Source organism: Triticum aestivum, chromosome 3B, assembly GCF_018294505.1.
Source record: "Triticum aestivum cultivar Chinese Spring chromosome 3B, IWGSC CS RefSeq v2.1, whole genome shotgun sequence".
Classification (NCBI taxonomy): domain Eukaryota; kingdom Viridiplantae; phylum Streptophyta; class Magnoliopsida; order Poales; family Poaceae; genus Triticum; species Triticum aestivum.
The window spans coordinates 279301760-279373848 of NC_057801.1; the positions used below are offsets into that span (position 1 = coordinate 279301760).

At 50.3% G+C, this 72089-nt stretch overlaps 1 protein-coding gene across 1 annotated transcript; it reads left to right on the plus strand.

The window, feature by feature from the left end:
* Positions 1-38123: 38123 nt before the first annotated feature.
* LOC123069715 (probable anion transporter 1, chloroplastic) lies at positions 38124-41635 on the plus strand. Its single transcript, XM_044492650.1, has 10 exons — positions 38124-38722; positions 38827-38934; positions 39067-39222; positions 39662-39877; positions 39961-40170; positions 40255-40392; positions 40523-40624; positions 40715-40780; positions 40888-40972; positions 41056-41635. The coding sequence occupies exons 1-10, from the start codon at positions 38333-38335 to the stop codon at positions 41151-41153; spliced, it is 1569 nt and encodes a 522-aa protein (XP_044348585.1). The 5' UTR covers positions 38124-38332; the 3' UTR covers positions 41154-41635.
* The last annotated feature ends 30454 nt before the right edge of the window (positions 41636-72089 follow it).

Sequence of the window (72089 nt, forward strand, 5' to 3'; positions counted from 1 at the left end):
CGGACGCCTTAATTAGTCCGTTTTGTTTTTGAGACAAACCTTGGTGGGGCTATTATTGACTTTTTTGAGCTATTATTGACTTGGACGTGGGGTTTGGGGGCCAAAGGCCTACTATTATACTCCGACCTGACATGCTCTACCCTAGCCGCCGCTGTATCATATGGTTTCGCACCGTTCCAGATCTTAGCGCCGCCACGCAATTCTTCTCCAGCCCTCCTTCCGGCGTGCACCGCGAGAAGGGACAGCAGTCCTCCGAACCCCGCCTTTCTTGATCCTGTACGGGAGAGGGGCGATCAGGTTTTTGGGGAGCACACTCCTGTGACTGCTGCCAGCGACGACTTCCTCAACGACAGCCTTCTTCCCCGACCTCGGTAACCTCTTCATCAACGATATGAGTGACAACATCAACCACATCGGTTCTGCTCCCGCTGTACAATATGTGATTCTATCCTCCTGGTTTAGTCCGCATCATTACTTTGATGTTTCAAATTGTCGTCATGATCTATTTACTGCTGATTCGGATTAAATCTCATACTAAATTGCTCATATATTCAACAATCCAGTCCAAAAACCCGATCACAGGCAATTTACTCCGAGTGGTTTTGCTGTGCTTTTGAAGCCGCCTACTTTTAAGGGGTGCAATATAAAAGGTGGCGCACAAGAGTAGTATATTGGTTTTAGATCATGTACTGCTATGACGCCACTAAGGGTAAGCCTGAGGGCGATCTTAATCCTACACAGCAGGAAGCTTTTCAGAACATGGATACCCTCTTCAAAGCAGCCCTGCTGAGTGTTCTTGACGATTCCATTGTAGATTCGTATATGTTGTTTGACAGAAGGAAAGACATGTGGGCTGCGCTCGAGGCCACGTTTGGGCCCTCGGGCGCTGGCAACGAGTTGTACGTCATGGAGCAATTCTATGACTACAAGATGACTGATGAGCGCTCTGTTGTTCAGCAGACTCATGAGATACAGTCACTCTCTAAGGAACTTGAGTACTTTAAGTGTGTGTTGCCGGACAAATTTGTTGCTGGGACCATCATTGCCAAGCTTCCACCTTCGTGGAACGATTTTGCTACTTCTGTGAAAAACAAGAGACATGAGTTTTCTGTTTTGGATCTCATTAGCACTCTTGATTTTGAGGAGAAGGCGGGAGCAAAAGACACACGTGCTTGGGTAGCCGAGGGAGCTTCTAGTGCCCACATGGTCCACGAGAAGAACTTCCAGCCCAACCAGCCCCAAAACAACAAGAACAAATCTCAGGGGAAAGGCAAGTTTGATGCAAAGAACAAGCCGTCACATTCTACCAACTTCTAGAAGAATTCTCATAACGGGAAGGGATACAAACCTCAATTTTGGTAGCACCGCACAAAATTTATATGGCTGCATCTACCTACTGTCAGCTAACCTCATGGTGCTCCAGGTATTCCTACATTCGTAACTAGGTACAATGACCACCGCAAGATGAAATTAGCTTATTCGTATGTTGACTTGCTGAATGCAGTGCGGAACGATCCTGTCATGTGTGGAGGAGCAAACAAGCAGTGCAGCCGAAGGTGGAAATCAACCAAGGACTTATGAAATTATATGTAATCTTCCTCAGGCAGGTCAGTATCCCCTTCGTCCAGATGATCGTGTTTTGTCATGCCGAGCTATTGATATGTGCTACTGTTTTGCAACACCGTTTAAGTATAGCTACTGTTTTCCTATCTTTTCAGATTCAGGATAATGAATATGATATCAGGGGAACTGCACAATATGGACCCATGTTGAGTCATCTCTATTTCCTCATGTGTTTGCTGCAAATGTGTCAGCATCAATTGCAAGATGAGGCAGCTAGCTAGCTGTGGAGTTGCGAACATGCTCAAAGTGCTCGCAACATTGAGAAGAAACAAGCATGCCCAGGAAATTAATGCGTGCGCAGGGAGGCCCTTTGCTCAGAGAAGCATCGACCGATTTTCTTTATTTCCACACCTTCTCACAGTTTTGTATATTGGTTATAGTATGGTGAATCATTGAGATGCATAGACATGCTGAACTTTTGTTCTTCGGAATGTTAGTTTAATGTGAGTGTCTGCATCTAGTACCGCATCCTCTAATTTGGTGGCTGCACATAGAGAAAAATCTCTTAATTTATTAAATAGGCCTAGTAACAAACCAGGCGCATGAAGTGGCCGGCGGGCACATGCATCCTGCATGCATGGCCAGTCATGCAGCAACGCAAAAGAAGAGAGCAGTTCTTGGGAAAAGCGAGTAATTAGTGCAGCGGGCCTTATAAACACGAACAGCTCGCTCTCCCGCTTCCGTCTCCCCACCCGATTCCCCCTGCTCCCCAATCTTCCTCACTCGTCCAGAAAACCCCGCTCACCTTCTTCCTCACTTGTACAGAAAACGCCTGCTCCTCTTCTTCCACTCCTACAGAAATCCCCAGCCCTCCTTCTTCCCCACTCGCATTGCCACTAGGCTCGTCTCTGGCTACTCTGCTCAAACCCGTGAGCTCGGCGCGACGCCCACAAGGAAAATGGAGTCAGCTGGCCCCAGCGCCAAGAAGATGAGGCTCCCTCCAGCGGCGACGCTGGATGTAGATCCCGCACCCGGTAGCGCGGGAAGAAGCGGCGAGCCCCCCCCCCCACCCGGATCTGAGGAACCGGTAGAATCTCCGGTGGACCGCATCAGCGATCTCCCAGACGTCATCCTTGAGGAGATCATCTCGCTTCTCCCCACCAAGGATTGCTGCCGCACACAAGTCCTCTTAATTCGGTGGCGCCCTCTATGGCACACCGCGCCCCTGAATCTCGACTATCGTCAAATATCTGTCCTTCCTAAATTTGATCTCATCAGAGCCATCGTCTCTTCTCACCAGCAGGGCCCCGTTCAATGCCTCTCCATCCCGACAAGCTACCTGCTATCCATACCCGACAAGGTGGACGCTTGGATGACATCCCCTGAATTCGAAAAACTCCAGCAGTTTGAGTTCTACCATTACCACGAAATTTTCATACCACGAACATACCAAGAATTCGTGCCCACACCACTGTTGTCCATCTCGCGGTTTTCCTCCTCTCTCCACACCGCCACCTTCGCCCGGTGCCATCTACCAGACGATCTGGTACAAATTCTTCGACTCCCACTGCTAAAAAAACTTTCGCTTGTGGTGGTTTATCTGTCGGAGGCCTCACTGCACAGCATCATCCACTCCAGTTGCCCTGCCCTGGAGCGCTTGCTGATTGTTTTGGGAATAGAAATCAGTATCAGTTGTCTCTAAATAAAGTCGCCTCACCTTAAAAGCATTGGAATTTGTTTTGAAGGACAGCAGCTCATTATCGAAGATGCCCCTTCACTTGAAAGGTTCCTCCTTCATAATTGTTATACACCTTCAGAAATAACTGTCAACTCTGCGCCCAAACTGGAGACCTTTGGTGTAATTTGTGACCCGTTTAATAATCACAAGGAGTTGGTGTTTGGCTCCTCACCTTTTCAGGTACCGTATATTATCATCTACACATTTGTAATCATATGCTGCATCTTTCATTTGTGCGCATAAGTTTTATATCATCTTGGAGTACACTTTGGGTACTAATATTATGTTATATGCTCAATGAAGAGTTCGTACATTGATAGCCTATCAATACTGCTGGATTCTGTCAAGATCATATATATCAGAATGTATAGTTTTGATCTGGACATAATTATTGGCTTGCTGCGATGCTTTTGATCTCTGGAGAATTTATACATAGAGGTGATGATTTCATGGACATTGAAAGCCCGTATATATTGTACTAGAATTAACTGTTCAGTTGTCGTTCTTTCGACATACTCTTTTTCAGACCTTAACTGTTTTCAATCTTCATGTCTAAACCACATGGAGAAAAACATATAACCAATCGTTGGCGTAATAAGCACAAGGATTCTCTCAGTTCTCATGACATTCGTTTGAGGACAATAATGATGGGACGATATGCATCCAACCAGGCAAACAGAAACTTTGTCACATTCTTTCTGTTGGATGCGAGGTTACTATTGTCCATGAGGCTTAATTTTTACAGCAAGAGATTTCTCATGGACGAACATGTTGAACAGCAAAAAAAGAAGTTTCGGGTGGACAAATGGGCTTCTAAACATGCTCGGCTTCTATTTACAACAAGTTGTAGACATCCTAAAATAAATTTTTTTGCATAGGATGTTGATTTTATGGATCAGACCGATCCATTTGTTTGTGACTGCAAAAAAGAGTGGTTGGGTTAGATGTTACTGTCATGTTCAATCTGGGTTTTGTCTAAAAATTTGATGAACAATTAATCCTTGGGCTTTTTGTACCATTTGTATGCTTGACTTGCATGTTGTTGCCCTCGTACTCCCCTCCACCTGCCACTACACCGCCGCATCTTCCATGGCTGCTGTTCGTTCCCGTCCGAGGCCTTGACGTCGTCCTCCGCATTGGTTAGCTCGTTGTGCTCGCCGCCGTCTGGTGTTGTCAACATGGTCAACAACCAAGAGGAATCAGGAGATGACTGTACGTGGAGAGGCTGACAGTAGGGACCCACCAGGGTCATTGCATTTCGCAAGCAGGTGCCTCGTTGTTACAAGCTAAAACAATAGTTCCTCCTAATTGTTTGACAACTAGGTTCCACGCCATTGTCAACGTAGTCAATAAACGAGAAAATTACACAACAAGCGGATAACACCAGCGACCCAGCAGCTCACCCAGTTGTTTTTCAGTTTTAGAGACGGAGCTCAACTGCGCGCTGAGCGGGAGCTGTGGCCCGTCTAGCCCACGCTTACGCTTTTATTAAGCACATGACGAGCCCAGTTGATATTTTTTTTCCTTTCTGAAATTGGCTAGCCCAGTTCTTTTTTTTGGAGAATACCAAAACTGAGGCCTACTTGCTTTTCTCAGCCCTGCTGGGCTGCAAATCTTTCAAGACGAGGAGGGATAAGAAATGGGCTTCCCCAGAAAATGGGCTATAAGTTGTAAGAAATGGGCTGTAAATTTTTAAACCAAAGCCAACCGGCAATTGCATTAAAATATCATTTTTTTCAGGATTTCTCTACTCTCTACTCTTATAAAAACCAAAGCCAACTGGCAATTACATTAAAATATCATATTTTCACCCACAAGATAAACTACTCATACAAATGCATCTTCATGTTTCGTGCAACGAACGGGCATCTCGCTAGTTAAGATTCTAAATTTCATTCATTTTTTCCGGAGAATTGTTTTTTGAATTTTATTTTGATATAATTTTTTGAAAACTATTTTTAACGTGACTCGAAATTTCGTGATTAAAAGAGTTCGGACCCCACCGAAATATGAAAAATTTCATTGAATTTTTTAACAGTGCCCAGAATATATGGTTTGTAATGCTAATAAAAAGAATATGGGCTTCAAATATTCTTAAGAATTAGCAAATGGGCTGTAAATTATTGAAAATAATGGCTAATGGGTTGTATGCTGTTTTCCACAGATTTGGAGGCTGACTTCTGGGCCTACTAGGTTGACGATGGCGTTGTCCTAAATTTTTTTTTTGACGCGTATTCAAGGCTTTGTCAACTTAGTCAACACACAACAGTGACTGTTGGATGTCCATCCAACGGCCGCCGTGCTTCTTCAATCTCTGATCTTCCTGCTCCAGCCGCCCAAACCAGCGCCGACAGGACTGCCTGCTCCCTCCTCCCGTGGCTGGCTGTGCTGCCGCCAGGTCATCCCTCTAACCACCCACACATCCTGTTATTTTCCGGCGACGTCAGCCTCACCCCGCAGCCGACCAGTCAGCGCTTGTTCTCCCCTCAGCGTGGGCATCCGTCGCGGTGGCTTCGCCGGCTCCGGGTGGTTCTCTTCCCGGGCCCCGCCCTCGTCCACCGCGTTTGTGCTCTCGGTGCGGCGAGGTCAACATGGTCAACAAACAACAGCCATCGGAAGAGGCTGACAGTAGGGGCCCACATAGGAAAATGCCTCCTTATTACGCACAAAAAAACGAATACTCCCCCTGCTAGCTGGGACTCACCTTGGAGGGAGGCTGACTTGTGGGCCTACTAAGTTTACGGGGACGGAGGGCTTTGTCAACTTAGTCAATATGAACGACTCTAGCTCTAGTGACCGTACGATGTCCATCCAATGGCCGTAGTGCTTCTTCAACCTCTGGTCTTCGTGCTCCTGCCTCCCGTGGCCGGCTGTGATGCCGCGGAGGCCTCACCGTCCCCTACTACTCCCACCGCTGGCCAGGCCATCCCTCTACTCACCCACACCCCCTATTATTCTGCGGCGACGGCAGCCTCACCCTCGTACTCCTCTTCGCGTGGGCATCCACTGCTGTGTCTTCCCCGGATCCGCGTCGTCCCCTTCCTAGGCCTCGCCGTCGTCCACCGCCGTGGTGCTCTCGGTGCGGCGTGGTCAATGTGGTCAACGACCGACTTCCATCGGAAGAGTACTGTGCGTGGAGAGGCTGACAGCTGGGTCGACGGCGGCCGCAAGGAAGTGCCTCCTTATTAGGCGCAAAATAATTATTCCTCCACCTGACAGCGGGGACCCACCGGACGGGCCACCATATTTCGCGAAAACAACGTTTCCCCCTGACTGCTGGGACCCATCAGCTACATCTTCGCACGCAAGGAAGTGCGTCCGGGCAAAAAAAAACAATTCGCCCCCCTGACTGCTGGGACCCACCAGCTACATCTTCGCACGCAAGGAAGTGCGTCCGGGCAAAAAAAACGATACGCCCCCTGACTGCTGGGACCCACCAGCTACATCTTTGCAGGCAAGGAACTCCCTGACAGTCGGGACCCACCTGGTCAAAGCATATGTAGCGTTGTCATTCTGGTCGCTAACGTGTACGTACATACTGGTCGATGTAGAGGCGTGCACGTGTCGTAGTAGAGGCGCCCGTGTCGTAGTAGAGGCGCGCACGTAGCATGTACACGTACGTACAGCGCCGAGGGTGCAAGAAAGAAAATACGGCCACGTACGTACATACGGGCAGGGTCTCGAACGCCTACTCGCGCATACGTACATGGCTGGGTCGGAACGGAGAAACAGCGTCGTCGTCGTGTTCAAGGGGAGGCAATGGAATGCGTCGTATTCATGGGGAGGCAACGGAATGCGTCGTGTTCATCGGGAGGCAACGGAACGCATGGGAGCCAACCGGCTTGGATGGAATAGGCGATGGAAACGAAGCCTGGCATACCGCACAACGGACGAAACGGACCTCCTACGTTTGGAACGGGGTCCTGTTGATCGGGAGGGGTGTGGCATACCGCAAAACGGAGGAAACGGACCTCCTACGGTCGAAACGGGGGTCCTGTTGATCGGGAGGGGTGTGGCATACCGCAAAACAGACGAAACGGACCTCCTACGATCGAAACGGGGGTCCTGTTGATCGGGAGGGGAGTGGCGTACCGCAAAACGGACGAAACGGACCTCCTACGGTCGAAACGGGGGTCCTGTTGATCTGGAGGGGTGTGGCGTACCGCAAAACGGACGAAACAGACTTGTGTTGGAGCGCTACGGTCGAAACGGGGGTCCTGTTCATCGGGAGGGGTGTGGCGTACCGCAAAACGGGACTCCACGGGATACTGTTCATCTACACCATCGACCTCCTCCAGCCTCCACGGGCTACCGTCGACCTCCTCCAGCCTCCACGGGCTCCTGTTCATCCAGCCTCCACCGCGCGCTACTCCACCGGCTACTGTTCAACCACCCCTCCGTCGTCTACTGTTCATCCAGCCCTCCACCGTCTACTGTTCATCCAGCCCTCCACACCACGGGGTCCTGTTCAACCACCCCTCCACGGCCACCCCTCCACCGTCTACTATTCATCCAGCCCTCCACACCACGGGGTCCTGTTCATCCAGAGGCAACGCCACCGCTCACTGTTGATCCAAACCCCCCCGCAACGCTCACTGTTCATCCAATCGATCGGCTTCAGTTAGCAGCAGTAGCGAAGGAATTGCTCCATCGGGTTCAATTAACAGCCATCGATCGATCGCTCGGGTTCAGTAACGCGTAGCCTGCAGTGCAATCGCTCGGGTTCACTTAGAGCCCAACGCCTCGCTCGGGTTCAGTTAGAGCCAACGCCTCGCACACACGCGCGTACGTGTATGAGAGAAACGCGCATCGCTCGGCCCCCGACCTCCCACCGTAACCGGCAACTTCCCGAAATTTTCCTCCCACTCGCTTATACCACGGTTTTTTCCGTCATGGATGGCCCAAAGAATGTCATGCAGCTGCGTCTCCGGCCCGCCTAGGACGAAAAGCCTATTTTCTGTCATGATTTTTTGTCATAGAAGTAGGAGCCCGCCACATCTATGATGATACCGGGTTTTGTCACAATTATCGTCATAGAAGTGTCATATGTATGACAGAAAAAAAATCGTTTGGCCCAAAATTTCACGGGTGTGTCTTTTTTTGTAGTGGTTGTTTGCGCGTCAAGGGGGACTCCTGAGCATCGCGACTCAGGAGCCTAACTTGTCACGTAGCCCCTCACTCCTTGGTCCCGTCCTGGTGATCCGGTCGGGGCCAATGGCGGTTGAGGTATGCGCGGGGCTGGGCTCTGCCGACGCAAAACATAAAGCAAATAGGAAGGAAACCGCAAAATCTCGAAGCAAATCCCGGAGCAAACATTACAAACCATAATTGTCTTCATAATACCAAACGCAAGTTTAAACGCCTCCACGAGGCATGGTGTATCTTGCAGGAATTAAGTAGGAAATAAGCCATCACCCTTGCACATCGTCGTCGCCCGCCACAGACTCCACCCCTGTGGTGGCGCCACTCAGGGCCACAGGATCAGCAGCACCGCCTGCCGTGGGTGCAGGAGCGAAGGCGCGGAACTTCCCCAGCAAGGCCTCCACCTGGATCTTCACGGCTTCAGCAGCGGCGGCAAAGCGCTCGCTGTCCACGGGCTCCAGCAGCTCGTCAAGATTGGCGTCAGGGTCGCGAAGGTGGAGGTGGCTGAAGACGCGCGTCAGCGCCATGGAAGAAAGGACATGAGCTTCTACCTCTGTCATGGGGCCGACACCACTCACGACTTCCTCAAGCGCCTCGACCAAGTAGGGAAGCAGCTGGGCGGGGACATCCTTGTTGGTGGCTAGTGGCTTCTCCACGCCCTTCTCATAGAGTGTCTTCAGCGCCGCACGAGACCTCTCCTCGAGGAGTGCGAAGGCCATGCGGTCCTCGGCCAGGACCTTCGCCTTGGCGTCCATCTCGGCCTTCTCCGCCCTCACCTTCTGCTCCAGCATCTCCAACCGGCCACCCTCAGTGGTCTGCACCTCCGCCAACCGCGTCAGCTCGGTGTCGCGGTCCCTGATGGCGTCCTCCCGAGCCTTCATCTTTTCCTCTTCCGCCTGGCGGCCACGAGCTTCTTCGGCGTGCTTGCCGTGCAGATCCTGCAGCTCGGCCTCCAGTACCTTGCAGCGGTCCTGGGCGGCCGCAGCATCCTTCAGCGCCGCCTCGCGAGCAGCTGTGGCTTGGGTGGCAGCCTGCTTCTCCTTGTTAGAGGCTGCCGTGACCCGCCCCAGCACCGCTCGGACAGAGGCGTCAGAATGAAGCCATCCAGAAACTAGCTCCAGGCGCCCGGCTACCAGATGGAAGTTGGTTCCCTGGAGGTCTTCTCCTCGGAAAGGGTGCGGTCCAAGACATCGGAGGAGGCAGAAGAACCCGGAACCAGCGGCGCAGGAGGAGGAGGCGGCAGCGTAACCACGGCTCGAGAGACTGGGGGCTCCTGAGCCTTGGGTACCTCGGCTGCAGCGGCAGGCATCGGCACCTCCGGAGCCACTAGGGCCATGGGGGCTGGTCGCCAACTAGGGAAGCTCCTCCAGGCCTCGCGAGGATGACTGGGCAGGGGAGGTGCGAACGTCATCGCCTCCCCTCCACACGGATAAGGGAGCAGTCGCGGCAGATGGGTCTACCCCAGACGGAGTCACCACGTCCCCCTTCCTCTTCTTCGCCGCAGGCAGCGGCCTAACCAATTGATGGAGAATGTCAAGCTTCAGCATCATAATCAAGAACAAGATGAAGCACAAACACTTAGTGGTCTACCGCTGCGTAATTCACCGCCCTCTTTCCGAGCTTGAAGCCCGAGAGCCTCGTGGCTCGGGGCGCAGCCGCAAGGGCTCTAGGAGCAGGGGAAGGCGCATCAGAAGGGGTAGAGGCGGCTCCAGGCGGCACCTGTGCAGGAGCAGCCTCCCGAGAGATTAGCACCGACCTGCCCTTCTTCAGGATCGCGATCGGATCCTCCTCCTCTTGGGCGGCGTCGGCCTCGTCGTCGTCTGGCAAGGTGCGGAGGATGTCGGCCCTGCATGGGGGGAAGGCCTCCCCAGTCCCCTCGAGGGTCGTCTCCGAGTCGCGCTCCTCGTCTTCTTCCTCTCAACCTCCTCTGTGGGAGTCACCCGAAGACACGTCCACCGGCGTCGTCGCCCCCTGGACCACAGGGGGCGCCACCGGCATCAGGCCGCGCCCATCGAAAGTGGGCATAGCAGCCACCACCTGCGCCCTGTCTTTGCGGAGGAACAAGGGGGCAGGGGCACCCGCCGGACACTCCGGGTCATCTCCGACCAAGAGGCGAAGAGTGGAGGCCAGTTCATCATCAGCCAGAGCCACCAGATTCAGGTGAATCTTGTCGTCTGCACCGTCCAGCATCCATAAGGGGCGCGAGCGCGCCTGAAGCGGAGCCACCCGCTGCATCATGAACTCCCTCAGGAGCGTGGCCCCCGTCAGCTTTGCCGCCTTCGCGTTGCCCGGCTTCAGGTCGGCGTTCATCTTCTCCAGCACCGACTTCGCCCGATCGTCAGCGAGCCTTGTGCGAGACCACCCGTCGTCAGGCTGGCGCACCCCCATTGGCAGCGTCAACCAGGGGTGGACACACTTGGCATCCATCATGACCAACTTGCTCCGGAAGTTGTCGGCCCTCTTCTCGGCCTCCAAAATTGCGTTGGCCTTGCCATAAGCGAGGAAGTTGGTGCGCGTCGAGGTGCGGTCGCCTTTGGTTTGGAGAAGGAAGAAGTGGCGCGGCAGAGCCACGGACGGTATCACCCCAACATGTGCCTTGCAGTAGTAGGCGAAAATCGACAAGAGGAGAATGGAGTTGGGATGGAGATGAAGGGCCTGCAACCTGTAATGGCGGAGGACGGCGTAGAAGAAGTCGGAGAAGGGAGGCACCATGCCAGCCACGATGGCGTTCGTGAAGAAAGGGTAGAAAGTGCTCCCCTTAGCCTCCGTCACGGTGGAGTCAACCCGGAGTTCGGTCTCCCCCTTCTCGTTGCCTTCCACCGCCGTCATCGGGCGCGTGGCGGCGAGATTATTCTCCGACACGTTGGGGGCATCCAGGGCCGGCGCGTACCAAGCTGGCTGCACGTCAACCTTGACCTTGCGGGGCACCATCGCCCGCTGAGAGGAAAGGGGTCGAAGCGGATCTGGGCAGCGGATCTGGATATTTCAGAAGCAAGGAGCGAGGAAGGGGATCTGGAGCAAGACGAAGGAGAGCAATGAAGGCAAGCCTGCCCGCGCCATCCTTTTGTCAGTTGGGCAGTTTCGAGGTAGCGTGGGGAAACAGAGATGCCCACGTCCAATCAGTCGCCATGCGGCGACCAAGGCCGCAGGCTGTTGGGGCCCGCGGTGCTCCGCACTTGCCCTTTGGCTTCGCCGCTAAGCCAAGTCCGAGCATGCCTTGGGCCTGGGGGCTACTGTCGGCGTTCTGGGAACGGGGGTCCCCAGACTTGCCTGTTTGCGGCCTGCGGCGTGGCTCCACCAGTGGACCAATACGACCCATCTTCATCAACCAACGCTCAAGACCGTACGAGGGGCCAAGCCTCACGGGGCGGACGATGCAAGGCCACCTCACGAGCGGCCTCGACAGACATGCTCGCGAGGAGGCAGAGAGATCAAGGCAAAGGGTACCTCGCGAGGTTCCCATGACGCAAGCCATGACGACCAAGGCCAGGCGGGTGCCAGCCCGCGCAGTGTCCTCGTTTTCTCTTTGGTGCAAAGGAGGTAAGTGCAGACGTGGAGTATCGAGGCATCAGGCAAAGGTTTCCATATTGGTGCAACAAGACCAAGACCAGCAGGACAACAGGACGGAGGTCATCGTGGAGCCCAAGACGGCGTCATCGCCAGCGCCTTTTGCAGGCAAAGACCACTGAGGGAGTCCTGGACTAGGGGGTGTCCGGATAGCCGAGCTATCATCATCGGCCGGACTCCAAGACTACGAAGATACAAGATTGAAGACTTCGTCCCGTGTCCAGATGGGACTTTCCTTGGCGTGGAAGGCAAGCTTGGCGATACGGATATGTAGATATCCTACCATTGTAACCGACTCTGTGTAACCTAGCCCACTCCGGTGTCTATATAAACCGGATGGCTTTAGTCCGTAGGACGAACAACAATCATACCATAGGCTAGCTTCTAGGGTTTAGCCTCCTTGATCTCGTGGTAGATCTACTCTTGTAACACACATCATCAATACTAATCAAGCAGGACGTAGGGTTTTACCTCCATCAAGAGGGCCCAAACCTGGGTAAAACATCGTGTCCCTTGTCTCCTATTACCATCCACCTAGATGCACAGTTCGGAACCCCCTACCCGAGATCCACCGGTTTTGACACCGACATTGGTGCTTTCATTGAGAGTTCCTCTGTGTCGTCGTCGATAGGCTCGATGGCTTCTTCGATCATCAACAACGACGCAGTCCAGGGTGAGACCTTCCTCCCCGGACAGATCTTCGTATTCGGCGGCTTCGCACTGCGGGCCAATTCACTTGGCCATCTGGAGCAGATCGAAAGCTACGCCCCTGGCCGTCAGGTCAGATTTGGAAGTTTGAACTTCACGGCTGACACCCATGGGGACTTGATCCTCGATGGGTTCGGGCCACAACCAAGTGTGCCGCACTGTCACGATGGGCATGATTTAGCTCTGCAGCCGGACAGTACCCTGGAGGCCGCACTCGAGTCCGCTCCGATCTTCAATTCGGAGCCGGCTGCGCAGATCGAGGACGGATGGCTAGACACCGCCTCAGGAGCTGCAACCTCTACGGCGATAGAGCCGAACACTAACCTTGTCCCTCATGAAGCTCGTGACTCCGAGGTGCCGGACTCCTTGCCGGACTCTGAACCTCCCGCGCCCCCTCCAATCGAATCCGATTGGGCGCCGGTCATGGAATTCACCGCAGTGGACATCTTTCAACACTCACCTTTTGGCGACATCTTGAGTTCGCTAAAGTATCTCTCGTTATCAGGAGAACCCTGGCCGGACTGCGGTCAGGACGGTTGGGATGCGGACGACGAAGAAATTCAAAGCCCACCCACCACCCACTTAGTAGCCACTGTCGACGATCTAACCGACATGCTAGACTACGACTCCGAAGACATCGACGGTATGGACGATGATGCCGGAGACAACCAAGAACCAGCGCCTACCGGGCACTGGAAAGCCACCTCATCATATGACATATACATGGTGGATATCCCAAAGGATGGGAATGGCGAAGCAACGGCGGAGGATGACCCCTCCAAGAAACAGCCCAAGCGCCGGCGTCAGCGGCGCCGCTCTAAATCCCACCACAGCAAGAATGAAGATTCCGGCACCGGAGATAATAACACACCGGACAGTGCCGAAGACAACCCATGTAACGCCCTCGATGCGGCTATAGCTCCCACGTGTCGAGGCACGACTTAGAGGCATAACCGCATTGAAAGCAATGTCGCAAGTCAGGCAATCATTACAACATCCCATGTAATATATAATAAAAGGGGGAGATAACATAGTTGGCTTACACTCGCCACGTCACATCAGAGTACATAAATAACATCCATCAAACAAACACTCATGGCCCGACTATGGCGCCAAAATAGAAAAGAACCCAACATGCGACAAGGTCCTGAATCGATAACCCCAACTAGGCACCACTACTGATCATCCGGAAAAGATACGTAGTATCGCTGAGAGTCCTCGTCGAACTCCCACTTGAGCTCGTAATCGTCAACTGGAGCAGAAACACCTGGACCTGCATATGGAGTTGTAGTATCTGTGAGCCACAGGGACTCAGCAATCTCACACCCACGCGATCAAAACTATTTAAGCTCATGGGAATGGATAAGACAAATATATGTGGAGCTGCAGCAAGCGACTAGCATATGTGGTGGCTAACTTATACGCAAAAGAGAGCGAGAAGAGAAGGCGAAGCACGAGCGAGAAGCTAAAGGAACATCCTGCGCAAGCATAACTCCAACACCGTGTCCACTTCCCGGACTCCGCCGAGAAGGGGCCATCACGGTAACACACACGGTTAATTCATTTTAATTAAGTTTAGTTCAAGTCATCTACAACCGGACATTAACAAATTCCCATCCGCCCATAACCGCGGCCACGGCTTTCGAAAGATCAATCCCTGCAGGGGGGTCCCAACTTAGCCCATAACAAGCTCTCACGGTCAACGAAGGAATAGACCTCCACCCAAGACACACCGATCAGACTCGGTATCTCGGTACAACAAGATGATTCGACAGGTTAAAACAAGTCCAGCAACACCGCCCGAATGTGCCGACAAATCCCGATAGGAGCTGCACATATCTCTTTCTCAGGGCACACTCAGATGAGCAATCCGTACAACTAAAACCAACCCTTGAGTTTCCCCGAGGTGGCGCTGCACAGGGCTCTAGTTCGGACCAACACTTAGAGGAGCACTGGCCCGTGGGGGGCTAAAATAAAGATGACCTTCGGGCTCCGGAAACCCAAGGGAAAAAGAGGCTAGGTGGCAAATGGTAAAACCAATGTTGGGCATTGCTGGAAAAGCTTTAATCAAGGCGAACTATCAAGGGGTTCCCATTATAGCCCAACCGCGTAAGGGACGCACAATCCGGGAACATAACACCGATATGACGGAAACTAGGGCGGCAAGAGTGGAACAAAACACTAGGCGAGAGGCCGAGCCTTCCACCCTTTACCAAGTATATAGATGCATTAAGATAACATAGCAATATAATGATATCCCAACAAGTAAATAAATGTTCCAACAAGGAACGGCTCCAATCTTCACCTACAGCTAACAACGCTATAAGAAGGGCTGAGCAAAGCGGTAACATAGCCAATCAACGGTTTGCTAGGACAATGGTGGGTTAGAGGTTCAACATGGCAATTGGGAGGCTAACAAGCAAATGGTAGGCATCGTAGCAGTGGCAAAGCAAAAGAGCGAGCAAACTAGCATAGCAAAGATAGTAGTGATTTCGAGGGTATGATCATCTTGCCTGCACAGTTGTCAGAGTTGACTGGATCCTCACAAGCAAACTCAACGGGCTCCTCGGTAGCGAACTCATCTCCTGGCTCTACCCAACAAGACAAACAAGCAACAAGGATACAATCAACCACGGGCAAGACCAAGCAATATGATGAAATGACGATATGCCATGCGGGATGCGATGCGGGATGCAAAATGCAAGATATGACAGGAAATGCATGAACCTGGTATCAACTTGGAAAACCAAATGTGCCACTGGATAGAGGGGATGAAATCGCTTGAAAACGATATAAAGATCATTGAAATCGGAGTTACGGTTTGGAAATGGCGAGCGTTTTAAGATATGACACCGGTCTGCGATTTACAGCAAGTAGGCATCTAAATGCAACGAAATGAACATGCTACAGCCACCAAACATGAAAACAAAATACATGGCAGTGAATTACACAAGATGGTTGACAAAACACTAGCACTGAGCCATAGGCAAATTCATCCCTTAAGAGGTTCAAACAAGCATGGCTAAAACGCAAATGCAAAACAGATTCCAGACTTAGTGAAATTAACACTAGTCTGAAATTTCAGATCACGATGCTCTCTTCGGAGCAGCAAAACAACATGATAGAAAACCTGAACATGACAAGTAAGAACATGGCATGGAGCTACTCAACAAGCTTAACAAAACATCCAAAGTGACCTGGGGCCAAAAGGGTTCACAAAATACTCTACCGAGCTCACGAACATCGCTCGAACACAATCAGTTTTCAGACTTAGTGAAAACTGAGACATGCTGAAATTTAACCCACGAAGGCATGTAAACGAGCTCGATGCACTCACTATGGTGCAAGTCATGGCAAGGAAAGCATATAACCAGCAAGAAGGCACAAAGTGCTAGCTACACATGGCAAGAACGAAGGCATAGCATGCATGGAACACTAACGGTAGCATCGGCAAAATCGCAAACAAGTTGACGATCTGCCCAGATTAACAACGAAGCAAAAGTTGAGCTTGATTGAGTCAACCTAGAGCACTCCACATATGCAAACAAAGACATGGATGGATAGAGAATAACTTAAATATCAAAACTCCCTTACTGATCATCCTCAAAAGAGGCACGGATCGCTAGGAAACAAGCTGGACATATAGCATCATGAACTAAAATATCCCAGGCAGGGAAAATCACTAAGTCCCTGAAATCTGCAATCTCAGGTACCTCTCTTCGCAAGCTTGCACAAGACAACACACACATCCTAAAAATACATGGGTGGCACCTCTGGAAAGAAGACAAAATTCTTAACAATTCATCCCAAAGGGGCACAGGCATATCATGCACGAATTAAACATAGCAAAAATGACAAAAGTGCATGATGAACTAACGGATCTGCAATCTAACTCACGAAGCCTCCTTCTAACAGAATTTCGGGTATCAAGATGAACTCAAATGCAAATGATGCAATGGAATGAAGTGATGCACATGTCGAGGCGAAGATTTTGATATATCATATGCCCAAAACGGAGCTACGGTTGCGGAGATACAAGCAGTCAAAGAATGCATAAAAATCTGGAAGATTAGGGTTTCGGGGAGAGGTCAACCTAGCCCAGATCCAGATCAGATCGGCACGCGGATCGAGGAACGCCGGGGAACACTGTAGCTGGCCGGAACTTGGCCGCCGGAGACGCGGGAGGAGGCCGGCCGGGGCGGATCCGGTGGTCGCCGGGGCGGATCCGGTGGTCGCCGGGCGGTGGCGCCCGGCGCGGTGGCGCGGAGGCCAGCGGGCGGAGGCGGCGGTGGTCCGGCGGTGCTACGGGCGCCGGCCGGCAAGGGCGCGCACGGCGGTGCGGCGGCGGCGATGGCGTCCCGCGGCGGCGCTGGTCGCCGGAGGCGCGGAAGGCGGCGGCGCTCGGGGAAAGGAGGAGGCGCGGGGGCGCGGGCTCGCGTGGGCCGTCCCCGGGCCTGGCGGGCCGCGGCGGCGGTGGAGGCGCGGCTGCCACGTGGTGAGCCCTCAGTGGCTGCGGGCGGCGGCGGCGGTTGTCCGGGCCGGGACGAACATGTCCGCCTCGGTGCGGGGATTTTTAGGGTTTCGGACGGGGAAGAAGAGATCCGAATGGAGGGGGTATTTATAGGCATAAGTGGAGCTAGGAGAGTCCAAATGAGGTGCGGTTTTCGCCCACACGATCGTGATCGAATGCTCCAGGACATGGAGCAGAGTTTGGTGGGTTTTGGGCCAAATTTGGGGGGTGTTGGGCTGCAACACACACGAGGCCTTTTCGGTCCCTCGGTTAACCGTTGGAGTATCAAACGAAGTCCAAATGATACGAAACTTGACAGGTGGTCTACCGGTAGTAAACCAAGGCCGCTTGGCAAGTCTCGGTCCAATCCGGAAATGTTTAAACCCCACACACGAAAGAAGACTAGAAATGACCACCGGAGGAGAACGAAGCGCCGGAATGCAAAACGGACAACGGGGGAAATGCTCGAATGCATGAGATGAACATGTATGCAAAAGCAATGCACGAGATGACATGATAAGAGATGCACGAAAAAAAAACACACGGAGACAAAGACCCAAACCCGAGAAACAAATATAACTTAGCGCCGGAGACGGCAAGAGTTGGAGTACAAATGGGGAAAGTTACATCTGGGGCGTTACAACACTCCACCACTACGAAAAGATCTCGTCCCGAGATCTAGGACTGAAAGAACTCCGGGTACTCCGGACGGAGGTGATCCTCACGTTCCCAGGTAGCTTCACGGTCGGAATGGTGTGACCACTTGACTTTGAGAAATTTGATTGACTTGTTGCGAGTCTTGCGTTCAGTCTCTTCAAGAATAGCAACTGGGTGCTCACGATAAGAGAGATCTTCTTGGAGCTCAATGTCCTCGAAGTTGACGGTGCGGTCAGGAGTCTTGAAGCACTTTCGAAGCTGAGAGACATGGAACACATCATGAACATTTGCAAAGTTTGAAGGAAGCTCGAGTTGATAGGCGAGGTCGCCTCTCTTGCTGACAATCTTGAAAGGTCCCACGTATCTAGGGGCAAGCTTCCCTTTGATACCGAAGCGACGAGTACCTTTCATAGGAGAGACGCGGAGGTAAACGTGATCTCCGATCTCGAAAGCCAGATCACGGTGCTTACTATCATAGTAGCTCTTCTGGCGGGACTGGGCTGCTTTGAGGTTATCACGAATGACTTTGCACATTTCTTCTGCCTCTGTGATTAGGTCATTGCCCAGCAGCTGACGTTCACCGGTTTCAGACCAGTTGAGAGGGGCCTGGCTCTGATACCAACTTGTAACGCCCTCGATGCGGCTATAGCTCCCACGTGTCGAGGCACGACTTAGAGGCATAACCGCATTGAAAGCAATGTCGCAAGTCAGGCAATCATTACAACATCCCATGTAATATATAATAAAATGGGGAGATAACATAGTTGGCTTACACTTGCCACGTCACATCAGAGTATATAAATAACATTCATCAAACAAACACTCATGGCCCGACTACGGCGCCAAAATAGAAAAGAACCCAACATGCGACAAGGTCCTGAATCGATAACCCCAACTAGGCACCACTACTGATCATCCGGAAAAGATACGTAGTATCGCTGAGAGTCCTCGTCGAACTCCCACTTGAGCTCGTAATCGTCAACTGGAGCAGAAACACCTGGACCTGCATCTGGAGTTGTAGTATCTGTGAGCCACAGGGACTCAGCAATCTCACACCCACGCGATCAAAACTATTTAAGCTCATGGGAATGGATAAGACAAATATATGTGGAGCTGCAGCAAGCGACTAGCATATGTGGTGGCTAACTTATACGCAAAAGAGAGCGAGAAGAGAAGGCGAAGCACGAGCGAGAAGCTAAAGGAACATCCTGCGCAAGCATAACTCCAACACCGTGTCCACTTCCCGGACTCCGCCGAGAAGGGGCCATCACGGTAACACACACGGTTGATTCATTTTAATTAAGTTTAGTTCAAGTCATCTACAACCGGACATTAACAAATTCCCATCCGCCCATAACCGCGGGCACGGCTTTCGAAAGATCAATCCCTGCAGGGGGGTCCCAACTTAGCCCATAACAAGCTCTCACGGTCAACGAAGGAATAGACCTCCACCCAAGACACACCGATCAGACTCGGTATCTCGGTACAACAAGATGATTCCACGGGTTAAAACAATTCCAGCAACACCGCCCGAATGTGCCGACAAATCCCGATAGGAGCTGCACATATCTCTTTCTCAGGGCACACTCAGATGAGCAATCCGTACAACTAAAACCAACCCTTGAGTTTCCCCGAGGTGGCGCTGCACAGGGCTCTAGTTCGGACCAACACTCAGAGGAGCAATGGCCCGTGGGGGGCTAAAATAAAGATGACCTTCGGGCTCCGGAAACCCAAGGGAAAAAGAGGCTAGGTGGCAAATGGTAAAACCAATGTTGGGCATTGCTGGAAAAGCTTTAATCAAGGCGAACTATCAAGGGGTTCCCATTATAGCCCAACCGCGTAAGGGACGCACAATCCGGGAACATAACACCGATATGACGGAAACTAGGGCGGCAAGAGTGGAACAAAACACTAGGCGAGAGGCCGAGCCTTCCACCCTTTACCAAGTATATAGATGCATTAAGATAACATAGCAATATAATGATATCCCAACAAGTAAATAAATGTTCCAACAAGGAACGACTCCAATCTTCACCTACAGCTAACAACGCTATAAGAAGGGCTGAGCAAAGCGGTAACATAGCCAATCAACGGTTTGCTAGGACAATGGTGGGTTAGAGGTTCAACATGGCAATTGGGAGGCTAACAAGCAAATGGTAGGCATCGTAGCAGTGGCAAAGCAAAAGAGCGAGCAAACTAGCATAGCAAAGATAGTAGTGATTTCGAGGGTATGATCATCTTGCCTGCACAGTTGTCAGAGTTGACTGGATCCTCACAAGCAAACTCAACGGGCTCCTCGGTAGCGAACTCATCTCCCGGCTCTACCCAACAAGACAAACAAGCAACAAGGATACAATCAACCACGGGCAAGACCAAGCAATATGATGAAATGACGATATGCCATGCGGGATGCGATGCGGGATGCAAAATGCAAGATATGACAGGAAATGCATGAACCTGGTATCAACTTGGAAAACCAAGTGTGCCACTGGATAGAGGGGATGAAATCGCTTGAAAACGATATAAAGATCATTGAAATCGGAGTTACGGTTTGGAAATGGCGAGCGTTTTAAGATATGACACCGGTCTGCGATTTACAGCAAGTAGGCATCTAAATGCAACGAAATGAACATGCTACAGCCACCAAACATGAAAACAAAATACATGGCAGTGAATTACACAAGATGGTTGACAAAACACTAGCACTGAGCCATAGGCAAATTCATCCCTTAAGAGGTTCAAACAAGCATGGCTAAAACGCAAATGCAAAACAGATTCCAGACTTAGTGAAATTAACACTAGTCTGAAATTTCAGATCACGATGCTCTCTTCGGAGCAGCAAAACAACATGATAGAAAACCTGAACATGACAAGTAAGAACATGGCATGGAGCTACTCAACAAGATTAACAAAACACCCAAAGTGACCTGGGGCCAAAAGGGTTCACAAAATACTCTACCGAGCTCACGAACATCGCTCGAACACAATCAGTTTTCAGACTTAGTGAAAACTGAGACATGCTGAAATTTAACCCACGAAGGCATGTAAACGAGCTCGATGCACTCACTACGGTGCAAGTCATGGCAAGGAAAGCATATAACCAGCAAGAATGCACAAAGTGCTAGCTACACATGGCAAGAACGAAGGCATAGCATGCATGGAACACTAACGGTAGCATCGGCAAAATCGCAAACAAGTTGACGATCTGCCCAGATTAACAACGAAGCAAACGTTGAGCTCGATTGAGTCAACCTAGAGCACTCCACATATGCAAACAAAGACATGGATGGATATAGCATAACTTAAATATCAAAACTCCCTTACTGATCATCCTCAAAAGAGGCACGGATCGCTAGGAAACAAGCTGGACATATAGCATCATGAACTAAAATATCCCAGACTTAGGGAAAATCACTAAGTCCCTGAAATCTGCAATCTCAGGTACCTCTCTTCGCAAGCTTGCACAAGACAACACACACATCCTAAAAATACATGGGTGGCACCTCTGGAAAGAAGACAAAATTCTTAACAATTCATCCCAAAGGGGCACAGGCATATCATGCACGAATTAAACATAGCAAAAATGACAAAAGTGCATGATGAACTAACGGATCTGCAATCTAACTCACGAAGCCTCCTTCTAACAGCATTTCGGGTATCAAGATGAACTCAAATGCAAATGATGCAATGGAATGAAATGATGCACATGTCGAGGCGAAGATTTTGATATATCATATGCCCAAAACGGAGCTACGGTTGCGGAGATACAAGCAGTCAAAGAATACATGAAAATCTGGGAGATTAGGGTTTCGGGGAGAGGTCAACCTAGCCTAGATCCAGATCAGATCGGCACGCGGATCGAGGAACGCCGGGGAACACTGTAGCTAGCCGGAACTTGGCCGCCGGAGACGCGGGAGGAGGCCGGCCGGGGCGGATCCGGTGGTCGCCGGGGCGGATCCGGTGGTCGCCGGGGTGGTGGCGCCCGGCGCGGTGGCGCGGAGGCCCGCGGGCGGAGGCGGCGGTGGTCCGACGGCGCTACGGGCGCCGGCCGGCAAGGGCGCGCACGGCGGTGCGGCGGCGGCGATGGCGTCCCGCGGCGGCGCCGGTCGCCGGAGGCGCGGAAGGCGGCGGCGCTCGGGGAAAGGAGGAGGCGCGGGGGCGCGGGCTCGCGGGGGCCGTCCCCGGGCCTGGCGGGCCGCGGCGGCGGTGGAGGCGCGGCTGCCACGTGGTGAGCCCTCAGTGGTTGCGGGCGGCGGCGGCGGTTGTCCGGGCCGGGACGGACATGTCCGGCTCGGTGCGGGGATTTTTAGGGTTTTGGACGGGGAAGAAGAGATCCGAATGGAGGGGGTATTTATAGGCATAAGTGGAGCTAGGAGAGTCCAAATGAGGTGCGGTTTTCGCCCACACGATCGTGATCGAACGCTCTAGGACGTGGAGCGGAGTTTGGTGGGTTTTGGGCCAAATTTGGGGGGTGTTGGGCTGCAACACACACGAGGCCTTTTCGGTCCCTCGGTTAACCGTTGGAGTATCAAACGAAGTCCAAATGATACGAAACTTGACAGGTTGTCTACCGGTAGTAAACCAAGGCCGCTTGGCAAGTCTCGGTCCAATCCGGAAATGTTTAAACCCCACACACGAAAGAAGACTAGAAATGACCACCGGAGGAGAACGAAGCGCCGGAATGCAAAACGGACAACGGGGAAAATGCTCGAATGCATGAGATGAACATGTATGCAAAAGCAATGCACGAGATGACATGATAAGAGATGCACGGAAAAAAAACAACACACGGAGACAAAGACCCAAACCCGAGAAACAAATATAACTTAGCGCCGGAGACGGCAAGAGTTGGAGTACAAATGGGGAAAGTTACATCTGGGGCGTTACAACCCACTCCAGCAAGATTCAGCACAGGAGGACGGAGACGCCAGCCCTCATGAGAGAGCGGCAGAAGAAGAGGTAGAGGATTATATGCCTCCCTCCGAAGACAAGGCAAGCCTCGACGATGACGAATTCGTCGTGCCTGAGGATCCCATCGAACAAGAGCGTTTTAAACGTAGGCTTATGGCCACGGCAAACAGCCTCAAGAAAAAGCAGCAACAGCTTAGAGCTGATCAAGATCTGCTAGCCGACAGATGGACTGAAGTCCTCGCGGCCGAAGAGCATGAGCTCGAACGCCCCTCCAAAAGTTACCCTAATGCAAGCTGCTCCCCCAATTAGAGGAGGAGGCGTATGAACCCGCATCACCAGCAGACAATACGGCTGACCGACCACCCCGTGGTCGCGACAGAGAGGCCCCTAGGCCCTTCACTAGAACAGTACCCCGGCATCGCTCGAAGAGCACAAAGCCACAGGGGAACGCTCCGGACTTGCGAGATATATTGGAGGATAAGGCAAGACAATCAAGATCGATCTATGGATCGCGTGGGCGCCCCGTGATACGCGACGACAACCGTCGCGCCGGACATAGTAAGTCCGGCCGGGCCGAACAAAATAGACAAAGCTCTTTCGAGCTCCATCGTGATATCGCCCAGTACAGAGGCGCCGCACACCCACTATGCTTCACAGATGAAGTAATGGATCATCAAATCCCCGAAGGGTTTAAACCCGTGAACATTGAATCCTACGATGGCACAACAGACCCCGCGGTTTGGATCGAAGACTATCTCCTTCATATCCACATGGCCCGCGGTGATGATCTTCACGCCATCAAATATCTGCCACTCAAACTTAAAGGACCAGCCCGGCATTGGCATAACAGCTTGCCAGCAGAGTCAATCGGGAGTTGGGAAGACCTGGAAGCCGCATTCCTCGACAACTTCCAAGGCACGTATGTGTGACCACCAGACGCTGATGACCTAAGCCACATAATTCAGCAGCCAGACGAATCGGCCAGACAATTCTGGACAGGTTCTTAACCAAGAAAAACAAAATCTTCGACTGTCCGGATGCGGAGGCCCTCGCAGCCTTCAAACATAACATCCGCGACGAGTGGCTTACCCGGCACCTGGACAGGAAAAGCCAAAATCCATGGCAGCCCTCACATCACTCATGACCCGCTTCTGCGCGGGTGAGGACAGCTGGCTAGCACGCAGCAATAACCTCAGCAAAAACTCTGGCAGTCCGGATTTCAAGGATCGTAATGGCAGGTCGCATCGCAACAAAAACAAACGCCGCATTAACAGCGATAACAGTGAAGATACGGCAGTCAATGCCGGATTCAGAGGCTCTAAACCCGGTCAGCGGAAAAAGCCATTCAAAAGAACTACTCCGGGTCCGTCCAATTTGCACCGAATACTCGACCGCTCGTGCCAGATACACGGCACCCCCGAAAAGCCAGCCAACCACACCAACAGGGACTGTTGGGTATTCAAGCAGGCAGGCAAGTTAACTGCCAAAAACAATGACAAGGGGCTGCATAGCGATGACGAGGAAGAGACCCGACCGCCGAACAATAGAGGACAGAAGGGTTTCCCCCCACAGGTGCGGCCGGTGAACATGATATACGCAACGCACATACCCAAAAGGGAGCGGAAGCGTGCACTCAGGGATGTATACGCGATGGAGCCAGTTGCCCCGAAGTTCAATCCATGGTCCTCCTGCCCGATCACTTTTGACCGAAGGGACCACCCTACCAGCATCCGCCATGGAGGATTCACCGCATTGGTTCTAGACCCAATCTCGATGGATTTCACCTCACCAGAGTCCTGATGGACGGCGGCAGCAGCCTGAACCTGCTTTATCAGGACATAGTGCGTAAAATGGGTATAGACCCCTCAAGGATTAAACCTACCAAGGCGACCTTTAAAGGCGTCATACCAGGTGTAGAAGCCAATTGTACAGGCTCAGTTACACTGGAAGTGGTCTTCGGCTCCCCGGATAACTTCCGAAGCGAGGAGTTAATCTTCGACATAGTTCCATTCCGCAGCAGCTATCATGCTCTGCTCGGACGTACCGCGTTCACAAAGTTCAACGCAGTGCCGCACTACGCATACCTCAAGCTCAAGATGTCAGGCCCTCGAGGAGTCATCACGGTCAACGGAAACACTGAACGCTCTCTCCGAACGGAGGAACATACAGCGGCTCTCGCGGCAGAAGTACAGTGCAGCCTCTTAAGGCAATTCTCGAGTCCGGCCGTTAAGCGACCGGACACGGCTAAACGCACCCGGAGTAACATACAACAAGACCACCTGGCACGTTCCGAGCATGCATAGCAATGCGGCCCCAACCCCAGCCCCTGCAAAACGTCAAGACAGGTCCTTCGCGTACACCATTACGCTCTGAAGATACCATGGGCATGGGGAGAGGGGCACGACCATGATAGGCCCAGAATACGGCTTAACCACACCAGGGGCTCTCAAGTGTGTTGTTCTTTTTTTCTTTTCTTTTTATTTTTACCCATAGGACTCCGTTCGTCAGAGGCCCTGTCCGGCAGTAGACCCGCCGAACTCATGATGCAACAGCCAGGGAAGGAGAAAGGCTACAACGAATATCTAGGTGGTCTCCACTACGAGCATTAAATCTGTTTTATGCACCATTCCGCAGCCTACCCCTGGAGGGGGACATGTTTAACAGTCCCATCCCTTGCTTATCGCACCATTTGTATCGTTCTGCACTTACAGCAGTTTTTCTTGAATAAGTAATGCAGCACCTTTTTGCTTCCAATTGCATTTCTCTCTTATACATATGTTCATTTGTGACATGTCGCATCCGTACGTTTTGGTACGGCTAAATACACCAGGGGCTTATGTTTCCCGCATCATGGTGTGATAAGTCCGAACACTTTCACAAGTGCGGCACCCCGAACTTATAGCATTATATGCATCGGCTCCGAATCATGTCTTGGGTCAATAGTTGGGTTTGCCCGGCTCCCATGTTTTGGTACCTTACGTTCTGTTGTATCGACTAAGGTAGCACTGGGAGAACCACTATGATTGCGCCCCGGTTGAGCTGGGTGTGTGCCTCGGTGGAGAAAGCTAAAACTGACCGTGATGATGAGGCGAGAGCTGGTCACTGTTCGAGAGGTTTTTTGCGACTCCTTAAAGACTTATGCCGCTTAGAGCGAGGAGCCGACTTTGTCCGGCCCAGGCATGGATAGCGCCCCAAATTCAGCCTTCCGAAGACTAGGGGCTTCGCCAAAATTTAAAATTATAGAATTCTATGGCTAAGTGAGAGTGTTCAAGCATTATAAGTCCGGTTGCCTTGTTCGTTGTGTTGAGCGCCTCCCTAGATGGACCCAAATATGGGAACAAGAGTGCTCAAATTTATCCTGAACACCCCAGCACACATGGCATGGGGGCTGAAGCCGACGACTTGCCATCTCTCAGATTTGATAAACAGCCGCACAGAAGGTCATATTTTAAATTAAAATGCGTTGCTTAGCACAAATGAACTAAGTTTTCAGCGCATAGGATAACAAAATGCGAGTCTACTCAAATATTACATCTTTGGAGCACTCACCCGCAATAGTGCGGGCGCCCTTCAGCACACTCTTATAATACATCTCGGGCGTGCGATGCTCCTTGCCCTGCGGTGGCGGGTCCTTCACGAGCTTCTGGGCATCCATCTTGCCCCAGTGCACCTTTGCGCGGGCAAGGGCCCGACGGGCACCTTCAATACAGGCGGAGTGCTTGATGACTTCAACCCACGGGCACGCATCCACCAGCCGCCGCACCAGGCCAAAGTAGCTCCCAGGCATGGCCTCCTTAGGCCACAGCCGAACTATGAGGCCCTTCATGGCCTGTTCGGCCGCCTTGTGGAGCTCGACCAGCTGCTTCAGCTGGTCGCTAAGGGGCACCGGATGTCCGGCCTCAGCATACTGAGACCAGAAGACCTTCTCCATCGAGCTCCCCTCCTCGGCCCGGTAGAACGCGGCAGCATCGGACACGCTGCGAGGAAGATCTGCGAATGTTCCTGGAGAGCTCCGAATTTGGGTAAGCAACAGGTAATTAACACTCACATGCTTACTTTGCATGAAAAATGCCTTACCCGCTGCTATTTTCTTCAACGCCTCGATTTCCTGGAGGGCCTTGTAGGCTTCGGCCTTAGCGGCTTTGGCACTCTCAAGAGCCATTGCAAGCTCAGACTCTCGAGTCTTCGAGTCATGCTCCAGGCTCTCATGTTTTTTCACGAGATCTTGGAGCTCTTGCTGTACCTCTGCCACCCGCGCCTCCTGCTTCTCTCGCTCGGTGCGCTCCGCGGCTGCATTGCATTCGGCCGCGGCCACCGCCTCTTTCAGGGTCGCCACCTCGTTAGTGGCCCCTGCAATACCCACGTTATCCTTGTCATTCTTTTTGCAACCAAAATCCTTTTCTGTAAGGTACAATTTTAATAAGGTGTTATTCACCTTCCTTGTCCTCAAGATGCTTCTTGGCATGGCCGAGCTCGCTCTCGGACCGCTCGAGGTTTTCCTTCAAAGTATTGACCTCCGCAGTCAGTGCGGCAGAGGTCAGCAGCGCAGCCTGCAATCCCATATTGACATATTTTTTATGACTCCTGCATATATCTTCTTAGATCCTCAGTCCGGCTTTTCTTTCCGAACACCGAACCGAGCATCAGGGGCTACTGTCTATGCGGTACTATTTTACATATATCAAAATTCTTACCTCAAAGCCTGTTAGAAGGCTGCTGCAGGCTTCGGTCAGCCCGCTCTTGGCGAGCTGCACCTTCTGAATCACCGCACTCATAATAGTGCGGTGTTCCTCTTCGATGGAGGCGCCATTGAGCGCCTCCAGCAAGCTATCCGGCGCCTTCAGTTGGACAGAGGCTGCCGGTGTCACGGTCTTGCCCTTCTTACGAAGGGGCCGCCCGCCGGACTCCGGAGCCACTATGGGATCCGGAGCCGAGTCCGGTGCAAAGTCCGGGAGGTTGTCCTGCGACACCTCTGGGGCCTCCTCCTCCTGGCGGGTCCCTTCCCGGGATCCCACCTCGGCATCGTCCATGTCACGGGGGGTGGAGGCGGTCGGAAGAGAATCCATATCCGACGCACCTAAGGACCCGCTCGACGAAACGGGAAGATCGTCATTGGGCGGACTGCAGGGTTGTATGCGGCATTAGAAAGACATTGTGTGGCAAAAAAGAAAAACCATGAAGTTATTCGGGAGTCCGGATACTCACGATCTCGCCAGGGGCTTGGCCCTTGGAGGCCAGTCCTTGTCGTCGTCACTGGCATTGGCAGAGCAGTCCGGGGAAGAGTTTTTCCCTTCTTGGACTCTTCGGCCTCCCTCGTTGGGGAGGCCTTCCTTTTCTTCTCTCCCCCCACTGGGGGAGAGGCTTTCTTCTTCTCCTCCTCACCTTGGTGAGAGGAGTCGGCCTCGGAGTCGTCATCCGATAGCACCTGAAAACGGGAACTCTTCCAAGTCCCCGTGGCCTCCTTCTTGGCCTTCTTCTCCGGCACCACGTGGGGTGCCGGAGCCAGCAGCCCCGTTAGGCGGGCGTCCGCTGGGTCCTCTGGCAATGGGGCCGGACAGATAGTCCGCTCGGCCTTTGCCAGCCAGCCCTGTCAAAGGAAAGGGAGTTTAGATCCCGTATAGAGTCAAACTATGGAAAACAAGCGTCCCGTAAAGGACAAAATCGCTTACCTCGTCAGCCGGATGCTGCGAGCTGAATCCGCGATCTTCGGTAGCGGATGCGGGAGCCTCGGCGCCCTTGAACAGCACCTTCCAGACATCTTCATACGTAGTGTCGAAGAGCCCGCTCAAAGTATGGTGCTGCGCCGGATTGAACTCCCACATGTTGAAGCCCCGTCGTTGGCACGGGAGGATCCGGCGGATGAGCATGACCTGGACCATGTTGACAAGCTTGAGCTTCTTGTCCACCAGCTTTTGGACGCAGGCTTGGAGTCCGGTCAGCTCCTCCGAATCACCCCAAGTCCGGCCGCTCTCTTTCCAGGAGGTGAGCCGTGTGGGGATGCCAGGTCTGAATTCGGGGGCCGCTGCCCATTCGGGGTCACGCGGCTCGGTGATGTAGAACCACCCCGATTGCCACCCCTTGATGGTTTCCACGAAAGTGCCCTCAAGCCAAGTAACGTTGGACATCCTGCCCACCATGGTGCCTCCGCACTCCGCTTGGCTGCCCTTCACAACCTTCGGCTTGACACTGAAGGTCTTGAGCCACAAGCCGAAGTGGGGTTGGATGCAGAGGAAGGCCTCACACACGACGATAAACGCCGAGATGTTGAGGATGAATTCGGGGCCAGATCGTGGAAATCCAGGCCGTAGTAGAACATGAGCCCCCGGACAAAGGGATGGAGTGGGAAGCCCAGTCCGTGGAGGAAATGGGTAAGAAATACTACCCTCTCATGGGGCCTGGGGGTGGGGATGAGCTCTCCCTCGTCGGGGAGCCGATGCGCGATGTTGCTGGACAAATATCTGGCGCTGCGCAGCTTCTGGATGTGCCCCTCCGTAACGGAGGAGGCCATCCACTTGCCTCCCGCTCCGAACATAGTAGGAGGAGGTTGAGGTGACATGTGCGGACTTGCGCGCTGGAGCTCGAGTTCGCAGAGATGGATAAGCCAAGGAGGAAGAAGGCACAGGTAAAAGGGTTGGATCTTTATCCCCTTATATGGGCGGACGAAAACATGCGTCCCCACCGGCCTGATAAAACTCGCTTATCCCCCAAGCGCCGCAATCAATGGCGCGGTTGGGTTACCCACGTCCGTATTGATGGGAATCACGGAATAAGGGGAGCACGATCTCTGCTTCGACAAGACGTGCCAAGGAAACCGCTTCGCTAAACGCACTGAGGTGGTACAATAAAAACAATTCGAGTAAAGGCTTGGTAGTGGCGTGACGACACGCCACGAAATACGTCAGCAGATTGAACTTGTGTAAATATTATTCTCTCTATGGTGGTATGTGGAAATTATTTTGCAGAGTCGGACACTATCCTGGTGTTCAAAATCTTCTATAAACTATTCGGAGGAGGAACCCGCCTTGCAATGCCGAAGACAATATGCGCGCCGGACTCGTCGTCATTGAAGCCTGGTTCAGAGGCTACTGAGGGAGTCCTGGACTAGGGGGTGTCTGGATAGCCGAACTATCATCATCGGCCGGACTCCAAGACTACGAAGATACAAGATTGAAGACTTCGTCCCGTGTCCGGATGGGACTTTCCTTGGCGTGGAAGGCAAGCTTGGCGATACGGATATGTAGATCTCCTACCATTGTAACAGACTCTGTGTAACCCTAGCCCACTCCGGTGTCTATATAAACCGGATGGCTTTAGTCCGTAGGACGAACAACAATCATACCATAGGCTAGCTTCTAGGGTTTAGCCTCCTTGATCTCGTGGTAGATCTACTCTTGTAACACACATCATCAATATTAATCAAGCAGGACGTACGGTTTTACCTCCATCAAGAGGGCCCGAACCTGGGTAAAACATCGTGTCCCTTGTCTCCTGTTACCATCCGCCTAGACGCACAGTTCGGGACCCCCTACCCGAGATCCGCCGGTTTTGACACCGACAACCACCTTTAGTCAGGATAGCTTGTACTAGCTGTCCCCTTTCAAAATGGCCGTTGTTGGATCCCTTCCCGCCCAATATTTGGGAAGAGGACCAGGGCCTCTATAAATAGGGCTAGCCACCACAGTAGAAAAGAGGACGAAGGGATCAAATCCTTCCCAAGCAAAACAACACACCAGCTCAAGAACACCTCTCCTCACGAGGTTGTTCTTCTCCTGGACTATTCATCACCAGCCCAAGAGGCAATCCACCACCACACATAGGAGTAGGGTATTACACCACAACGGTGGCCCGATCCTGTATAAATCTTGTGTCTCTTGTGTTGTGAGTTTATCGATCTAGCTTAGGGATCGCGGCGAGGCTGAGAGCGAGATTCGGTAGGGGGAAATCTTCGTGCACACTCCAGTGTTCGAACCTTAAGGGTTTTGCCGGAACCCGATATCCGACACTAATCATGGACACTATCCATCCAAACACTTGGAGGAGAAAACCAACCTAGCTAACCTTGCTAGTTCATTTTTTTAGATAAAAGGCATGCTCCCGACTTTATAAATAAAGCCACCAGGCAAAGTCACATCACAGGTCCTAAGACACCACATAAGCCGAGCAGAACAGAGTTTAGAAAGTACGATTACATGGCAGCCAGCCAAACTTGGCACGCAGGCCAGCAGAGAGACCAAAAGAGCCGATCAATTAAGCCATCCTCCTAGAGCACCGCAGCAGGGAAGACACCGTAGATCTCATCTTAGATAACATGTCATCGAACGCCTCTAGGTCCCCTTCCTTAGTCGATGATCTCCACTACTGCAAAAAGACATTGGCTTTAAATAAGCAACTCACTGGGTTAGCCAGGAAAATGTGTTCGGTAGTGAACTTGTTTCTAGTAGTCCACAGCGACCAACTGATCGCTACCCAGCCAACCTAGAAAACCCGCTTAGACCGGCCTGATAAAGTATTAACACAACGCTGCAGATCCTCAAAAGAGGAAGGATGCCAATTAACATGAAGCCAAAGTCTAATGCAACTCCAGGTAAATTTAGCCAAAGAGCATTGAAAAAATATATGCTCGGAGTTTTCAAGAGCCCCACACAGCGCACATCTATCAGAGCCCGGCCCGTTCCTCTTCTTAATTTGATCGGCCACAGGGAGTTTTCGCCGGAAAGCTTGCCATAGAAAAATTTTTATCTTAGGAGGGATACGAGCTGGCCAAATGTCCTTGAATTTGGCTGTGCGAGCACCCGGGATAAGTTTGGAGTAAGCAGATTTCACTGAGAAATGCCCCGAGGTAGAGTGAGGCCAGACCATCGAGTCATCTTCCTCCGAGATCAAGGGGAAGCAGGCAGTAAGACGATGACAATCATCCAACTCCATGGGAGAAAGTGAACGCCAGAAATCAAGGACCCAGTCGTGAGCCGAGAGCTCAGAGATAGAGATCTCGGGATCAGCGCAATACGAGGACACGATTGGGTAGGCCACCGTAAGCGTGGTATCCCCTACCCACCAATCTAATAAAAACGAGTGGATTTGCCATTCCGAACTACAAACTTAACCAGGGATTGGAAGATCGGTCGGACTTTAACGAGCTGGTGCCAGAACTGAGAACCACCAGAAGAGGAGGCGGACATAGGGCTTAAGGAGGAGAAGTATTTAGCTTTGAGAAGAGATAACCAGGAGGGACGCTCCTCGAGGAACATAATCTTCCACCACCATTTAATCATGAGGCACTTGTTCATGACCATAGTATTAATGATGCCAAGGCCCCCCATGCTCTTAGGTCTGCAAATCAGGTCCCACTTAACCATCCTATATTTGCGCTTATTATCAGAGGAATTCCAATAGAAAGCACCCCTATACTTGTCGAAGCCAGCATGAGTCCCTCCGGACAAGAGGTAGAAGCCCATTAGAAACATCGAAAGGGAGGAGAGGAACGCATTCGTGAGGGAAACCTTACCCACCTGGGAATTATATCGGCCTCTCCACGGCAAAACTCTATTCCCTACTTTAGTAACTGTCGGGGCAAAGTCTTTCGCCAAGAGCTTGAGAGGGAAGATTGGTAGGCCCAAATATTTGAGAGGATAGGACCCAAGAGAGCAATTAAGAAGATGAGCCACTCTCTGAGCTTCCGAATCAGGCACCCCAGTCACAATAACTTCACTCTTCGAAAAGTTGATTCTAAGACCCGAAAGCGCTTCGAAGCAAAGGAGGAGAAATTTCAGGTTCGTGAGGCTGGCCTCATTAAGTTCAACCATAATAATGGTGTCGTCCGCGTATTGCAGTGAGTGATGCCATTGGGGATAAGATGAGAACTAACAGGCGTAATGTGTCCTGCCAAAGCTGCTTGAGACAGGATATGAGAGAGGGCATCTGCAATGAAATTAAAGAGCAACGGTGACGCCGGGTCCCCTTGTCTAAGGCCCCTCCCATTGGCAAAGAAATTACTAGTCTGGCCATTGACCGCCACAGCCGTATGCCCACCCGAGACAAGCTGCATAAGACGATGAACCACCGCACCCTCGAAACCCTTAGCGAGGAGAACTTGGCGAAGGAAAAACCAACTAACCGAATCATAAGCCTTTTCGAAATCGAGCTTAAGAACCACTGCCTTAGTGACCTTGGTCCGCAGATCATGGACTATCTCATGCAAGCAAAGTACCCCATCCAAAATAAATCTCCCTTTTATGAACGCAGATTGAAAAGGACTAATGACATGATGGGAGATCGGGGAAACCCTAGTAGCCAAAGCCTTAGCCGGAATCTTCGCAAAGTTATTAATTAAAGCAATGGGCCTAAACTGGGAAATCAAGTCAGCACCTTTGATCTTAGGAATGAGAGTGAGAACCGCATAATTCAGTCTAGAGATGTCAACCGTACCCAACCAGAAGCCTTGTGTAATAGCTTGAATGAGGCCTTTTAACTGAGGCCAGAATTGCCGAAAGAAGGGAATAGAGAATCCATCAGGCCCTGAAGCCGCATTAGAATTGGTCGATCGTATCACTTCAAAGATTTCCTCTTCAGAGGGGGGAATCATCAAACTCTCATGTTCAGAGCTCGACACCTGTTCGAGGGGGGGCCAGAAGGACGGAGCCAGCCTAAATCCCGAGTCAGGTTTAGCAGATGGAGGTTATAGAAGAAGTGGACCATGTGATGCATAATCACGGACTGATCAGAAACCCTGACGCCCTCGATAAGGAGACTATCAATCAGGCATGTCCTACTTCTACCATTCGCAATGGCAAAGAAATAAGACGTGGGTGAGTCACCCTTTAAGGTCCAGTTAATAGTGCCTCTTTTCTTCCAGTAAACTTCCTCCTGACGATGAATACCCAAAAGAGCCTCCTCAAGGCCGTAGCGGATCTGCATTCGGCCGCGGAGAGCCCATGGTTATCCGCACGAGTATCAAGCACCTCAATTTGGGCAGCCAACCTAGCTTTGTCCCGCCTAGACTCAGCATAATGGTTTTTAGACCAACCTCTAAGGAATCTACGGAGAAAATAAGAGCATTGATGCCAGTCGTCCATCGGGCCAAAGGATCGGCGGTTAGAAGACAGGAAGATCGAAATCTTTTGCGCAATTAGGTCTGCGAAACCCTCCACTTGGAGCCACAAAGCATCGAACTGAAACCTCAGAAAGCCAACCGATCGCGTACCATCATCAAGAATCAGGGGGGAGTGATCAGATCCTACTATAGCTAGGGCTCTGAGGCTGACACGAGGGAACAACGAATCCCAACTAGGACACACGAAAACCCGATCAAGAACAGAACGGATGGGAGAGGTTTGGTGATTCGTCCAGGTGAAACGGGCCCCAGCCCTAGGGATTTCGCGGATAGCCGTGTCCGTAATGAAAGCATTGAAAGCATCGGCCAGGGGCCACGAAAAATTAGTTGAACTTTTGTCCGACGGATATCGCATCAAGTTGAAATCGCCTCCAATCAAAAGTGGTAGCTGACATGACTCAATTTTATTACTAAGTTCATCCAGAAAGATATAAGACATAGAATGGTCAGCCGGACCATAGACCACCATGATTTCAATTAAGGAATTAAGGGATCGAATAGAAACCACCGTGCTAGCCCCAAAAATGCCATGATCAAAAGCGACAAAATCAAAAACATCTTTTTTGGTGCCAAGAAGAATACCACCCGAGTGACCAGACAATTCCAATTAAATCTATCTATCCCAGCAACGACCGAGAGTTCACTAGGGGAGAAGGAGGGTTTGAGAGTCTCGACAAGGCCAATAAAATCAACATTTTCAGAACGAACCAAATCTTTAAGCTGGTCCCTGCGCCCCCTAGCGCCGAAACCTCTAATGTTCCAAAAAAAAGAGCCTTCATCGGAAAGAGAGGTTTTTGATTCTAAGACTCGACCTGCTCGAGGCCTTGCAGGATTTAGCACGTTTCCCAACCCCGCATTTAGTTACAGCCGGGGAAGCTTGACTCCTACCATCTCCCCCCTCAACCCCACCGGCCACAACTAGTGGGGCACACGATCCCCCCCCCCAGCCTCCTTGGATTTTGCAATGTCGGCCTGAGCTAATTCATTAGCCCTAATAACACCAAGTAAAGAAGCACGAGAACCCAAACTAGCATCTAAGAAAATGCCCACATCATCTAATATATTAAGCAAATGATCATCAGATTGAGACGGAAGCACTAGACGAACAGGAGAATGAACAACAAGGAGGGAGGAGGGGGGATCTAGGCGTGAACCTGAAGGAGGCAGGTCCCTAGCCGCAGCGCGCCGCGCAGCCCGATCAGCCACCTTCTCACCGCTGTTGGAGACGCGACCACTTTTACGGGCCGTGGACGCAGGCGAGCGCACTGGCTCAGGGCGAACACAGCAGGGAGACGCCGCAGCAGAAGACAGGCCCGAGGCCGTACCCAAGTCAGCGTCGAGCCTGTGACAGATCCCAGCCACAGACTGCTTTGAGTCCCCAGATGCCCTGCTCTTAGCGGAGAATTTCTTGACGGATGACTTCTTTTTCTTGGAGGGAAAGGGTCCAGCCGGGGGCAAGTCTTCAATGCCAGAGAGGGAGGGAGATGCAGGACGGGCAAGGAGATTAGAGCACACCGTCGAGAAAGGTGTACCCTTAGCCCCACCAGAAGCAGCATCCCCTCCAATGAAGTCCGCCTGTGAGCCATTTGCCCCCCGAACAATCGGAGCATTTTCCTTCAGCATATCCTAGTCTTCAGGAGAGAGCCCGTCCCACTCCGACTGGGTGAAGCGGTGATCATTGCCATGCATAGAATCGTCCGGGCAGCCATCCCCATCTTTGCTCTTGTCATCATTGCCAGAGGCCGGGGGCGGGGGAGGAGGTGGGGGCGACGCCAGGCTCGAAGCCCCCTCCACCCGAACCCTGAGCCGGAAGCCACCAGCCGAAGGGAAGACATCAATGGAGCCACGAATACATAGAGGGTCCAAACACCAAATCCGCATGTGAACCGGTCCGAGAATAGCCAGAGAATCCTGATCAACCACAATCGGCTTGCCAATGAGCACCTCGAACGCCATCAGAAACGTCGTGGTACACATTGTAGGAGGTACATCTTCAACTCGAACCCATACATCAGACAGGGAGGAGATAGCCTTGGAGCCATTAGAAGCAGCCTTAACCGAAACAACCAGTTGATTCAGAGGAAGCGTGAAGCTAGTACAGGAGGAGATCATGCGGAGACTCTCTTTGGAAGGGAAGGTCGCAGCAAACTCGAAATCGGAGAGCTAGCGGATTTTCCAGTCCCACCCTCCCTCGTCCCACAGACGGAGCTCATCAAGAAGAACCTGGGAAGTAATGCGCTTGGACTGGACAGAGATGATGCCGAAGTTGGAAAGAGCAGGGATAGGCGCAGCAGCAGGGACCTCCCTGTCTAAGGCGAAAAAAGAGCACCCAGGAAGGCCAAGACCATAATGAACAAATGCAGGAGGTTTGGAGCGATTCTGACAGTCCACCGTGAGATGGCCATCTTCCCTACAGATGAGGCAGAAGGGTGGGTTTTGACACTGCGACTGAAAGTGACCAGGACGATGGCATGCGAAGTAGGTGAGAGTAGGGTTGGCGACCTGAGATTGAGGAGGAATGCGACTAGGGCCTCGAGGGGGAGGGAGAATACCAGCACCAGCCGCACCAGGCCTAGCCCCGACGCCCCGCCCGACAGCAGAGCCAACGGGGCGGGGAACCAGGGCCCCCGACGCACCACGCGGGGCGAAACGAGACGGGCCCCCAACATCCATCGCCGGAGCCCGCACCGACCCACCACCCAGGGGAGCAGCACAGAGTGGAGGGGGCGACGGGACTGGCCCCGACGAGCCAGCCTGGCTCCCCGCAGCCGCCAACTCCCACGGATCGACAGCAGCCGGCGGAGCCCCATGCAAGGACCGCGAAGGTCCGACGGCCCAGATCCGGAGGCGCGCAGGGACGAACCGACCGCCGCCGCCGCCGACCCCGCCTCCAGGGTGAGCGACGCCTGGAGCTTAGCACGCAGCGCAGCTTCATACTCAAGATCGGCCGCCGCCTCGCCAGATCCATCGCGCCCCCGCTTCTGGCCGGAGACCGCCTCCCTGGAGGACCTGCGTAAGCGGTCCATCATCACCACCGCCACAAACGAACGAGAGAGGGGAGGAGGAGCAGCAGATCTGACGAAGGAGCGAATGGGGAGACGGCGCCGACGCAGATCTGAGGAGGAGGCAGGAAACCCTAGAAATGGGGGAACCGCTCCCTTCCGGACCCATAAATACCCGGACCGAGCCAGGCCCGGTTTGACAGAAGGCACCAAGGTGGGCTGGACCTGGGCCAGCCGCAGCCCAGGACGCAAAGAGGGGAGGGGGGAAAAGCAGAAACACACTCCAGAGGAGGGGCCGAGCCAGGCCCACCAGGCCCAACACACGACACAAGGGCCCACGGACCAGGACCAGCCGCAGGCAGCACCGCCAGCCCCAGCGCCAGATCTAGGGCAGCCGGAGCCACACCCCTAGGGGACGGCCAGGCGAGGAGGGCCACCGGAGAGGGGGGCGGCGACCCCCCCCCTCCCTACCAGAGCACAGCGACGCCCGAGCCGGAGACGAAGCCGCAGCACGACGGCGCCCACGGGAGACGCGACGCCAGCCATCCGCCTCCACCATGGGCCCGACGAGCCGACCCCGCCCGCCAGGAGCGAATTTGCGCTGCCGACCCGCCGCCGGAGCCGAGGGAAGGCCGCCCTCAGGGATCGGCCGAGGGGGGGAAGGGAACGCCTCCGAGTCCGACCCAGATCCATTCGAATCGAGCGCCCAAAACCTGTTGGCACGGGAAGGAGCGAGGAGGACGTAGCGAGGCGAGGCCACAGGGGAAGAGGGGGAAGCGGGACGCGCCGCCGGGGAGGAACCAGGAGGAGACCACGGGAAAGAGAAGGGGGAAGAAGCCGCACGAGGCGAGGCCGCCGTCGGGGGGGGAGGGGGCGGGTGGCGTCGCCACAAGGGAGAGAGGGGAAGGAGACATCTCCATAGTGTTGAGTATGACGCGAGCTCCCCACCTTGCTAGTTCATGAATTACTCGATTACGCTTTTCATTTAAGCTAGGCATAAACTTGAAGAAGATATTGTATAAACTTGAAGGAGATATTGTGTTGATTTTTCTTTTGACTTCGTGACAACGCACGGGCACCTACATAGTCCCTCTAAAAAGTGTCCCTGTGAAGAAATGCAACGCAGATGAGGTGATACATGCATGGCATGCCACGTTAGAGTCCAGATGGCGAGCTGCGGTGCGCAGATAGCCTATAGCCAGACACAATCGTCCCGTCGAGGTGGTCGACCAACGAGAGCCATTCGTCTTCCCCAGGTGCGCACGATGGCCACTTCGACGCTTCCCTCGCACCCATCGTCGACTCCAGCTCGCCAGAGGAGGCCGGGGAGTCAAAAATCTAGCTAGCTAGCATCTGCGCCGAGCCGATCGAGCACGCAAGCGAGAAGCCACGTCCGTGCACAGGGTAAGGCGAGGACAGGCGCCATGCTCCGCCTGCTCCCGCTCTCCCTCTCCGCCCAGTGCCGGAGCGGCGGCCCGCCGTCGCACCGCTGCTTCGTCGACGGCGGCTCGCCGTCCCAGAGAACCGGGCCAGGGCTCCTCGCGAACAACGGAGTTCGCGTTAGAGTCCGGAGGCGAGCGCTCCGTGGGGCAGACGTCCAGCCGGACACCCCGCCATCGCGCAGGGACGGGGATAAGCCGCTGCACGCGGATGCCGAACAGGTGGAGGGCAGCGGCGTGGATCTGCTGGACTCGGTAAGGAAGCTGCTGCTGGAGGACGCCGAGCCGGGGGAGGAGGAGCAGGGGCAGTTCCCCAAGCGCTGGGCCATTGTCTTCCTCTGCTTCTCCGCCTTCCTCCTCTGCAACATGGACCGCGTACGTGCGCACCCCTAGCTGGGCTGCTTCCCCCACCTCCTCACTCCTCACCACCGACATCCATAGCTACTGAACCTCCAGCAATGGTTGCTATTAATTTGCAGGTAAACATGAGCATTGCCATCATGCCCATGTCCGCGGAGTACGGCTGGAACCCGCAAACCGTCGGCCTCATCCAGTCGTCCTTCTTTTGGGGCTACCTCCTAACTCAGGTCTGTGGTTCAGGCCGGGGAGCAACCATTGATTGGTTCATACTGTGCACACATTTTGTATCTAAGATTCATGGAAGATCCGCAATTTACTCCTCCCCTTGAGTGTAGTATCTAACACCATTGTCATTGCAGATAGCAGGAGGGATATGGGCAGACAAAGTTGGGGGGAAGACTGTTCTTGGTTTCGGGGTGATTTGGTGGTCGGTCGCCACAGCTCTTACGCCTGTGGCGGCAAAGCTAGGCTTGCCATTTCTCCTTGTTGTGCGTGCTTTTATGGGAATTGGAGAGGTAAGCATTGATAATCATCCTTACTGTACAAGCTACGTCACTGTAGCACTGTGACTTTGAGTCATAGAATACAGTTCCTAATTTCATGGTGAAGTTGAACATTTGGTGCATTCTGTATCTTCCAGTTTGCCTTTGGTAATTTGCACTACTTAACCATTTGGTGTGGTGTTTGGACTGCTCAAGTGCTTCCCGACGTGATATCATTGCATGCATTTCTCTGATTTAGTTGTCGTCCTGTCTGAATTTGCTGTGATGTTAGTGTGATAAAATAAGGGGTACCAGAGCTTAGGTTCAAATATTGCTTTAAACATAGAGAATAAGCCAACTGAGGGAAGGGCCAAATTATATAATAGGAGAAGAAAGGCAAACAAAGTTGTAGTTGATGTTCTTCATACACCGGTGCATCATGGACATGACAAAATATAAATTCTTGCAACAGGGGGTTGCCATGCCTGCAATGAATAATATACTTTCAAAATGGGTTCCTGTATCAGAGAGGAGCAGATCATTGGCTCTTGTATATAGTGGGATGTACCTAGGGTCAGTGACAGGACTCACATTTTCGCCATTCCTGATACACAAGTTTGGGTGGCCATCAGTCTTCTATTCCTTCGGCTCTCTTGGGACTGTCTGGTTCGTGACATGGGCGGCCAAGGTACTTCGGTGTTGTGAATTACTGTGCAACTTCTCTGATTTTGTTTTCATCATGTCTGAATTTGTTGTCTGTTATCTTGAAAGGCTTATAGTACTCCGCTTGAGGATCCGGGGATTAGTGCTGAAGAAAAGAAGCTTATCATTAGTCAAATCACATCAGGAGAGCCTGTTACAACAATTCCATGGGGAGTAATATTGTCAAAACCGCCGGTTTGGGCACTTATAGCTTGCCACTTTTGCCATAACTGGGGAACTTTTATCTTGCTCACATGGATGCCTACGTACTACAACCAGGTATCATCAACATCGTTGTTACCTAATTGAGCATCATGAACTGCAAACCCCTTTCTTTATAAAGACAAACTTAATATAAAATAGGTTTTGAAATTCAACCTCACGGAGTCCAGCCTTTTCTGCGTCCTTCCCTGGCTAACAATGGCGATTTCTGCAAACGTTGGTGGTTGGATTGCAGACACACTTGTTAGTAGAGGAACATCAGTGACAACGGTTCGCAAGGTAAATTCTGAGTTTATATTCCCCAGTGATGTATTCACTGGGGCTAATATAACCAGGATCCAGTTTTTGAACTTGTACTGAAGAAAGATGTCATCAATATTGTTACTCTATGCACGTCCACCTGTTGCAGATCATGCAATCAATTGGTTTCTTAGGGCCAGCCTTTTTTCTCAGTCAACTGAGCCATATCGATTCACCAGCACTGGCAGTTTTGTGCATGGCTTGTAGCCAGGTGAGGCTCCCTTTTACTTCTTGTCGTTGATAATATTTTCTTCGTATAGAGCAACTCTGTTTTATATTTGAATCTTTTTCCAAATGTCAGGGAAGTGATGCATTTTCTCAGTCTGGTCTATACTCGAATCATCAAGATATCGGTCCTCGATACGCCGTAATCATCTAACTATAGCATAATATTTCGGTGCACTATAATCTTAGATGTTCCGTAAAGTCGTACTGAATATGCTACCAAAAGGTGATGAACTTGCTGTCTTGCAGGGTGTACTACTTGGTCTCTCCAACACAGCTGGGGTTCTAGCTGGTGTATTTGGCACAGCAGCAACCGGATACATCTTGCAGCACGGTCTGCCCTGATCCTAAACTCTTTACGTTACGCAACATATTACACTGTCAATTGCACGTCTCATCCTTCAAACAAAAATGCAGGTTCTTGGGACGATGTCTTCAAATTGTCTGTAACTCTTTATCTTGTTGGAACTGTGATATGGAATTTATTTTCAACCGGCGAGAAAATCATCGATTGATATGTATAGCTCGCTTCTGGTTAACGACTCATCCCACCTGCTAGTAGTAAATACTGCCCTGGGTGGACACAATTCATTCTGCATGCACTGCTCCAACTCCTGGGAAGAAAGAAAGAAGCAAACAACAGACTGCCAGATCTAATATGTACCAGCAAGCAACAGCTGCACATAATTCAGGATCTTAATTTTGAAATGGAGCATGAATTGAGGACAGGGATGCGCAGGGGCCGGTTGTATAGGGATGTGTAGTGTGCAAGTGATTATAGGTATCATGTACATATTCTGTCATACACGCATAGTGTTTTTGACCAGTAAGCCTCTTTTCTTTTTCTTTTTGGAATAGCTGTGACATATCATCGTAGTCTAGTTTTGTTTCCTGATTATTTCAGGATCATAAACATGGATGCACTGAACATTTGATGAGTATTTAACACTCACTTTGATCTATACAACTTTTGTAGCATGTATGTTTAAATGAGGAAGTGCAACTCTGTTTCATCCTGTGAACGCTCAGATGTTCAGGTTCTTTGTGGTGGAACCAGCCCATCATAATTCAAGTCCTAGACTTGGCACTGATGCTCGCATTCAAGCTTCACGACAATGTTTGTTTAGTGGTAGATGTTCTCGTTGACTATGAAACACATGTGGTTGCTTCGTCAAATCTAAAGATACATGTGGTGGCTTCGTCAAATGTAGAGATGTTGTGATCACTCGGTATCACAGAGGTGCTTATAGGCGTAGGGTGTGTGTGTGCGTTCATAAGGGTGACAGAACCGGTGGCTAGGTTTAGGCTCGTCCTCGTCCTCTCACGCATCGCCCCCTCGAGCGACCCGGGGCAACCCTTGCTCGTCGCCTCTCTCCCCTCTCCTCCTGGCACTCCTTCCCCCATCGCCATCACAAGGCACCGTCAGGCAAAGCCTGATCGACGTAGGTGGCGGCGGGGCCTCTTTCCTCTTTGCTCGATCCAAGGGCTGGCTTGGGATGATTCCGTGGGTGGAGAGGCTGGGTTGTCACGATGTCTAGCTGCACGAAGGCGAGTGGGCGGCACGGTGGCGCCCAAGATCTTGCTGGTGGTGTGGCGGCGCCCTAGATCTCGCTGGTGGTGCGGCGGCTGCGAAGACTCCTTCCTCAGGTGGAAGCATTCGGCCGGCCTCTGGCCAGATCCGTCTGGATTTGCCGCCGGTGGGCCGTCGTGCGACGTGGGTTGAGGGCGGCATGGGCCGCGAGCGGCCTGCTCCGCCTTGGTTGTCGGCTGTTGTAGTGGACGGTGTTGCAGGGTGGTGGAGGGTGCATGACCCAAGCGACAGATCTGGTTCCTGCCTTATGGTCGATGCGGGCTGTGGGGCGACTTGAGTTGCGGTCAACGACATCCTCCTTAGCTTTCGGGCGGAGATGTTGTGACACGGTGGCTGTGGTGCTTTCCTGGCGGCGTCAGGTAGGTGGTGACATTCTTCTCCCACGGGCATGTGGTTGCGAGGTATTGCAGATTGATGTCTATGTCGGGTCAGGTCGCTTCTGTAGAGGTAACCGCATGTGGAGCCGTGGGTGCAAGGAAGCGTCATGGAATTAGGGATGCAGGGATGCTGATGTAGGGTGGAACCCTAGGGGACGATTTTTCACAAATTGGAGGGGGTTCCTCGAAGAACACGGAAAACACGGGGAAGAACGTGGAGAAATCACAAGAGGAACACTCAAGAACAAGTCCAATTACACATCCACTAGACTAACACACACATGGATCCACAAGGTACATGAACAATCAAAGGGAAAGATACAAGGTAGAGTTCATCCCAAATCTAAGAGGAGACCGGGTCTTGATGATCTAGATAGATCCTTCCCACAAAGGGGGTCTTGAATCCCTCGGGATCTTCTCACATGCTCACATGGAGGTCTTGGACTCCATGGGAGTGGTCTCTCTCTCTCTCTCTCTCTCTCTCTCACACACACACACACACACACACAAGAGAAGGTAAGGAGCAAAGCTCAACTAAGATGAGCTATCATAATTGCTAACCCTAGAATGAAGGTGGAGGTGGAGTATATATAGGCAAGTCCACGACGGGGTAAGTGAGAGGGGGATACATGGGCCTCGGGCCCTGCCCATGCGCCGAGGTAGGCATCGGATGTCCGGCTGTTTGCGAGACGCCGGATGTCTGGCCATTTGATGGCCTTCGCTGTTGTACTCCTCTGCCGGATTTCTGAGGGAATGCCAGATGTCCGTGTTGGAAATATGCCCGAGAGGCAATAATAAAGTGGTTATTATTATATTTCCTTAATGATGATAAAGGTTTATTAGTCATGCTATAATTGTATTGATCGGAAAATAAATACATGTGTGAATACATAAACAAATACCAAGTCCCTAGTAAGCCTCTACTAGACTAGCTCGTTGATCAAATGATGGTTAAGGTTTCCTGGCCATAGACATGAGTTGTCGTTTGATAAAGGGATCACGTAATTAGGAGAATGATATGATGGACAAGACCCATCTGTTAGCGTAGCATATGATCGCTCAGTTTATTGCTACAGCTTACTTAATGTCAAATACATGTTCCTTCGACCATGAGATCATGCAACTCCCAGACTCCGGAGGAATGCCTTGTGTGTATCAAACGTCACTTCATATCTAGGTGATCATAACGGTGCTCTATAGGTATCTCCAAAGCTGTTTATTTGGCATGGATTGATATTAGGATTTGTCATTCTGTATGATGGAAATGTATCTCTGGGCCCTCTCGGTATATATACAACATCACAAGAATCTTGCAAGCAAAGTGACTAAGGAGTTAGTTACAAGATGATGTATTACGGAACGAGTAAATAAATTTACCAGTAACGAGATTGAACTAGGTGTGGAGATACTAACGATTGAGTCTCGGCCAAGTAACATACCAAAAATCAAAGGGAACTACATATGTTCTCATAAAGGTTCGATCGATAAATATCTTCGTAGAATATGTAGGAACCAACACGGGCATCTAGGTCCCGCTATTGGTTATTGACCGGAAAAGCGTCTCGGTCATGTCTACATCATTCTCAAACTTGTAGGGTCCACAGGCTTAATTAAAAGTTCATTGACGATATAGTACTATATGAGTTATGTATGTTGGTGACTGAATGTTGTTAGGAGTCCTGGATGAGATCACGGGCATGACGAGGAGCTCCGGAATTGTCCAGAGGTAAAGATTGATGTATAGTATGATAGCATTCGGTCTTCGGAAGGGTTCCAGAATACACCGGATAATTATCAGATCACCAGAAGGGGTTCCATAAGGCCACGGGGAGATGTTTGGCCTAAAAGGCCAAAAGGAGGTGAGCACACCAGCCCACAAGGGGGATGGCGCGCCCCACCTCCTGGGCGTAGGCCCTAGGAAGCAAGGAGGAGGGGCTGGCATCCTCCCACCTTTCTCCACACAAGGAAGAAGGAAGGGAAGGCGCCCTAGGGGCCGCAGGCCCCCCTTTTCTTCCCCCCACGCACCAAGCATGGAAGGGGGGGTGACTTGGCAGGAGACCTAGGGCAGCCGCCGGCCCCCTTGTGGTGAGCCATAGGCTGCCTCACCTCCCCCTCCACCTATATATATGAGAGGAGGGAAGGGGATGCCACACACCATGATTCACCAAGCCGTGTGCCGGTGCCCCCTCTCCCTCTAGTTCATCCTCCGCTCTAAATCCACTATGCTTGGTGAAGCCCTGCTGAGGGAGTCCTGGATGAGGGGGTATCCGGACAGCCGGACTATACACTTTGGTCGGAGTGTTGGACCATGAAGATACAAGACTCAAGACTTCGTCCCGTGTCCGGATGGGACTCTCCTTTGCGTGGAAGACAAGCTTGGCGATCCGGATATTAGATTTCCTTCTTTGTAACCGACTCTGTGTAAACCCTAGCCCCCTCCAGTGTCTATATAAACCGGAGGGTTTAGTCCTTAGAGGCACAATCATAATCATCATAGGCTAGCTTCTAGGGTTTAGCCTCTACGATCTCGTGGTAGATCAACTCTTGTAATACTAATATCATCAAGATCAATCAAGCAGGAAGTAGGGTTTTACCTCCATCGAGAGGGCCCGAACCTGGGTAAAACATCGTGTCCCTTGCCTCCTTTTACCATTAGCCTTAGACGCACAGATCGGGACCCCCTACCCGAGATCCGCCGGTTTTGACACCGACATTGGTGCTTTCATTGAGAGTTCCTCTGTGTCATCACTGCAAGGCTCGATGGCTCCTTCAATCATCAACAACAACGCGTTCCAGGGTGAGACTTTTCTCCCCGGACAGATCTTCGTGTTCGGCGGCTTCGCACTGCGGGCCAATTCGCTTGGCCATCTGGAGCAGATCCACAGCTACGCCCCTGGCCATCAGTTCAGGTTTGGAAACTTGAACTACACGATCAATATCCGCGGAGACTTGATCTTCGACGGATTCCGGCCTATGCCAGGAGCGCCGAACAGTCAGGACGAGCATGGCTTAGATCTGCTGTCTGACAATACTCAAGATATCGCACCTGCAGGAGCTCCGGACCTAAATCCGGGGCAGATCGCGTCGTCCGATGATGGGTGGATGGACCCTGCTCCAGAGGCCGCTCACTCATCGGCGGCAGAGTCGAGCACCGGCTTCACCCCCAAGGAAGCCTGTGACACCGGACCCCCGGACTCATGTTCGGCTGTAGGTTCCGGTCCGCGCATCCCCGAGCCCGCCGAATCTGGTTGGGGTCCTGTAATGGAGTTCACCGCTACGGATAGCACTCGCCCTTTGGCGACATGCTGAACTCATTAAAGTCTCTCTCTTTGTCAGGAGACTCTTGGCCAAACTATGTCCGGCTCAAGTGGGAAGCAGGCGACGAGGGAATTCGCTGCCCACCCACCACCCACTTCATTATCACGATCGATGATTTGACCGACGTGCTTGACTTCGACTCTAAAGACATCGACGGTGTGGACGACGATGTAGGAGAAGAACAGGAACCACCGCCCAAGGGGCGCTGGACATCCACCTCATCATATATATATATGGTGGACACTCCGAAAGAAACCAATGGGGATGAGGCAATGGAGGACAACCCCTCAAGGAGGAAAGCAAGGCATGGGCGTCGTCGCTGCTCTAAGCCCCACCACAGCAATACCGGCATAGGAGACGAAGACAACCCGGATGGTGCCGAAGATGAATACAACCCCGATCAGCCTGCCTTCGAGCAGGCCGAATAGGAAGACGGGCAGGTCAGCCCAGACAAACAGGCGACGGACGGATACCCGGAGGAGGACAACTACATGCCCCCCTCCGAAGACGAGATTAGCCTCGACGACGACGAGTTCGGCGTGCCTGAGGACCCCGTAGAGCAGGAGCGCTTCAAGTGCCGGCTTATGACCACTGCAAGGAGCCTGAAAAAGAAGCAGCAGCAGCTCCAAGCTGATCAAGACCTGCTCACAGACAGATGGACTGAAGTCCTGGCAGCCGAGGAATATGGACTCGAGCGCCACACGGCTGACCGGCCACCTCGTGGCCGGGATAAAACGGCGTATCAGCCCGAATACCAGCCCGCACCCCTACGCCAATACACTACAGCCCGGGGCAATAGGAAGGACCTGCAAGATATACTGGAAAACAAGGCAGGACAACCAAGATCGATCTATGGATCGCGGGGGCGCGCCCCAACACGTGATGATGATCGTCACGCCAGATACACTATCGACAAGTCCGGCCGGGACGAACATAGCCAACCAGACTCATTCAAGCTGCGTAGCCACATACCCGGCATAGAGGCGCCGCACACCCCCTCTGCTTCACTGACGAAGTGATGGATCACGAATTCCCAGAAGGGTTTAAACCTGTAAATATCGAATCATACGATGGCACAACGGACCCCGTAGTATGGATCGAAGATTTCCTTCTCCACATTCACATGGCCCGTGGTGACGACCTACACGCCATCAAGTATCTTCCCCTTAAACTCAAAGGACCGGCCCGACACTGGCTAAATAGCCTACCGGCAAATTCCATCGGCAGTTGGGAAAACCTGGAGTCACATTACCCAACAGCCCGGAGAGTCAGCCAGGAAATTCTGGACTCGGTTCCTAACCAAAAAGAACCAAATTGTCGACTGTCCGGATGCCGAAGCCCTGGCGGCCTTTAAGCATAATATCCGCGACGAGTGGCTCGCCCGACACCTCGGCCAGGAAAAACCAAAGTTCATGGAGGCCCTCACGACACTCATGACCCGCTTTTGCACGGGCGAGGACAGCTGGTTGGCCCGCAGTAGCACCACGCTAATAAATTCCGGCACTTCAGATGTCCACGAGAATAACAGCAAGCCACGGCGCAACATACATAAGCGACAGAACAATGGCGACAACACTGAAGACACGACAGTTAATGCCGGATTCAATGGCTCAAAATCTGGTCAGCGGAAAAAGCCATTCAAAAGAAACAATCAGGGACCGTCCAGTCTGGATCGCATACTTGATCGCTCGTGCCATATTCACGGCACCCCGGATAAGCCAGCAAACCACACTAATAGAGACTGTTGGGTGTTCAAACAGGCCGGCAAAATAAATGCCGAGAACAAGGACAAGGGGCTGCACAGCGATGATGACGAGGAGCCCCAGCGCTCGAACATGGGAGGACAAAAGAAATTTCCTCCCCAGGTGAAAACGGTCAATATGATCTACGCCACCCACATTCCCAAACAGGAACAAAAAAGAGCACTAAGGGACGTCTATGCGATGGAGCCGGTCTCCCCAAAGTTCAACCCATGGTCAGCCTGTCCGATCACTTTTGATCGTAGGGATCACCCCACCAGCATCCGTCACGGCGTTCAGCCGCATTGGTCTTAGACCCAATCATCGATGGATTCCACCTCACGCGAGTCCTTATGGACGGCTGCAGTAGCCTGAACCTGCTTTATCAGGACACAGTGCACAAAATGGGCATCGACCCTTCAAGGATTAAGCCCACCAAAACCACCTTCAAAGGTGTAATTCCAGGAGTAGAATCCCGTTGCACGGGCTCCATAACACCGGAAGTGGTCTTCGGATCTCCGGATAACTTCCGAAGAGAGGAGTTAATCTTCGATATCGTCCCTTCCCGTAGTGGTTATCATGCACTGCTTGGACGAACCGCATTCGCTCGATTCAATGCGGTACCACACTATGCATACCTCAAGATCAAGATGCCAGGACCCCGCAGGGTCATAACAGTCAACGGAAACACGGACCGCTCTCTCCGTATAGAAGAGCATACTGTAGCCCTCGCGGCAGAAGTACAAAGCAGCCTTCTCCGGCAAACCACCAATCCGGCGACAACAACCCCGAACACCGTCAAGTGAGTCCGGAGTACCCTGTAACAGGATCACCAGGCACGCCAAGAGCACGACTAGCAGTCCGGCCTCTGCCCTAGCCCCATTCAGGCAGCATTCGTGCCGCGCATACACAATTACGCACTCAAAATACCATTGGCATAGGCGGAGGCACAATAGTGATGCAGTCAACAGTGCGGTTCAGCCGCAACATATTTTAATAACCCCCTTTATCTTTCAGGACCCTGCTTTCGGGCAGCCTCTTCAGAAGAGCCGGATTATCGGACTTTCACAGGAGGGAAAACCAAGGAGGCAAAAGGCTTCGCACACAAAGGGAATACCCAGGTGGAATCTGTTCATGATCGTTATACCTGTTTTATATACCTACATGTGGCCCTCCCTTGGATAGGACATATCAAATGGTCCTATTTACTTCTGCTTAACGCATTCATTGTAAACATACCCTTAGACGTATTATTCATCAATGGGAGATAATATATAGCGTCAGCTTATTATTCCTATCTTCACATTTTTCCTAAAAAATTTTATTTAATATTGCATCCGTACACTTTGGTACGATCAATTTGCCAGGCGCTTCTCACGGCGCCCCTCAATACGGCAAGATAAGTCCGAATACTTTCGACAGTGCGGCACCCCGAACTTATAGCATTATATGCATCAGCTCCGAATCATGTCTTGGGTCAATAGTTGGGTTAGGCCGGCTCCCTTGTTTTGGTACCTTACATTCCGTTCAGCTAAGGTAGCATAGGGAGAACTACTGTGATTGTGTCCCGGTTCTTCCGGACGAGCACCTCAGTAGATAAAGCCGAAAACTGACTATCATGATGCGGCGAGAGCTGGTCGCTGTTCGATAGGTCTTGAAATCCTTAAAGATTTTTTCCGCTTTAGGCGAGGAGTCGGCCTCGTCCGATTTAGGCGTGTATAGCGCCCCAATTCGGCCTTCCGAATTCTAGGGGCTTCGCCACAATTTAAAATTATAGACTTTTATGGCTAAGTGAGAGTTATAAAGCCGCATAGTCCGATTGCCTTGTTCGCTGCGCCAATGTGGGGACCCCGACTCATAAGTCGAGATCACCGAATGCACGTGTACAGTGATCCCAGAGATCAATGCTCACTGAACACACAGAAGCTGAATAACAAGAGTCTTACATCCATACATACCGTTTTACACAAGTAGGACCATTATTGTCAAGTCTTGAGTGTATCATTGCAGTGGAAATCTTCAATAACAACTTGGACCCATGCCATCTGCCTTAACCCTACACGCATTTTGTCACCAAGGTACTCTTCATTATATCCTGTTCTTTCATGCCTGGCCAATAAAATAACCAGTGGCAAGCCAATGAGTACTTTAAATGTACTCGCAAGCAACCCATGTTTTGGTTCAAGATACAACAATGCATGATATAGGTAAATTTTTACAGAAAGCTAGTTTTGGGTGCAATGACATGTTCAACAACTTGTAAGACATGCATCAGGAGAATTCAAGTAACCATGAGGACATGTTACAGATATCAACATAAATAGAGTGGGCATCAACCCAACTCAATCATGTCAAGTCCTTTGACTTGACCCAAGTAGATCTTCCCACTTATCCAAATAAACATGCTGGTTTGTAAACATGTGGACGTAGACCAAGAGCGGTTACCCAACTGTCCTTGACCGTGGACACGGCTATTCGAATAGTTTGACACTCTGCAGAGGTTGCACACTTTACCCACAAGATCCGGGGAACTTCCGTGTCAACCACGACCCGCGATACCTCAAGTACCCGGGGTAAGCACCCGATCACTATCTTTCCCTAGATGACACTAACAAGGAGTCCACTCGTTGTTCCGTATCCTCACGATGTACATCATACGAGACTCACTCGAGATCGTAACATCCGAGAGGGGACGCAATGGTGTATCCGGTGCCCTGTAAAAACAGTCATGGTCGCCCTACCTGGCACGACCCCGTCCCGAGAGAGAGCACAAACTCTCCCCCGTCACTAGTAATGCGGGCTCCAAGCTAGTATCGGCCTAGGTAATCAATAATGCCCTTTCCCATACAAGGGTAGAGTGGTTGCGCATGTAAGGTTGGAATAACGGTCGCAACTTAAACCAATCCGTTTTGAAAACAACACACACTTGCCTCGGTACACCACTTCGTCATCAAGTGGATACCCAACTCACCATCTCCCTCGGGCATAAGTGGCACCCGATGGGGTTTTCGAAATGTCTTTTGAAAATACTTTATCTCCATCACCATGCATATTCCCGTCCCTTTTTGCGTAGCACTACTTTAGCATCCTATCTACTCCCACCGGCATAACCCTCATAGAAAGGTAGGGTCATGCATCATGCAAGTGTCAACGAGAAAAGCAACAGAGGCAAACCACCTCAAGTGGTCACCATTTTATCATGACTTCGATGCAAGCAATAAAAGTGCCATATGACATGCATAAAAAGGTTTTCTTAGACATGGTCAAAGGGCTGCTTTCCTGTTTTAACAAAGTCTTCGAGGTCTTCAAATATCTCTGGTCCAACTCCGAGCATTTCGTCTACTTCGTCAACTATCGTCGAAAACAACCATAATAAGCAACACGACCAGGCAAAAATAAAAGTGCTCTAAAAAAATGTGAGTTGGACTTTTCTAGGATGCCTCTGGTCATATGAGGAATGACCAAGGTGATTTCATTGGAAGTGGATCAATGGATATTTCTAAACATTTCGATATGATGGAACACGGGATTTAATGGATCTGCAAGTTGTCTACAGAATGCCTTTTTATAAAATTGAGTAAAATTACCCATTAAACCAGGCATGATTTTAGAAACATTTAGAAATTGGTTTCACTGGATTTGGAGTTGAAATGAATATAATATGGATTTTTGAAGTGGACTTATGTGGATAAATGACCTTTTTTTAAGTGTCCAGTGAAAACCAAGAACAACAAAAATGTCCACTGTGGCCCATTAATTAGGAATTGATTTATGGAGTCAGTAGAAATTTGATTCATCAAATTTGGACACTATTTGAATTATCCAGAGAGTTTTGAAGCTATCTGGAAAAGAAAAAGGAAAGGAAAAAGGGCTTTACCCTTATCCAGCGCACTGGGCGCAGTTTAGCAGTGGGCCATCCCAGTGGCTCATTCGCGCGGGTGAGGAGGGGTGACGTCGGAGGCGCATTTCTCCCGGTCCGTCTCCACTTAAATGGCGGGCCCAGCCGCTGGGTCGCTGACGCGCGAGGCCCAGCGCTCAGGCCATCGCCTACCTCCCGCTCGAACAGAGCAGAGGCAGGGGAGGGGAGGACGAGTGGGCGCCGGCGCTCCCCCGGGTAGCACGGGCCACCTCCGGCGGCGGCCGGCACACCGGTGGACTCAGCGCGACGAGGCGCACCTGTCCATGTGCTGCACGCACGCGCCGATGCTCGGAGTTGAGCAGGGCTTTGGGTCCAGCGGATGACGGCGGCGGGCTTGCTGGTGGCGCCCGCTTTGGCTGCGGAGGAGGGGTCCTATGGTGTTGGGGAGGTTCGTGGAGGCTTGGGGGTGCCACGGACCGGTTCAGAGGAGGAAGGGAGGTCGGGGCGGCTCGAATTTGAGCGGGGGTTCGAGGCGGCAATGGCGGCAGAGGAGGAGGGAGAAGGCACGGGAGGAGGAGTGGGTTGGTCCAGGGGTGCACGGGAGGGAGAGAGAGCAGTTGGAGACAAGAGAAGGCTCGAGGGTGGCCTTATACGGGCGCGGCCGGGAGGTGTCGTAGGTGGGGCGCACGGCCACGGCCCGTGGCGTTGCCAGAGGCCAAAAGGGCGTTCTGGTGCGTGCCTGGGGTGCTCGTGGTCGTGGTCCAGGTCGAGAGGAGAGGAGAGAGGGAGCAGGGCGAGCTCCAGGAGGGCCCCTAGCTCGTGCGCCCACTGGCCGAGCTGGGAGGCGTCGGGCGAGCTCAGCAGGGTGAGAAGGAGAGAGGGGAAGGAAAGGGCCGACTAGCTAGCATGCCGTGGACGTCGAGGCGACCTCGGGAGACACGGACCCGACGCCCAAGGTCGTCGAGTGCCTCGGAATGGGCAAGCTACAGTGCGGGAGTGCACTGTAGCGTGCTCCAGAGCGCGTCAATGGCATGCCATGGCATTTTAATAGTGCCATGGGCATGTCTTATACTGTCTGGGGGTTTGGGGGGACAGTAAACAAGGTAGGAGTGGCATTGGATGCCCTAGAGAGCTACTAGATGAGAGGGGAGGTGGGGAGAGAGGTGAACAGTGGCTGTCCAGAGGGGGGGAAATGGGGTTTTACCCCATCAATCATGGAGCTTTGGAAGAGGGGGAGCTACTGGAGGTTGCTGGTGATCAGGTTCAGCTGTGGTAAAAACTTGGGCTGATGGAGATTAGTGGAAGAGGTCAAATTGATGATTTTGGAAAAATGGCAAAAGGTGTTTGTTGTTGGTTTGGGCAAGAAAATTAATTCCACTTGCCATGAGAATCAACAGGATGGAATGGCACTTAGAAATAGTGTGGTCTACCAAATTTAAGCTCATTTGGGCAAAGTTGACAGTGCAACTTTTGTAAACCCTAGAAATCAACAGAAATGGGTTTTCCAAGATCTAGTCATGCAAAACCATTCTCCTTGATGCACCACTTGGTGTAGTGTCATCATTTGGGGATTTGAGCATGTTCACAAAAATTCAGATCAAAAGGACACACTTGGCTATGTAGAGTTGTTCAAATTTGGTTCTGGACAGGAAGGGTTTTGGGGCACTTTGATCAATATAACATTTTCTCCAACTTGTGCCATTTGGTCTACATGAATGATTAGACCATTTGAGAATTTTCACAAGGTTTGAGAACATTTGGACATGTTTGGCAATGTAAAGTTGCTCAAACTTCAAAATGGACAGAAATGGTCTTGAGGGGATTTCATGGGGTTATACTATTCTCCATGACATGATAATTGTAAAGACCATCAAACATGTCATATGTGACATGCTAGAATTTTCTTGGAATTTTTGGAGAATATTTCCTTTGTAAATATTTCAAAATCTTGAAATATCTAGAAAGGGTTTTTGAGGGATTTAACCAATATTTTGAACATGACCACGTGTTGAAACTCTTATATATGGAGAATATATGTCCACTGAGTTTCCCTAGGTTTTACCAAATATTTTTAAAGCATAAAAAATAATTTTAACCTATTAAAGATCATTTCTGGCCTAAAGAAATAGCCTTTAAATAAAATAGGTGAATAACTTTTAAAATTATATTTTTGTGGTTTCTGGGTATCCTATATCTAATAGGAGTCAAATATATTTTTGGAAAGATTTTTACTGCCCTTAATTAAGTACTTGCAGTGCAAACCTCAATTCAGGGGGGTTTGGAAAACTAATTTTTAAAAATACTATTTGGCCAAATTATTTTTGTAAGAAATTATTTTTATGTCCTATACACATGGCATGATAATTGGTTCAAGAGTTTGGAGCAAGGAGATGAAGTATAGGAGTTGGAAACAGCACACAAAAACCAATCAAGGCAAGGTCCAGAACACTCAAAAGTTTTTGTCAAACCACATTTTATCATAATTGTTAGCTTAAGTGTAGTGGCATGAAAATCAGGGTGTGACTGCCAAACACCTCCTTCACGGACAAAAAATTTGGATAAAGAGTGTTTTGGGTTTTCCATGACCCCAGTACTAGTTACGTGGGGGCGGAAGCCGACGACTGGCCTACTTTCAGAATTTTATAAACAGCCGCACATAAGGTAATATTTTAAATCAACAAAGTGCTATATAGCGCAAACAAATTCGTTTTCATATTACAAAAACGACAAGAGTACATTCACTCAAAGATGGTGTCCTTGGTACATTCATCGGCCACGAGGCGAGCGCCTTTCATAACGCCATCATAATATCTTTTGGGATAGCGATGCACCTTGCCCTTCGGCGGTCCATCCTTCACCAGCTTCTCCGCATCCATCTTGCCCCAATGCACCTTCGCACGGGCAAAGGTTGGGCGGGCACCCTCAATGCAAATGGATCGCTTGATAACCTCAAGCCGCGGACAGGCATTTACCATCCGCTTTATCAGGCCGAAGTAGCTGGCAGGCAGGGGCTCACCAGGCCACATCCGGACTATGAAATCTTTCATAGCCACTTCGGCCGACCTGTGGAGTTCGACCAATTGCTTCAATTGGTCACTCAGAGGCATCGGGTGTTCGGCTCCAGCATACTGGGACCAGAACAGCTTCTCCATGGAGCTCCCCTCTTCGGCACGGTAGAACTCCGCGGCATCCTATATGCTGCGTGGCAAATCTGCGAATGCCCCTGGAGAGCTCCGAATTCGGGTAAGTAAGAGAAATGTCTCCTCCACATGCTTGCTTTTCATAAAGAATGTCTTACCCGCCGCTATCTTCTTGGCCGCCTGGATTTCCTGCTGGGCCTTTTGGGCTTCGGCCTTGGCGTCTTTTATGCTCACAAGGGCCTTCGCAAGCTCAGACTCTTTCGTCTTGAAGTCACGCTCCAAGGACTCAAACTTCTTGCCGAGCTCTTGGAGCTCTTGCTGTACCTCGCCCACCCTAGCATCTTGCTTTTCACGCTCAATGCGCTCCGTGGCCGCCTTATCTTCGTCCTCGGATAGCGCTTTCTTCAGGGCCGCCACTTCGGTCGTGGCCCCTATTAAAAAATCATGATGCTTTTTGTTAGCGTCACCAATTTTTTCTCCTCTGTATGATATGTGAACGGGGTATCACTCACCTTGGTTCTCTTCAAGCTGCCTCTTTCTGAGGTTGAGCTCCTCTTCGGCCTGCTCAAGGTCCCGTTTGAGTCCGTTGACCTCGGCTGTGCGGGCAGTAGTGGCAAGCAGCACTGCCTGCTCATTCACATAGACACCTACTATTAGACCCCTGCGGATTAAAATTGACCCTCCATTTGGCTTTTCTTTCCGAACACCAAACAGAGTATTAGGGGCTACTGTCTATCGGGTGATAATTTCACACACTTTTGATTACTTACCTTAAAGCCTGTCAGGAGGCTGGTGCAGGCTTCAGTCAGTCCGCTCTTGGCGGACCGAACCTTCTAAATTACCGCACTCATAAGAGTACGGTGCTCTTGATCCATGGAAGATCCGCGAAGCACTTCCAGCAGACTATCCGGCGCCTCTGGCGCAATGGAAGTCATCGGCACGATTGGCTTGCCCGCCTTAGCGAGGGGCTGCCTGCCCGAATCCGGAACCCTTGGAGGTTCCGGTACGGTGTCCAGCTGAGAGCCCAACTTGTTGCGGCTCTTGTCGGCATAATCCGAGGGGAACTTACGCCCCGTATGCCCGGCGTCTGGAATTTCGCCTTGGGGCATCTCCAGAGTCACCTCCCCCTGCTCTGGGACTCTTTGGGACAACACCTCTGTGTCATCCGCAGGCCGAGGGGAAGTGGCCGTCAGGAGCGAATTCATTGCCGAATCGCTCAAAGACCCATCCGAAGAGGATACCTCGGGATGGGTCCTGGCCGGACTGCATATACGTGTTCGGCGTTATAACAAACTATGAAGCTAAGTCACACCAAAGTACAATAGAGTGCGGATACTTACATTCTTACTAGGGGCTTGCCCCTGGGCAGCCACTCCTCCTCACTGTAGACAGCCGTGGTGGAGTGATCCGGAAGGGACGCCTTTCCCTTCTTGGTCGTCCTAGCCTCCCCCTGCAGGGCAGCTTTCCTTTTCTTCTCCTCCTCAGTGCGGAGAGGCGGATTTTCCTCGTGTTTCCCCCCGCCTCTGCGGGAGGAATCTGCCTCATCGTCTTCGGACGACGAGCCTATGACGGCCTTGCGCCAGGGACCCTTCCTGGTCCCCTGGGCCGCCCTCTTAGGCCCCTCGGCCTCTCCGGATGGGGCGGACCTTTCCTTTTCCTCCTCCCCTTCATGGGAGGAGCATGCCTCATCGTCTTTGGATGAGGCGTCCAGTACAACCTTACGCCGGAGACCCTTCCGGGTCCCCGGGGCCTTCTTCTCGGCCTTCTTTTCCGGCACCTTGTAAGGCGCCGGGACTAGCATCTCCGTTAGGAGAGCGGTCACCGGACCTTCTGGCAGTGGAGCCGGACAGTCGATCCACTCTGCCGTCACCACGTACTCCTGATTAAATACACATGATGACTTAAAGTCCTCCCATGAGTATGCTGGGAAAACTACATCTGGTGATGGTCAGAAAACTCACCGGATGGGGAAGCCACGTGGCGTGAACAACACCTTCCATGAATCCTTGTGTGTCGTGCCGTAGAGCTCTTGAAGTGTCTGGTGTTCGGCCGGAATGAACTCCCACAGATTAAATGCCTTTCTTTGGCATGGAAGAATTCGGTGTACGAGCATGACCTGGACCACGTTGACAAGCTTGATTTTCTTGTCCATCTTACTCTGGATGCAGTTCTGAAGTCCTGTCAGCTCCGCAGGATCACCCCAGGCTAGGCCCTTCTTTTCCCAGGAGGTGAGCCGCATGGGAATTCCGGATCGGAATTCGGGGGCCGCCGCCCAGTTAGCGTTGCGTGGCTCGGTGATGTAGAACCACCCCGATTGCCACCCTTTCGCGGTCTTCACGAAGGAGCCATCAAGTCAGGTAACATTGGGCATCCTGCCCACCATGGCGCCTCCACATTCCGCTTGCTGGCCGCTCACGATCTTCGGCTTCACACAGAAGATTCATAGCCACAAGCCGAAGTGAGGCTTGATGCGGAGGGAGGCCTCGCACACGACGATAAACGCCGAGATGTTGAGGACGAAATTTGGGGCTAGATCATGGAAGTCCAGCCCATAGTAAAACATGAGCCCGTAGACAAAGTGATGAAGTGGAAATCCCAGTCCACGGACGAAGTGGGCGAGGAACACGACCCTCTCGTGGGGTCCCGGAGTCGGAATGATCTGCCCTACATCCGGCAGCCAGTGCGCGATATCTGCGGCCAAGTATCCGATTGCCCGGAGCTTCGTAATATGCTCCTCCTTGACGGTGGAGGCCACCCACTTGCCTCCTGCTCCGGACATGTTTGGCTGTGCAGAGAAGGTGTGAACTAGGGCGCTGGAGCTCGAGGGGGCAAGAATGGATAAGCGAAGGAGGAAGAAGGCGTGGGTAAAAATGGAGAATCCTTATCCCTTTATAGAGGCGACGAAAACAGTGCGCCTCCCCACTTACCCATTGAAAATCACTTATTTCCCCAGCGCCACGATTGATGGCGCAGTTGGGTTACCCGTACCCGTATTGATGAGAATCCTGTGATAAGGGGACATGATCTCTGCTTCGACAAGACGTGCCGAGGAAACCACCTCGATATGTGCGGTAGCTGGCTGTGGGAAGACGATTCAATAGTGACTCAGCCATTTTGTCGTGTCACTTTACCTAAAGTTGTCAGCAGATTATATTTGTGGAATATCGTTCTCTCTACGGTAGTATGTGAAAGTCGCCTTGGAGAGCCGGACATGATTTAAGTGTTCGGGGGTTACTTTGGAGTATTCGGAAGATGGAACCCGCCTTGCAATGCCTAAGACAATCTACACGCCGGACTCATCATCATTGAAGCCTGGTTCAGGGGCTACTGAGGGAGTCCTGGATTAGGGGGTATCCGGACAGCCGGACTACACACTTTGGCCGGACTGTTGGACCATGAAGATACAAGACTCAAGACTTTGTCCCGTGTCCGGATGGGACTCTCCTTTGCGTGGTAGACAAGCTTGGTGATCCAGATATTAGATTTCCTTCTTTGTAACCGACTCTGTGTAAATCCTAGCCCCCTCCGGTGTCTATATAAACCGGAGGGTTTAGTCATTAGAGGCACAATCATAATCATCATAGGCTAGCTTCTAGGGTTTAGCCTCTACGATCTCGTGGTAGATCAACTCTTGTAATACTCATATCATCAAGATCAATCATGCAGGAAGTAGGGTTTTACCTCCATCGAGTGGGCCCGAACCTGGGTAAAACATCGTGTCCCTTGCCTCCTGTTACCATTAGCCTTAGATGCATAGATCGGGACCCCCTACCCGAGATCCGCCGGTTTTGACACAGACACCTGTGGAATAGTTTCACCACCACCATCAGCATGCCATCGTGCTGCTAGAACTCATCTACTACTTCGTCCCTCTTGCTAGATCAAGAAGGCAATGACATCATCGAGCTGAATGTGTGCTGAACGCGGAGGTGCTGTACATTCGGTGCTTGATCGGAACAGATCTCAAAGGTTTATGACTACATCAACAACATTGATAAATGCTTGTGCTTAGCGATCTACAAGGGTATGTAGGTGCTCTCCCCCTCTCATAGCTATGCATCTCCATGGATAGATCTTGTGTGTGTGTAGAAAATATTTGTTTTCCATGCAATGTTTCCCAACAATGGCATCATGACCCAGGTCTATGCGTAGATGATATGCACGAGTAGAACACAAAGGAGTTGTGGGCAGTGATGTTTGTTGGTGATCGTTGCAGAAATTAAAAAAATTCTACGCATCAGCAAGATCAATCTATGGAGAGAATAGCAACAAGAGAGAGGGGAGTGCATCTTCATACCCTTGAAGATCGCAAAACAAAAGCGTTGCAAGAACGCGGATGAAGGAGTCGTACTCGAGGCAATTCAGATCGAGGTTGATTCCGATCTAAGCGCCGAACAACGACACCTCCGTGTTCAACACACGTGCAGCCTGGTGACGTCTCCCACGCCTTGATCCAGCAAGGAGGAGAGAGAGGTTGGGTAAGACAACTCCAGCAGCAGCACGACAACGTGGTGGTGGTGGAGCAGTGGTTCTCCGGCAGGGCTTCACCAAGCTCAAACGGAGGAGGAGGAGTGTTGGAGAGGGGGAGGGCTGCCCCTTGGATGTGTTGTGGATGCCCTCCCTCGTCCCCTCTATTTATAGGGCGAAGAGGGAAGGGGGCCGGCCCCTCTAGATGAGATCTAGAGGGGGGGCGGCGGCCAAGGGGAGGGGGCTTGCCCCCCAAGCCAAGGGGGCGCCCCCTTTAGGGTCCCCCCAAACCCTAGGTGCATTGGCCCTAGGGGGGTGGCGCCCAGCCCACATAGGGGCTGGTTCCCTTCCACATACAGTCCATAGGGCCCTCTGGGGCAGGTGGACCCCCGGAACCCCTTTGGTGGTCCCGGTACAATACCGACAAACCCCCGAACACTTCTGGTGACCGTATGATGACTTCCCATATATAAATCTTCACCTCCGGACCATTCCGGAACTCCTCATGACGTCCGAGATCTCATCCGGGACTCCAAACAACATTCGGTAACCACATACTATTTCCCGTAACAACTCTAGCGTCACCGAACCTTAAGTGTGTAGACCCTACGGGTTCGGGAATCATTTAGACATGACCGAGACAGCTCTCCGGTCAACAACCAACAGCGGGATCTGGATACCCATGTTGGCTCCCACATGTTCCACGATGATCTCATCGGATGAACCACGATCGAGGATTCAAGCAATCCCGTATACAATTCCCTTTGTCAATCGGTATGTTACTTGCCCGAGATTCGATCGTCGGTATCCCAATACCTTGTTCAATCTCGTTACCGGCAAGTCACTTTACTCGTTCCATAATGCATGATCCTGTGACTAACTACTTAGTCACATTGAGCTCATTATGATGATGCTTTACCGAGTGGGCCCAGAGATACCTCTCCGTCATACGGAGTGACAAATCCCAGTCTCGATTCATGCCAACGCAATAGACACTTTCGGAGATACCTGTAGTGCACCTTTATAGCCACCCAGTTACGTTGTGATGTTTGGTACACCCAAAGAATTCCTATGGTATCCGGGAGTTACACAATCTCATGGTCTAAGGAAATTATACTTGACATTAGAAAAGCTTTAGCAAACGAACTACACGATCTTGTGCTATGCTTAGGATTGGGTCTTGTCAATCACATCATTCTCATAATGATGTGATCCCGTTATCAATGACATCTAATGTCCATAGTCAGGAAACCATGACCATCTGTTGATCAACGATCTAGTCAACTAGAGTCTCACTAGGGACATGTTGTGGTCTATGTATTCACACATGTATTACGGTTTCCGGTCAATACAATTATAGCATGAACAATGGACAATTATCATGAACAAGGAAATATAATAATAACCATTTTATTATTGCCTCTAGGGCATATTTCCAAGAGTCTCCCACTTGCACTAGAGTCAATAATCTAGTTACATTGTGATGAATCAAACACCCATAGAGTTCTGGTGTTGATCATGTTTTGCTCGCGGAATAGGTTTAGTCAACGGATCTGCGACTTCAGATCCGTATGCACTTTACAAATATCTATGTCTCCATTTTGAACATTTTCACGAATGGAGTTGAAGCGATGCTTGATGTGCCTGGTCTTCTTGTGAAACCTGGGCTCCTTGGCAAGGGCAATAGCTTCAGTGTTGTCACAGAAGAGATTCACCGGGCCCGATGCATTGGGAATAACTCCTATGTCGATAATGAACTCCTTCATCCAGATTGCTTCATGTGCTGCCTCCGAGGCTGCCATGTACTCCACTTCACATGTAGATCACACCACGATGCTTTGCTTGCAACTGCACCAGCTTACTGCCCCACCATTCAAAATATACACATATCCGGTTTGTGACTTTGAGTCATCCAGATCCGTGTCGAAGTTAGCATCGACGTAACCCTTTACGACGAGCTCTTCGTCACCTCCATAAACGAGAAACATATCCTTAGTCCTTTTCAGGCACTTCAGGATATTCTTGACCGCTGTCCAGTGTCCATGCCGGGATTACTTTGGTACCTCCCTACCAAACTTACGGCAATGTTTACATCAGGTCTGTTACACAACATGGCATACATAATAGACCCTGTGGCTGAGGCATAGGGGATGACACTCATGTTTTCTCTATCTTCCGCCGTGGTCGGGCTTTGAGACGAGCTCAATTTCACACCTTGCAATACAGGCAAGAACCACTTCTTGGACTGGTCCATATTGAACTTCTTCAATATCTTATCAAGGTATGTGCTTTGTGAAAGACCTATGAGGCATCTTGATCTATCTCTATAGATCTTGATGCCTAATATGTAAGCAACTTCTCCAAGGTCCTTCATTGAAAAACACTTATTCAAGTAGGCCTTTATGCTTTCCAAAAGTTCTATATCATTTCCCATCAATAGTATGTCTTCCACATATAATATGAGAAATGCTACAAAGCTCCCACTCACTTTCTTGTAAATGTAGGCTTCTCCATAAGTCTGCATAAACCCAAACGCTTTGATCATTTCATCAAAACGAATGTTCCAACTCCGACATGCTTGCACCAGTCCATAGATGGAGCCTTGTAGCTTGCATACCTTGTTAGCATTATTAGGATCGACAAAACCTTCTGGCTGCATCATATACAATTCTTCCTTAAGGAATGACGTTTTGACGTCCATTTGCCATATTTCATAATCATAGAATGCGGCAATTGCTAACATGATTCAGACGGACTTCAGCTTTGCTACGGTTGAGAAGGTCTCATCATAGTCAACCCCTTGAACTTGTCGATAACCCTTAGCGACAAGCCGAGCTTTATAGATGGTAACATTACCATCCGCGTCCATCTTCTTCGTAAGGATCCATTTATTTTCTATCGCTCGCCGATCATCGGGCAAGTCTGCCAAAGTCCATACTTTGTTTTCTTACATGGATCCTATCTCGGATTGCATGGCTTCAAGCCATTTGTTGTAATCTGGGCCCGCCATCTCTTCTTCATAGTTCGAAGGTTCACCGTTGTCTAACAACATGATTTCCAGGATAGGGTTGCCATACTATTCTGGTGTGGAACATGTCCTTGTGGACCTACGAAGTTCAGTAGCAACTTGATCCGAAGTACCTTGATCATCATCATTAACTTCCTCTCTAGTCGGTGCAGGCACCACAGAAGCATCTTCTTGAGCTGCGCTACTTTTCGGTTCAAGAGGCAGTACTTCATCAAGTTCTACTTTCCTCCCACTTACTTCTTTCGAGAGAAACTCTTTCTCCAGAAAGGACCCGTTCTTGGCAACAAAGATCTTGCCTTCAGATCTGAGGTAGAAGGTATACCCAATGGTCTCCTTAGGGTATCCTATGAAGACGCATTTTTCCGACTTGGGTTCGAGCTTTTTAGGTTGAAGTTTCTTGACATAAGCATCGCATCCCCAAACTTTTAGAAACGACAGCTTAGGTTTCTTCCCAAACCATAATTCATACGATGTCGTCTCAACGGATTTAGACGGTGCCCTATTTGAAGTGAATGTGGCTGTCTCTAAAGCATATCCCCAAAATGATAGCGGCAAATCGGTAAGAGACATCATAGATCGCACCATATCCAATAGAGTGCTCTAAGTGCACCTAGTGCCCCTTAGTGATTTTGGTGTATTGAAGACTTATATGTTAAGGGACTATTGTGTTTGTGAGTGTACACATGTCTATAAGTCTATGAGGAGTTTGATATTTACAGGGAAAGTCGACCCCTAAAAATGAATATCTTCGACTGAAGATTTTGGTATTTGTGAAGACTTTCATGAAGACTTTGAAAGTGAAGAAATTGGTGTAACCGTGAAGACTTGATATTCATGCAAGGAATATGAAGCTTGAAGACTTTCATTTTCATAGTTTTGTTTTTCTCTTTCTTGAATCATAGGAAACACCGTACTGTTAAAGGGGGTCGAGGAAATACTAAGGAAAAATTTCCATGTGATGCTCAACTCAAAATCCTACACCTACCAAACCCTTCGAGTGAAGCCTTTGGAAATCTCATATAGTTCAGTCAATTTCTTCAGTGAAAGAGACAAAGTTCTTCTGGTCGCTGAGGAATTTGTTCTGACTGAGGAGTTAGGAATTCGCCAGTGCGGATTACCTACATAGTGAGGAACATGATAGCCCTGAGGAATTTGATAGTCAAATTTTCGACCGTTGCTGTGCTAGGCGCCAGCTGTCCCAAAATATCTTATCCACCTAACGGTCATATCAGACAAGGGCATTTATGTCTTATCATGTCTGGCTGCTCCCTAGGCTATAAATAGCCGCTCCCTACAACCATTAGCTGGTTGGCTGCTCCGAGAGAAACTGACACTTGTCATTTGAGAGCAACCCATCCTCCGAGGACTTTGAGCGAAAATCATCGAGTGAGGAAAAACCCCAAACCCAAACACCTACAAACCCAAAGTGATTGAGCATCACTGAAGAGATTGATCCTGCGTGGATCCGATGCTTGTTACCTTTGAAGACTGTGCTTCTTCCAGACGGTTAGGCATCATGGTCTAGAGCATCCAAGAGGAATTGTGGATCACCGAGTGACCGAGTCTGTGAAGGTTTGGAAGTCGCCTGAAGACTTACCACGAGTGATTGGACGAGGTCTGTGTGACCTTAGTTCAAGGAGAATACAGTGAGGACTTGGTGTCCTGAGCTGCGTGCTCAGCAACTGGGTGTCCGGGACTGTGTGTCCTCGAGTTTAAATACTCAGCCGCTCCAACCAGACGTACAACTGAGACAACAGTTGGAACTGGTCTACCAAATCATTGTCTTCACCAACCTTACTGGTTCTATTTCCTCAACTCTTTCATTTCCTCATTATTGTGTTGAGTGATTGTTCATATCTGTGTTTGAAGGCTTTGACTGAAGACTTTCTCAATTTCCTCAGTTCAATTTCTTCAGTCTGTTTGTCTTCATCTTGTGTTATCCTGTGTTTACGCTTCCTGTACTCTGTGCTTGTCTTCATTTCATCATGATGATTATGTTTGTATCTTGTTATGCTTACTTCTGAGTACTTATTCCGCTGCTAGTAGTTCTTCGCTAAGGAATTTCCTCACCGGCAAATTCCTCAGTGAAGAATTCATAAAAATCACCTATTCACCCCCCTCTAGTCGATATAACGCACTTTCAATTGGTATCAGAGCAAGGTACTCCCTTGTTCTGTGTGATTTTGGTTTAACCACCTGGAGTTCTAGTTATGTCGACTGCAGGATTGAGGAACGTTTCCTGCCCCATCTTTGACGGTCATGAGTATCCTCGATGGAAGGCCATGATGAAGAAGCGACTCATGGCTATGGACAGCAAACTATGGACCGTCACCGAGATCGGTCTTACCGATCTATGCAAGATGGCTGAAGCTGATGACATTCGCAAGTACACTCTCCTCAACCTCACAGCGAAGGATGTCATCTGCACAAGTCTGTCCCGAAATCAATTCAGGAACATCATGCATCTCAATCACGCGAAGCTAATCTGGGACCGTCTCTCTGAGGTCTATGATGGACATCTAAATCGTCATGATCCTTGGCTTGATGATTACAAGGAATCTCTCAAAGAGATGACATTCGAACCAGAATCATCATTGTCCAACCCCTGCCTTATGGCAAAAAGTGCTAAGGTAAACGAATGCTACCTATCCGAGTCCAGTGATGATGAATTTGGCGATGAATTTGGACCTAGCTATGATAAACTTGCTTCCCTTGCCACTAAACAACAAAGAGCTTTGGAAAAAGTTCATTACATGCTAAATAAGAGCGATGATATGTTGGGTGAAGAAATGGATCAGTCAAAAGCCTTGGCTGAAAGTCTTCAGGGACTCCATTCCAAGTTTGACGATCTTCAAGGTCATCATAACACTCTCTTATCTGATCACGAGAAACTTTCTCTTGAACTTCTTCAAAGAAAGCAAGATCTTGAGAAGCTAAGAGTGAGTTATGAAGATCTTCAGAAGGATCGCGATTCATTACTTGCTCAACAAATCAGCGCTTCTCAGGAAGAATTTGTTCCTCCATGCTTAAAGTGCATTGAACGTGAATCTGCTAATTCTTCACCTGAATGTTCAAATGCTTCAACTGTTACAAATTCTTCACCTGCCTCTGCTATCACTAATTCCTCATCTGAGGACATTGCTAGTATAACTGATGATGCAGGGCTGAAGGAATTGTATATGACATGCATGTACAAAAGCCTCAAAGGGCATCAGATTCTTTGTGATGTGCTCAAAAAGCAGATCCTCAACAGAAACCCTAGGAAAGAGGGTATTGCCTTTGAGAGGAAACTCAATGCTGATGGAACATATTGGAAGCCTGAGCAGTACCCCAAAACCTCATGGATTGCTGCAAAGGGACCTCCAGTTGATCCATCTAACTTATCTGGCTTTACATGTGAATCTCCTCATTCTTCTGATGAGTCATTTGACTCCAACTATAAACTGTTCAAAAATCAGAATGGTGAAGTATTTGCTAGATATGTTGGGACTAACTGCAGGAACGGTTCCCCTATGAAGAAAATCTGGGTTCCCAAAAGTTATGTTGAAAGTCTTCAGGTGAATGTCCTCATGACACCACCTGTGAAGAATAGGAACCCCAGACCTAATTCTTCATATGGATCCAAGTCCTCATACAGACCAAATTCCTCACGTGGATCAAATTCCTCAGATGGATCAAAGTCCTCATATGACTATCATCGTGCTAAGAATTCTGTTTTGCAGGGTATAGCTAAGGGCTATGAATATGCACATTATTCTTCAAATCATTATGTTCATAAGTCCTCGAAGAATTTCTTTGCTTATTCATATGCTTACCCTAACCCCTCTTATGTGAAACGAAATGGATTGGCCTCTATGCCACCTTTCTCATATGGTGCTTGCAGAGTGATGAACTCTTTGCCACCCCTTAAGATGTGGGTGGTGAAGAAAAAGAACTAATCTCTTCTGCAGGGTCAGGTCTCCAGACGTGCTTAAACGTCTGAAGAATTTGCTGGAGGACTGACAAAAATGCCTGGAAGGACGCAGGCGAATCATGATGAAATGAACTTTCATTTCACACGTCCTCTCACTGCTTATCTGTGCTATTGCTTGATGAAATTGAACTGATGAATTTGATGTCATATTCTTCACTGATGAAGTATATGAGTTCGTAAGATGCACTAATTCATCTGCAGGATGATCAGCCCAAAGAAACGAGTGGGTTCTAGATAGTGGATGTACAAATCACATGACGGGTGACAAGTGTCTATTGATGGATGCTCCTTTATCACCGTCACATCTGAAGCACATCATCTTCGCTGACAAAGGCAAAAGTCAGGTATTGGGTCTAGGTAAGGTTGCGATCTCAAAGGATCGACACATGGACAAAGTCATGCTTGTCGAGTCCTTAGGATACAACCTCATGTCTGTATCAATGCTTTGTGATCTTGATATGGTTGTTGTCTTTGGCAAGTATCGTTGTGTTGTGATCATGGAAGCCGACCATTCCAAAGTCTTCGAAGGCTTTAGGAGAGGAGATCTGTATATTGTTGATTTCTCTATAGGACCATAACCAGTCGTGTGCTTACTTGCAAAAGCTTCAGAAGGCTGGCTATGGCATCGACGACTTGGTCATGCTGGCATGAGGAATCTGAACACGCTTGCAAAGAAGAAGCATGTCATTGGCATTGAGAATGTCAAATTCCTCAAGGATCACTTATGCGGAGCTTGTGAAGCTGGAAAGATGACAAAGGCCAAGCATCCAGCGAAGACTATCATGACCACTACTCGTCCATTTGAATTGCTTCACATGGATCTCTTTGGTCCTAATCATTATTCTGCTGTTTCAAATGATGCATCTCTATATAGCTTTGTTATTGTTGATGACTATTCTCGTTACACATGGGTACACATTGTCACTTACAAACATGAAGTGCAGGAAATCTTCAAACGATTTTCCTTGAGGGCTTCAACCAACTTTGGTGTGAAGATCAAGCACATCAGAACTGACAATGGAACCGAGTTCAAGAATTCCGGTCTTGATGGCTATCTTGATGAACTTGGTATTACTCATGAGTTATCTGCTCCTTATACTCCTCAGCAGAATGGCGTCGTGGAGCGCAAGAATAGAACCCTCGCTGAAATGGCTCGCACTATGCTTGATGAATACAAAACGCCTCATCGTTTTTGGATTGATGCAATTGATACTGCGTGCCACATCATCAATCGGGTATATCTTCACAAATTCTTCAAGAAGACTGCCTATGAACTCCTCACTGACAAGAAACCCAATGTGAGTTATTTCAAAGTCTTCGGTGCAAAATGTTGGATTAGAGATCCTCATCACAATGCTAAATTTGCACTGAAAGCACATGAAGGTTTTATGCTTGGTTACGGAAAGGACTCGCACACCTACAGAGTCTTCAACAACGTTCTTCACAAGGTTGTTGAAACTATAGATGTGTGGTTCGATGAAACTAATGGCTCGCAAAGAGAGCACCTACCTTCTGTGATAGATGAACCAGCACCTGAGGATTCTATCAAGTTCAAGGCTACTGAGGATGTTATTCCTACCGAAGAATCTGTTGAAGAATTCATTCCAGAACGTGAAGAAAATCGAGCTGGTGCACCTGATGAAAATGCTGAAGAAAATGCTGATCAAATTCCTCAACGACAACCAGCTCATCCTTGCATTGCAAAAGAAGTGCAAGTGGAAAAGATCATCGATGACATTCGAGCGCCAGGTCCTCTCACACGCTCAAAAGCTTCACATTTATCTAACTTTTGTGGGTACTATGCTTTTGTCTCTATTACAGAGCCCATTAAGGTAGATGAAGCATTTCTGGAGCCTGAGTGGATTCAGGCCATGCAAGAAGAATTACATCAGTTCGAGCTCAACAATGTCTGGGAACTGGTCAAACGTCCAGATCCTCGCAAGCATAATATCATCGGCACAAAGTGGATCTACCGCAACAAGCAAGATGAGAATGGCCTTGTGGTGAGGAATAAGGCACGACTTGTAGCTCAAGGCTACACACAGGTTGAAGGAATTGATTTCGATGAAACTTTTGCACCTGTTGCTAGACTTGAGGCTATTCGCATATTACTTGCTTATGCTAACCATCATAATATTATCTTACAACAAATTTATGTGAAAAGTGCATCAATGGTAAGCTTGAGGAAGAAGTATATGTTGCTCAACCCCCAAGTTTTGAAGATCCAAAGAATCCTGACAAAGTCTTCAGACTCAACAAGGCCCTGTATGGCCTCAAGCAGGCCCCTCGGGCGTGGTATGACACTTTGAAGGAATTCTTCGTGAAGAATGGCTTCACACCCGGTTCACTCGATCATACTCTCTTTACTAAATCTTATGATGGTGAACTGTTTGTGTGCCAAATATACGTTGATGATATTATCTTTGGCTGTACTGACCAACGTTATAGTGATGAATTTTCCTATATGATGAGTGAAGAATATCAAATGTCTATGATGGGATAATTGAAATTCTTCTTAGGTCTTCAAATTCGTCAACAACACAATGGCATATTCATATATCAGGAGAAATACCTCAAGGAAGTTCTGAGGAAATTCGGTATGCAAGATTGCAAAGGCGTCAAAATTCCTATGCCCACAAATGGCCATCTATGCACTGATGAAAATGGTATTGACTTTGATCACAAGGTATACCGATCCATGATTGGCTCTTTATTGTACTTATGTGCATCTAGGCCAGATATAATGCTTAGTGTTTGCATGTGTGCCCGATTTCAAGCTACACCGAAGGAATCACTCCATAAGGCTGTGAAGCATATTCTTCGATATCTAGCTCACACACCAACACTAGGATTATGGTACCCCAAGCACTCAATTTTTGATCTCATTGGATATTATGACTCTGACTATGCTGGTGATCGTGTGGACCGCAAGTTAACATCTGGTACCTGTCATTTCCTCGGATGGTCTTTGGTCTGTTGGTCCTCGAAGAAACAGAACTGCATATCACTGTCTACTGCAGAGGCTGAGTACATTGCTACTGGTTCTTGCTGTGCTCAACTGGTATGGATGAAGCAAACCCTCAAGGACTACAGCATCAACGTGAAGAATGTGCCTCTCCTCTGTGACAATGAGAGTGCCATCAAGATTGCTCACAACCCAGTTCAGCACTCGAAGACAAAGCACACTCAGATTCATCATCATTTTCTTTGTGATCATGTGTTGAAGGGCGACATCTCCATCAAGCACGTGAAGACTGAAGAACAGCTAGCTGATATCTTCATAAAGCCCTTGGATGAGAAGAGATTTAGCAAGTTGCGGTGTGAGCTAAATATCTTAGAATCTTCGAATGTTCTCTGAAAAGGACACACATCCTGACACTTATGCAAAATTGATGACTTAGATGTGCAACACATGAAGAAACGTTTTTCTTCAATCAATGAAGAATAACACTCTAAGTGTGAAGAATTTAATGAAGAATTTGATTCTCAGAACCCTACGACAATTGTAAGTGGTGTCTGAAATCATCATTCTTATACGGTGGGTCACGCCACCACCAAAGTTGAAAATCTTCATTTTTGAAATTCCTCAGTTTTTGAAATTCTTCAGTTTTTCAAATTCTTCAACTTTGCAAAATCTTCAATGTTTCCGTCGTTTTTCTTCATTGGCTATATATATATATGAGTTTATGTCCTATACAACATTCACTTATGGCTATTTCTTCAAGTTGCATTTTCTGCTAAGTGAATGTGATCGGACCCTTCCCCCTCTATGCTATACTCAACCCAATCTATTCACAAATTCTTCATGTGCGTTCTATTTGAAACTCGTTCAAAATCTTCACTGTGTCCTTGACAGTTGAAGAATTTGCGAACGGAACTTTAAAATTAATCTTATCCAAATTTTCGGTTTTACCGCTCAATCCGTTCTGGATCCCACGATAGACTTATCTATTCACCCACGATCTAACACGATCTCCACTTCTCAGTATGTGGGTGACACATGTCAAGCGAAGGAGAAGGGTCAGGGGCATGTTCGTCCTAAATCTTCAGGCAAACAGTTTTTCACTACCACTATAAATACCACCTCTCCTCTTCCTCACTTCCTTTACTCTGCTCGACCGCTCTCTCTCTCTCTCTCTCGCTCGCTCGAGCTCCTCAAACCCTAGCGCCGCCGCTACTCCATCATCGCCGGTGAGGAAGAGCTTCACTTCCTCGACCTCGTTGCCGTCGTACTCGCGCCGACGCGGAAATCTTCACTCCGCCGCCGCCGTAGCTGTCTTCCTCCGCCAAGTTAGGGCGTGGAAGATCTACATCGACGAACTTCAATGTTCTACGTCACAGTTCGTCGTGTTCTTCATCCAGGCGTTCCTTGAAGAAAAGTTGCATACTTCTTCAGAAAATTCGATTGTTCAAATTCCTCATCTGAAGAATATGGCTGATGGTAAGAAGCCGCAGAAAGGAGGAAAGAAGCATGAGGTCATGACTGCTTTCGAAATCCCTGAGGACCTCTATACTAACTATTGCACACCTGATGAGGCCGAGTTCGGAAAAGAAAGCAAAACTCAGCGCATGGTGCGCATACAGAGGATTGAATGGAGATGGGCAAGAGAATGGAGGGAGTACAGATATGTGACTCCAAAGTATATGAAGAAATTCGCACTTAATCCTCCATGCCCAAGAGCTCCATTGGCACCTGGCCAAGAAGCTGACCCCACCAGCATCAAGCATGGTGAGGATTTTCCTGAAGAATGGGCCAAACGCCAAGCTAAGTTGGCAAGACAAGTCAAAGAAGCAGTGAGGAAATTCAATGAAGACTCTGCTGCTGCAACTGCCACTGAGGCCTCTGTCAAGCCAAGAAAATCAATGGCAAAGAAGCCCGCTCACAAGCCAAGTGCTTCACCAACTATGCCCTCACGGCCAAGTTCCTCAGCAATGCCCTCACGGCCAGAATCTTCAAAGCCCTCACGACCAGATTCTTCAAAGCCCTCATAGCCAGTTCCAACTACTGCTCCTCCTCCAAAGTCCTCAGCTGCTCCGACAAAGTCCTCAACACCTGTACATCTGGCCACATGCTAAAGGACAACAGGCATCTCTATTTCCTCTGGTGCCTCAGCAAGTTCCTCAGCTGCACCAAAATCTTCATCAGGCCCCACTCTGCTGAAGACTAAGGCAACGACTGGTCGAGGTCCTCGGCCAAGTCCGAAGAAACAGGTTGCCTTCCAAGTGCCATCTGACGATGAAGCTGGTGATGATGAACTTGCAGAAATCACCAGAGACCGACAAGAAAGGGCCGCTAGAGCCAAAGGCACAAATGTGCCACTGCTTTTGGATCCAAGGGCGATCCTTGATTACATTGATCTCTGGCACAAGGATCCAAATACTCCTATGCCTGATTTCAATTTCACTGCTGGTCAAAGTCACATGCTGACCCATTTCATCACTGAAGAGAAATGGAAATTTGAGAAGGCCAGGCAGATCAAGAAGACTCAGTTCAGAAAGGAGAAGTTCCTGAAGAATAACGTTGTCCATATGACAACTGATGAACTCCTCAAGATCCAAGCTGAAATCAAAACCCTCAGCGATGATTTCAATGCTTACTATGCTGATTGGCAAGGAGCCAAAGTCAGGTTTGTGAAACTGACTGAGAAATTCACAAATGTTGTAGCCCCATCACAACAAGAAATTCCTCATGCTGAAGCATCTTCTCAGCCAACCGAAGAACATGCCAGCAGCGCTGATGACATTCACGCTGCTGAAGAAAATGTTAGTTCCAGGGCTGATGACTCCATTCCAGCCGCTAAAGAAATTGTCAGGGCATCCACTAGTGGTGCACCTGAAGAAACTCAAGAAGTCAGGGCAACTGCATCAGTTGCGCCTGAGGAAATTCAACCAGATTCCTCAGTTCCATCTGCGCCTACCCCAACTCCAATTCTTCCATGTGCATTCGATGTGAAGAAGA

Excerpts from the sequence above, each read along its gene's own strand:
- LOC123069715 (XM_044492650.1), top strand. The coding sequence starts at position 38,333 with ATGCTCCGCCTGCTCCCGCTCTCCCTCTCCGCCCAGTGCCGGAGCGGC. Across the intron at positions 39,223-39,661 it reads CTTTTATGGGAATTGGAGAG|GGGGTTGCCATGCCTGCAAT; the intron begins GTAAGCATTGAT and ends TTCTTGCAACAG. Across the intron at positions 40,973-41,055 it reads CGGATACATCTTGCAGCACG|GTTCTTGGGACGATGTCTTC; the intron begins GTCTGCCCTGAT and ends ACAAAAATGCAG.